At 42.3% G+C, this 72,089-nt stretch overlaps 2 protein-coding genes across 3 annotated transcripts in view; one reads left to right on the top strand and one right to left on the bottom strand.

Annotated features, from left to right (window-relative positions):
- ddx21 (DEAD (Asp-Glu-Ala-Asp) box helicase 21) overlaps positions 1 to 7,646 on the top strand; it is a 14,919-nt gene extending 7,273 nt beyond the window's left edge. Inside the window, exons 12-16 of the mRNA XM_015953778.3 lie at positions 726 to 799; positions 893 to 1,052; positions 5,034 to 5,168; positions 7,102 to 7,146; positions 7,243 to 7,646. Coding sequence (XP_015809264.3) covers positions 726 to 799; positions 893 to 1,052; positions 5,034 to 5,168; positions 7,102 to 7,146; positions 7,243 to 7,533 — 705 coding nt within the window. The 3' untranslated portion in view covers positions 7,534 to 7,646. The remainder of the gene's footprint in view (positions 1 to 725; positions 800 to 892; positions 1,053 to 5,033; positions 5,169 to 7,101; positions 7,147 to 7,242) is intronic.
- Positions 7,647 to 11,558: 3,912 nt separating this feature from the next.
- Positions 11,559 to 49,586, bottom strand: chs1 (chitin synthase 1). Of its 2 annotated transcripts, none has more exons than XM_070554937.1 (35): positions 49,346 to 49,586; positions 49,141 to 49,221; positions 41,437 to 41,572; positions 39,555 to 39,740; positions 39,240 to 39,441; positions 37,909 to 38,069; positions 37,719 to 37,794; positions 37,195 to 37,313; positions 36,190 to 36,367; positions 35,609 to 35,705; positions 35,241 to 35,337; positions 34,934 to 35,055; positions 34,480 to 34,575; positions 33,183 to 33,347; positions 32,913 to 33,060; positions 32,673 to 32,738; positions 32,399 to 32,577; positions 32,231 to 32,289; positions 25,828 to 26,028; positions 25,555 to 25,723; positions 25,252 to 25,367; positions 24,960 to 25,139; positions 22,719 to 22,823; positions 21,684 to 21,801; positions 21,088 to 21,169; positions 20,782 to 21,014; positions 20,569 to 20,678; positions 20,407 to 20,488; positions 20,132 to 20,285; positions 19,852 to 19,956; positions 19,319 to 19,429; positions 16,032 to 16,169; positions 15,470 to 15,549; positions 12,427 to 12,493; positions 11,559 to 12,310 (listed from the first exon to the last, which is right to left on the bottom strand). In XM_070554937.1, the coding sequence occupies exons 2-35, from the start codon at positions 49,185 to 49,187 to the stop codon at positions 12,242 to 12,244; spliced, it is 4,254 nt and encodes a 1,417-aa protein (XP_070411038.1). In that variant the 5' UTR covers positions 49,188 to 49,221; positions 49,346 to 49,586; the 3' UTR covers positions 11,559 to 12,241. The 2 variants fall into 2 exon arrangements, with proteins under 2 accessions (XP_070411038.1, XP_070411039.1); XM_070554938.1 differs by having other exon boundaries at positions 49,141 to 49,214.
- Between the last annotated feature and the right edge of the window lie 22,503 nt (positions 49,587 to 72,089).

The raw sequence follows: 72,089 nt of genomic DNA, 5'->3' as shown, positions 1-72,089 counted from the left end.
ACTTACCACTGACACAACAAATATGCTTAAAACTGAAGACTTACCTCCTACTTCCTTATCACCGTTGTCTCTGCTTGACTGAATTGCTTCTGCTGCATACAACATGAGTTCATAGAGCTGGCGCCATCTGCTGGATAGGTAGCGCAATATCGGCCGTCTTTTTGGCCGATAGTGTTAATGACCCCTATATCGGCCGGCCGATATATCGGTCGGGCCCTATAAGAGATTATTGACTTATTTAATTTATATTGCACACAGTGAGAGTTAAGTTGTCTTTCACAATCAATGTGCTGCTAAAACGTGTCTATGTACACCAGCAAAGCCTTAATAATCTGCTTAAGATTCCGGCCATCAGCAACAAAACTCTTTAAAACTCTGTATCAGCCTTAAAAAAAAAACATATCGGTCGGCCTCTAGTCTAATGACTATTTGTTCATTTGAACTAAAGATTTCCATCAACAGGTGGCCAAAATCCCATGAATGCATTTTAGAAACTCCCAAATGAAAATGTTTGCCTCCAAAAGTCTGCTCACTGAGAGACTGGCCTCTGGCAAAAAACAACCCTCAGTGCCAGACTGAGGTAGAACACCAAATAATCACACCGGTCACACATCTAATCAGGATTAAATAGTTAATGTAAATGAAGCTCTCAAATTGTTTGGTCGACAAAAGCTGGATATCAAAATATATTTTTTGTTTAAACTAAACTATTTATTTAATTGCAGGGCATCACATTCAGAAGAGTTGGTGTTCCAACTGCCAACGACATCATCAAGTCCTCCAGTAAAGATGCTGTCAGGTAGGTAAACTGGGTTTCTGTTTGGAAAAACAAACATTTCCTTTTGTGATCATTTATTCATTTATATATGTATATATTTTTTTACGTTTTTAGGTTTCTGGACTCTGTTCCAGTTACAGCCATCAATTATTTCAGAGAGTCAGCCGAAAGGCTGATTGGGGAGCGTGGAGCAGTCGATGCACTTGCTGCTGCTCTGGCTCATATTTCTGGAGCCACGAGTCTGGAACAGAGATCACTGCTCAACTCTGATGTCGTAAGATTTATCTTCACACACATTCACACACTGCACTGATTTTCGACTCACTAGTCCATAACAGCGTTGATTGTTCACATTAGAAATTGTCATCTTTTCCATGGCTGAAATGAATCATCGAACAGTTCGATTCATTAAATTCCCTGATTCAATTTTTAGTGATCCGAATCTTCGTTAAACGTACGCACCACAGTCTGAACACATTTTACTGGCACACAATGTTGTAATCTAGGTGCTGTGGAGGAAAATAGAGGGACCAGCAAAGATGGAAACCACGTAAAGGCACAAACGGTCCAAAGTTCAGGATCAACTGTTGATAATTCTTCTCAACTGTGAAAGTAAATCTTAGTTTTTATTATTAAAAACGACATATTTATAGTTTTGAGACACAATAGATTTAGTTAGAATAACATTTAGTTATATCTGCTACATATTCTTTTAAACTTAAAGCAACACTTAATCATTTTACAATTTGTCTCTCCATCTGGTCGAAAGCAAAATGACAGCTGCTGTTGTAAACAACCCTGCCACAGCCTGTTGTAGCTTGTGCTAACAACTAAGGCTGCCACGAACGACTACTTTGATTGTCTGTCGACTAATCACCAGTTTTGCTGACTAATTGTGTCATGCATAAAAGTATAGCTCATTCCACCAGGATGTTCTAATATACCCATCATTAGCTTCTAGTTTGAAGCGTGATCAGTCAGACAAAAATCATATAATATAAGCCAGGTCACCATCGGCCCATGATTTGGTAGCTCCCTTTAGCTTCCTCAAACGAGTGTAGGCCGCACCGATCTTCACTCAGATTTTTAGCTCTTTGCTTCACCTCCAAAGAAATTGCTCCTTTCTTTCGAGGCTCCGCTGTGATGCCAACAAAAAAGCAAAAATCATCTTTTTCTTAAGCTTTTAATTAATGGTCAGCAAACTAAAAAAGCTAATTGCTAGCCAAACACGAAGATCTCACAGACTAAACTAATCCATCCCTGCACAATAGATTGCTACACTAACTACAGAGGATATACAGAATTTGAATTTGTTCTTTCTGAGCATAGGGGAAGTCTATTTCAGTGTTTCCCTTACATAGGCGTAGTCGTGGTGGCCCGCCACGGCTGAAAGATCCCGTTTTATTGATTTTTATTTTATTTTTTTGCACTGTTTCCCGAAGAAGCAGCGGGAACTACTCTGTTGTTGCTTGTGATCACAGCCAGCAGGCAGCAAGGAGGAGGAGGCAGGGCAGGGTGGTTACAGCTCGGGATGAGCCGCGGATAAAGCATTTTTGACGAATACGAGCATGAAACGATTAAAAATCGTGAATATCTGTAATCGTTCTGAATAAAAATCCTCATTGGGTAACTGACTGCCTTCACGCTCTGTGATTGGCCAGTCACATGGAGTGCCCACCCCTCCCTACACACACAACTGATCCGCCCCACGCACACACACACAGACAGTAACCAATCTCTGTTCTTGCTTCACTGTTGCTCACGTTTCTTCAGTACTCCCCAGGTTTTCTTCAGCTCGCCTCTTTTTCGGTTGAATATTTAAAGTTACCTTTGTCGTAACGGATATGGTGCATTTGACAAGACGGAGCCGAAAATGGCATGCGTTGGTCACTGCCTCCACTCCGGTCGGGTTTTAAAAATTATCCCCCCCCCCCCCCCCCCATTGGAAAAATGCCAACAACATTAGGAAAAAATAAGTTAACTCAAATTAAAAGAATATAAAAAGCTGTGTCTGGTTCTAGTATTTCATATTTCCTGGTTCCTACTGCATGAGTTCAGATGTATTAATTCATGCACTTAAATATTAATGTTCTGATTTAATTGAAAAACTTGCTCTGTAATAGTTCCTTTACTATTGTGATCAAATATATTGTTAGGTTTTAACTTATGCTTTACCCCTTACTTTAAGAAGCTAAGAGGACAGAGAAAAGATGAGAACAGATGAGAAAGAAACCTGGGTATAAAAATATTTTCCTTATTTAATTAAAACATACATTATTTTTGTTACACAGATTACACTTGATCTTGGGGCTGGAGGTTCTAACAAATACCACTAGACACAGCCCAACAGAAAACTCCTGAGTAAAAAAAAAGGTACTAAAGAAAAATCACAGCTTTTAATTAAAAGCTGGAAAACAGACTATAATCAACATATCTCAGGTAGCTTTTCAAATGAAATATTTACTTAGGCTGGTACGGGTTTCTAAGAGCTTCTATATGCAAAAAGGCTCCCCGAAGTTTTCTGTCCAGGCAAAGATACCAGTATGAAGCGATTGGCACTAAATACTAGGAACCACTCACTCAGGCTTAAGTAGAATACCATGCAGAGGCTTTCCTCTAAACACACGCACGTAATCACAACCGTATTCTACAAAGTCAGGGTGTCCAGAACGGAGCAGAAATGGAGACTACTCATGGGTTAGGAGTAGCTCCTCGGGCGTGTATCCAGCGTTCCTTTTATCCCCTCATGCCCAATGATGTCATCGGAGAGAACGTCCGCAGCGAGGGAATCCCGGCACGAATATCGATTTCAGATTTAAAATAATGTATTGATGTAAACCACACCCACTAATTTCCAAATAATAAGAGGTGCATTCATCTGTGTATCTCCTTTGATCCGCATTAGTGATATTTTCAGCACCAGAACAATGAAGCAAAGAAACAGATTCCTGAGTTTGTTAGTAATTTTATTTATTAGGTGCATCTGACCTGTTCTATTTTTCTCTGAAATGAGATCAAATCAGTGCTTCTATGGGTTGTCTCCTCTCTGCACTAGAAAACTTTACTTTATTATAATGTTCACTGTAATGCATCTTGATGTTCTTAACAAATAAATTAAATCAAAGATATTGGTCATTAATGCCAAATATATAAATTAGTGTTTCAGTCATTTTTATACTGGCTTAAAAATACTTCATTAAGTCTACTAAGCAGGGGTGTAGAACTTTTTTAATAGGGCCAGCCCAGTAATGATCTTGGACCAAAATAAAGGGGGCAGAAAGTCAAATAAAGGGGGGCAGAAGATGTTTTTCCAGACGCCAAGAAAAATTAACCCCTCCTTCCCCCCCCCCAAGTGTCACTGAGAGTTTAAAACAAAAATTCCTCTTGTGCAAATATTGGTGTATTCACCATTAATACTAGTTATTAAAATGCAGCAGTTGCTGGATTGGTGCAGTTCAAAGTGGAGTGCGTCTAATAAAACAATATTAACTTAAAGGTCAGACGTGTCACACACACACACACACACACACACACACACACACACACACACACACCACAGCTGGAAAAATTCCTAGGGGAAACACTGTATTTTATTAATATTTTCCTTTTAAGCTGCTTTAAAATTTCACCTGTGTAAAACTTTGCTTGTTTTCTTTTCTATAACTTATTCTCAAAGAAGCTGTATTCAAAACAAGCACAGGAATTACGAATTTATTTTTTGATGCCTGTTTTTATTGAGTTCAGATTTCCACCAATGCTTGAAGATTTTAGTTAAAAATAAACCAATTTTTTATTAATCCAAAACATTTATTTATTACATGTTCAGCTTATGAAAATTAATCTTTAAAAAAAAAACCTTCTGATATCTTCAAATCTCACTTAAAGTTACCAGTGAACATTAAAGATGGACAAAAATAGTGATTTGTTTTACATCGTGATTTACATCAAGTTCAGCTTTTTTTCTTAAGTTTTGTCTTTTGTCAACACATTCAAACTCCACCAGGTTAGGTTGGTACATTATTGCACATTCATCCTCAAATGACTCTAGAGTCTAGTAGCTTATATCTGATTTTGTAATGTTTAGTTTTTTAAAGACCACCCAGATGGGCTCTAGGCATTACAGCTACATCACTTTATTTACCCAGATTCCCCCACATAGCAGAGCCAACCAAGGATGGTCTGTTTTAAGATTCATTGTTCCTTTAGGATTGTAAATATTTGTTTTTCTTTCCAAATGCTTTGCTTGTTTTTGCAGGGTTTCACCACTATGCAGCTGGTGTGCTCTCAGGAGATGCATAATATCGGTTATGCCTGGAGAACCATGAAAGAACAGCTAGGAGAAGAGATTGAAAACCACATTCACAGAATGACCTTCCTCAAAGACAGAACTGTAAGCATTCATGTATTTTTCTTGAATAATGTGGGTAGAATCTGGATGGTGCATTTCCTTTTTCATTGTATAGATTTATGGCTTGATAAGATGAAATACCGTAAATCCTCTAATACAGGCCCGGGCCTGTATTTGACTCAAGCTCATCAAGCTCCAGGCCTTTATTGGAAGGAGGGCCAGTATTAGAGGCAGGCCTCTATTTCTATTTGAGCAAAATGAACGAATGGTTCGCTAGAGTTTTTGACAATTAAAATTGCGCCCACATTTTCAAAGTTAAACACATTTCTTTTTAACAACGGTAGTTTCTGCTTCAGCCATCTCCCCCCTCCCCCAGCTTCAGCCCTCTCCCCCCTCCCCCTGTGCAGCAGCCGCAAACTCACTGATGCGCCTGCAGCCTCTCGGAGTTCCTGCTGCTCTAAACATTAAAATAATTATTTCATTTTCTGTTCCTCACTTCTGATTACCTTCAATGGTGTCTGTTTGTTGCAACAGCAGGTACAAAAACTAACTTGTTTTTATTTGACTATTTTTCTGTCCTGCCTGTTTATTATCTTCCTGCATCTCCTCTCAATCCTAAAGAAAAACTGCTGCCTGGGTTCATATATATTCACCTTATGAGTTACCTTTGAACTGCAGTTCTAAAAGATCTACCGACCGCAAAAACAGCGGAGCGCTCACTGTTTGGCGGCCGTATCAGTGATCAGTGCGTCGGAGGACAAGGTGATGCCCGCAGCGCCCCGCTCCACAGCATGCAGCCAAACGCATCAGGCGCAAATAAAAGACAGAAAACATTAAAGGAAATGAACCGACATGAACGATCGCGTGTCAGTACCTACGGTCTGGCACAGCGCGTTGCTGATCACAGAGAATGTGATCATACGATAATTCAATAGGGAGCGTGGTTTCACAGACGCGGAAGTGATAGCGTCGGTGAAATGCCGGCTGATCTAGGAAACCCCCGAGCGTTCGAGCGTCAACGAAGTGACACGGAAATGCCGGGCTTTCCAGAAGTAAGTAAGATAACTTACTATGAGCTGATAGTTCGTTGGATTGATCGGTAGGTTGGAAACTCTGATCGTGAATCTGAAGAAACGATGACTGAGTGGTGAGCTGGAAAGGCGACTTCCGTTTATAGCCGCGGTTTGTGACGTAGGTGCGACGTGAAGGGAATCCCCGCGAGGGGCATGCTGGGAGTCCCTACTTCGCGGATTTTCACCTATCGCGGCCAGGTCTGGAACGCATCTACCGCGATAAACGAGGGATTACTGTAGTTCATACACCCCCTACTGCTGCTCCCCAGAGTGTTCTGCAGCATAATCAGCACGTTCTCTTTGAACTTGATAGTGTAATGACCTGGCTGGGGTTGTAAGCCAGGTGCATTCTGGGTATTGTGTTATATGTGTTTCCTATCGTTCTGCTAGTTCCTATGTGCTGATTTGCGTGTTGTGTGAGTGTTATGTAAGCCACAGGGAAGGTGATGTGTGTTCTGTGGAGCAGGTTGAATTAGCATGGTTAACTGACACTGTGACTCTGTGTGGTAGGAGCGTGATAGAGGATCGTGTCTGTAGCGTTACAAAGCGTTGAAGAAATAGCCTAATAAAGGTCTGCGTGAACCCCTACTGCCTCCTGCTGGTTGATTGGTGGACTATAACCTTGCCGCTGGGACGCTCGTACTTGCTTGTTACCACATTCCATCCGGCCACAATAAGAGACCGGCCATTATTTACCTCCGCTGACTCCGACACCGGCCAAAATTGGAGACCCGGCCTTTAATTGAATACTGGCCTGTATTAGAGGATTTACGGTATCTGCTTTTTAAATGTAGTTTTATTGATGTTATTGCTGAAACATCTGGTGTTGTACATGATAGCAAGTAATGAAAGTGGGTTTATGAAAGAAACACTGATAGTTTTGTTTTTCTTGTCTATAATAGGGGGTTTGTTTTGATGTCCCAGTCGATAAAGTCAAGGAGATACAGGTAAGAACAATAATTCATGTTTTTAGAGTATAATGCAAATTTTCACTTTTTTTTCGTGTCTTTCTAAACCTCAAATTTGGCTCGCTCCTTCAATAGGAGACATGGAGCGACGGCCGCCGCTGGCAGCTGACTGTGGCCACCGAGCTCCCAGAGCTGCTGGAAAGGCAGACCAGTAACCGTGGCGACAGGGGCTTTGGCAGCGGTAACCGCGGTGACAGAGGAGGTTTCAGAGGAGGTTTCAGAGGTGGAAGGGACAGGAATTTTGGGGGAAGCAGTGGCCGTGGCAACAGATTCCGGAGTGGTGGAGGCGGATATGGCAACAACAGAGGAGGAGGAGGAGGAGGAGGAGGACACAAACGTTCCTTTAGCCAAGCTTTTGATTACTGAAGTGTCAAACCTGTGGACTAAACTGTCACTTTGTTTTTATTGGCTGTCATTCAGGGCACTGATTTCAGGTCAGATTAAACAACATATTATCTGAATAAAGTCATCAACTTCCATTTTTGTGTGTGTGTAAAAGAAAAACACACACCGAGACTCCCTTTTTTTGCCTAATGTGAAGACATTAGTCAAACCTTTGAAATGACACATTCCTACTTTTTCAGATCATGATGCACAATTAAAGCAACAAATCACTTAAAAAAATCAGTAAAAGGGCTTTAATAAAGTTATTGTTTTGTGTCGACTGGAAAGAGTCTTAGGCTGGGTTTATAGTTTTATCCTGTTGGATTGTATGTTTGGGGAACAGTAGCAGTGATCAGCTTTTAATCTTCTTGAAGACACCTTTTGCAAAACAGAAAAATAATTGTCAAATTTAAAATGGAGTGAAGAGAATTTAACTAGACGTGAGACTCCCATCATGTTGGACCTGCCATTTGTTCAGCGCTAACAGGAAAAGTGATTACATGCATGTAAACTTTGACCCAGTGCTCACTGATTGCTGCGTCATCAGCTGCTACATCTCAACTATCAGATCGTTGCTTTGCAATTGCCTTTGATAACTACTGCTTCATTTGAATGAAATGACCAATTCATAAAAAAATCCATTAGTGTTCGTTTATTTGAAGGTTTAAAATATGATCATCCTTACTGAAGTCTTAGCCCAAATAGAAATATCTGAGAATACAGATGTGGACAAAATTGTTACCCTAAAGTCAACGAAAGAAAGTCCCACAATGGGCCCAGAAATCATTTGAATCTGACAAAAGTAATACAATTTTTATGAAATGTAACCAATGAAAGTCAGACAACTTTACAACCATGCATTATTTAAAAAAAAACTCCAAGATAAAAATGATCGTACCTCTAGAAAAGACTGAAAATAATGTAACCAAAGGGACATGTTAATTCAAAGTGTGTCCACGAAAGGAAGCAGTTGTCTCAGGAGATTAGGAAGAAAATTAACCTAACCCAAGCTGCTAGATGTTCCTGTGATTACAGTTGCACATATTCAGAAGTTTGTGATCCATGGGACTAGCCAACCTCCTTGGATGTGGCCGCAGGAGGAAAATTGATGACAAATCGAACAGACGGATAATCTGAATGATAAAAGAGCCCAGAAAAGTGTCTTAATAGATCCAAGGTGTTCTTCAACAAGGACAATGACCCAAAATACACAGCTAAAAACACACAAGAATGGCTAAGAGGAAAACATTGGAATATTCTTAAGTGGCCTTCTATGAGCCCTGACCTCAGTCCAATTGAGCATCTTTGGAAAAAGCTGAAACAAGCCGTCTAAAAGGCGCCCTTCAAACATGAGACAACTGGAGCAGTTTTGTGGAAATGAGCTATGAGACCAGGATTTGATTATAAGAGCTTTCACTGGTTACTCTCAGCAACTTACACAGCCATGTTAACCGGGTAGCTCGAACGCGTGGTACATACAAACACCTCCCACGTCACAACTACGGTGTCTGTTAAAGTCCATCTGCAGCATAACTCTCATTGGATCAACTGATCTACATTCTCTCCTTTTAGTTATTACCATCATTGAAAATCAAAATATGCTATGTATAACAAAATTAAATACTAATGACCCACAATCGATGCCACGACCCACACTACAAAGTAGGAGATGTGAAATGATGTTGAACATTAATTGGCGATTAACTAATAAAGTCTTGTAACATTTTTTTTCAAACCCTTATAACATTCTTATAACTTTTTTTTTAAATCAAACCCAAATGTCCAGGAACATAAACGTGAATCTGGTTGTCTGACATCACAACTGAATACTGGATAGATAAGAACCATCAATGTAGCATTAATACACCACCTTCCCTTTTTTTTTTTTAAACATTGTACTTGGGGTTAGGCTTACAAATGCGGCCTGAGCGTGTCACATAGGCAGCATTACTGTGTGATATCCCGGTGGAAGAGCAAACTGCAGGAACTTGTAGCACGCTGGAATGTGGAGTGGGCGTTCCAACTGGTGGAGGTGTCTGCTGGGGTCCTAGAGCAGGGGAAGGAATGTTCGGTGAGGCAGGATCAGCAGGATGGGGGCATAGACGTGCAGGGCTGACCTGTCGGGGTGGTGGTGGCTCTGCAACGGGTAGGATGTGGCGACAATTTCTCCTATAGGTTCCTCCATTAGATTTGATGATGTAGGAGCGTGGTTCGCAGCACACCTCCTTCACCGTGCCAAGGCGATAGTGTCCCTTAGTAGCCTGCAACCTGGCGACTTGACCCTCCGTGAGTGGTGGCAATGGGCGGCTTGTTGAGTGCTTCTGGATGAGCCTTTTCTTTTCGAGTTGCACTCTGATCAGCTCAGCGTCCTTTGGGGCCTGTTCCAGCAGTGTGGTGTTGACAGGAAAAGTCGAATGGGTTTGCCTGGACATTAGACGTTCTGCAGGTGATCCCAGCGTTTTATCACGTGGAACATTTCTGATGTTTAGAAGATTGAGGAAAACGTCTGTCCCATCTCTATGAGATCTTTCCATCAACAGCTTGGCGCTGCGAACGGCTCTTTCGGCTAGTCCATTAGACTGTGGGTATTCTGGACTGCTGGTTACATGGACAAAGTCCCATTGCTGAGCAAATTCTCTAAAACGCTGACTGGTGTATTGTCTCGCATTGTCAGAAATCAGGGTGTGAGGTGCCCCGTGGACTGAAAAATGTCTTTTCAGTTTGGTGATCACAGCTGCCGAAGATGTGTCCTGGAGACGGTCGATTTCGAACCAGCCTGAGTAGGAGTCGACTAGCACCATGTACTCTTGTCCATGCCACTCGAACATGTCTGTGGCGTAGACCAAGGCAGGGTAGGAACTGGATGTAGTTTTAAAGATTCCTTCTGTTGGTGCGGTCGGGTGCTGTTGCATGCTGAGCAGGAGAGCAGTTCTGTTGTTATGTCTTTGTTCATTGCCGGCCAAAATACAGTGCCTCTTGCTCTGCGTTTTGTGGCTTCTAAGCCTGGGTGACCCCTGTGCATGATGCTTATGTATTCCTGTTTCAGGGAGTCAGGAATGACAGTTCTTTGACCTTTAACAACAACACCGTTCTCCACAATCAACTCTTCTCTGTATGGAAAGAATGGACGCACAGAAAGCGGAACCTGACGGTCTTTGTTGGGCCAGCCATTCTGAATCACCGTGGTTAGAGTTTGCAGGACTTGGTCCCTTGCTGTGTGGGCTCGTAGCTCCTCCAACCTGCTGTAGAGATGTAGCTGAGAGACATCACTTCGAAGTCATTGTTTTCACCTTGTGTTCGGGAAACACTGCTGCTTACTGGCGATAGATCCGTGAAGTCTTCTGACACCATGTGGAAATGAGCTATGAGACCAGGATTTGATTATAAGAGCTTTTACTGGTTACTCTCAGCAACTTACACAGCCATGTTAACCGGGTAGCTCGAACGCGTGGTACATACGAACACCTCCCACGTCACAACTACGGTGTCTGTTAAAGTCCATCTGCAGCATAACTCAATCATTGGATCAACTGATCTACAAGTTTGCTCTTGAGTGGGCCAAAATACCTGCTGAGAGGCACAGAAGTCTCATTGACAGTTACAGGAATTGTTTGATTGCAGTGATTGCCTCAAAATGTTGTGCAACAAAATATTAAGTTGGGGTACCATCATCTTTGTCCAGGCTTGTTCCATGAGTTTGTCATTACTTCAGTCAGATTCGAGTTATTTCTGTGACTGTTGTGGGTTTTTCTTTCATTGGCCAAAGGGTAAGGGTTAGGGTTATCTGTCTTATGTCTAGTTAACTTTGAGATTGCAGAGTCACTGGTTTAATTGGTCCTAAAGATCATACAAACCTGCATCACAGACAGAAGCATTAATACAACAAGCTGTTGGAAATGTAAGAAACACTTTCTTCTTTGTGACAAAAATAACATATTGAAAGAACTCATGGCTGTCTCCAACTATTTTACCATTAATTAGATACAGAAAAATCATGTGATTTAGTACCTTGCAGAAAATAGTTTATTTAAAGTTTATACAGGTCATTTTACAAATACAAATAGATTATTCACAGTTTTAATTAATTCTACAGTTTTTCCAGCCAGTTAAGTCGTTTATGGACTTTTCCCCTCTTTTCAATTACCAACATTCATAATTACTCAATTTAAATGCGATGTTCTAAAGGTAACTCCAATTACTCTAGAACATCATAAACCATAAAGTATAAGTCTGTGTGCAAATATGTAATGGAAAGATTATCAATAAAACATTACTGTCAAATGGAGAGCATGGCTTGTGCGACATCATCTTTAATCAAGATGCATTTATCCATGCAGACAAAATAAATACACATTTAGGTAAAACAGTCATTAAAACCACTCTCCAGTGGCTTTTTAAAAACCTACATCCACTTTCTCATTTATTATTGCCAAACAAAACGTATTAAACTCTTGATAAAGGAAAACGATTTCTCTAATGCTGGTTAGCTTCCCAATGTTGATGCGGAATGGTGAAAAGTTAACTAGCTGTGTCGACCAAGTAAGGACACGGCATCGGATACAACAAATCTTAGCAACCTATGTGTGGTTTGATAAAAACATGCAAGCATGAATTTGTCGTGAAGACTTAAAGAAATAAACCCTCACAGAAAAAGCAGCCGTAGGTTGGTAAGGAACTTAATAGCAGTTGTTTAGAAGTCTTCGCTGGTTACTGTAATGGCATTTCGGTTTGCAAAGGTGAGATCCTCACTTTCATCCTCCTGTTTGGCAAAAATACACAAATTTCAGATCTCAAGAGTCATAATTACAAATGAATTCACATTTACAAACTTCTGTTTGTAGAACAGTACAAAGGTGGCGCCCCATGATTACTTACAATCTCTCTCACTTTGTAGTCTTTTTCTGAGCCACGATAAGAGACCACATGGATCAGAGTGTAGACCCTGCACATAGAAAGGCTCAAAACATTTAGAAAATGCACAAAAAACTAGAATAAAGTAGATAATTTTAAGAAGGGATGCACAATATATCAGCATCAATCTTGGTAAGAAATTTAAAAAAAATATCTGTATCGGTCCAATAAGTAAAACTGGGCCGATATTAACAACAGATATTTTTTTCATATAGTTTCAGTTTGTGTTTCAGAGGGTGAGGGGGTGATGATGTGTAATTGAATAACCACATGACAGTGATGGTAGCCATCTCAGAAGCAAAAATATGTGTAGTGTGTGTAAATCATAATTAGTGAAGGAGTAAGTAACTGCAGGTTTCAAAACGACCTTGAATCCATTATAGCAGCAAAGCAGTCACTGGTAGAGACGAGATTTCCAAATATCAGGAAATAAGACTGCACACTTTCTTCACCAGCTGACTTCTACATCCTCTAACAGGTGCATCTGAGCCCCCCCATAAGTGTGTGACTTATGGTAGACGGACTGACAGAGTCCGACCTGGAGGCTTCCCAGTTCCTCCCAAAACCTCTGGCGGAGGAAGCTCCAGACCTACCAGGCAATGTGGCTTGGTGGACCTCCAGGTTCAGGTCCCCTTGAATAGCCCACTAGTCCATCTCCTCAAAGAGGTGCGCATCCCGCTGCACTGCCCTCTCCCAAGGTAAAGGTGTGGCCTCAGTGGTGGTGGCTGGACCTTTTCAATGTCCTGTACACGGACTGGGACAGGGCTATCTGGATAAGCCTATCTCCTTCTGTTTGGCCAGTCCTTCAAGGCCAAGTTGGAGTCACAGAAGCAGAAGTCCATCATCCCCAGCCGTGAGGCGAGGCCCAAGGCACCTCTCAACACTCTCAAAATCATGGCTACCCCATCTCCATCAAGGAGAATGGAGTCACTGGAAGTGACGGCAGGCGCTTCGTCAGGCTGGGCCTAGCCATTGCCCCCTCACCAGGTGGCTTGGAGATGAGGTCCTCCTGCTGGTGTACAGAGATGCTCTGCCACCTATCAGGAGGAACCTCAGTCTTCCTGATCTCAGGACCAGGTTAATTTGGGCCTTGGACTCTTTCAGAATTTCAAGCCCCAGTTTTCAGCTATTTAAGCGGCCATGTTCATTTTCTGTTCCAATTTAAAGTGCCAAAGAATTCACTTTTATTTTTCTAGCACATTTCTCAGGTGAAAAACACAAAGTGCCTCACAACAATGTGATACAATTACAAAACTAGAAATAGAAAAAAACAGATAAAATTTTCTGAAGAAGTTTTAAAAGGGGCCTGCCTGCTGGCACAAGATATAGACCACTTTACTCATATTTTTATTTCATATGCAACTGTCTCTAGTAGTAAGTCACACTCAGGAGAATAAAAGCTCTGGTGCGCATTTTCCTGCTCTTTTTTCCTGAAATTTGCACATCTCTCGTCTGATTGGCTAACAGCAAATGAACTTTTCTTTGCAACTTTGTATTATTTTTATTAATCTAAGTAAAGGTGCAGAATGTAAGAATATCGTGAGAATTCTACAGTGAGAGAATCCCAAAAGAGTCTAATGTTTCAGTAATTTTGGAAGGAAGGTTATACTGAAACATATTTCATGTTGCGGCACTACAATTGTAATTTAACGATGGCCGGCAAAAAGCTCCAGAGTTGTTTAAAGTGGCTGCAGTAACCACGTTTTACCACAGGATGTCATTTTCCTTCATTTCTACATAATGCATCTTTAAATAATGTAAACAATTTAAATCAGCTGTTATGATCAGTTACTCAGTGCTTGAGGACCCTTGCTACTTTTATTTTTCCTGGAATCTTTTGTAGATTATTACTATTTACTCCTACTTGAGTAGAAACATTACAATAATGCTCTTAGAGTTTTGGTCCACCCTCAGACCTGTTTCACTCCCACAGGTGCAGTCCTCTAGGTTTGAACCGCTCTTAGTCTGAGCCCTAAGCTGAGACCATGTTGCCATTGGAGACAGGGGCTGATGTCCCTGACAACACAGCTTCCAAGATCATGGAGCTCCTCAAACCCTTCCACCACGATAAGGTGGCAATTCTGCGAAAGGTGGTGAATTCTGTGCGGCTGTCTGGATGAGGGTGGGCAGGGTCTCGAAAAACTCTTCTGACGTAGCAGGATGACCGCTTGAACCTGCTATCAGTTAGTGAGCTCATCATCCGTTCAATTCAGTTTATTTATATAGTGCCGCATCACAACAAGAGTCGTCTCAAGGCTCTTCACAAAGTAAAAATTGCAATACAGTTCAGATCATTAAGCAAATCGGTAAAATGTTTCCTACATAAGGAACCCAGCAGGTTGCATCGAGTCACTGACTAGTTATATAAATAAATTGAACTGAATTGAATTGAGAGAGAGAGAAAGGGATGTTTTCATATTGAATTTCATAAATATGTATATACATCAAGAAAAAAGAGATGTGTTTGCAAAAGGCTTAGTCCATTGTTGAAAAATGCTATTCATTCAATCTGCGCCTAATAAGTTGTCAACCCAAACAGCCCCAATGATACAGTCATTTTGCAATGGGGAGGGCCTCAACCATATATATATGGCTGGAGAGAGAGAGAGAGAGAGAGAGAGAGAGAGAGAGAGAGAGAGAGAGAGAGGGATATATATATATATATATATATATAGATAGATAGATGATAGATAGATAGATAGATGATAGATAGATAGATAGATAGATAGATAGATAGATAGAGACAGTATCTGCAATTATCTTTTATTGGTCACACAACAGCGGTATTATTGGATATCAGTACTGGTCGATCTCTAATTTTGAGTATTCCTTTCTCATGTTGGAGATGGGGGAGTATTTAAACCTAGATAAGTTACATTTCTCTGCCTTTGAGTGAAATTTACAGTCTCTGCAACTTAATCAATCCTTGAGGTTTGAAACACATGTCGGCTGATTTGTGTGAGTCCAGAATGGACTTGTAGGGGTGTGAGTAAAGTATCTGTTTTACCTGTGATACAGCATGGCCAGAAACTGAACAAGTAGAAGAACAGCAAAGGACAACAGGAACATCAAACTGAGAGGCTCCACCTGTCACAACAACGAGAGAAGAGCAACATGGCGTTTCCTTATTTTAGCTGGTCTGGCTCATCTAAATTCAGTCCATTGTGTATTTCACAATGTCGTTGTGAGCCTGTGTGTGTGTGTGTATTTGTTAGCGGCTCCGCCTTCTTGGTCTGCTAGGCAACAGCATCTGTTGCATTTTTCAAACAGGAAGTGGGAGTTGAGTAAGAACCTGGTAGGGGTGACTTGCTCTTTAAATGTTTTGGATACATACTTAAAAAAAATAAAATAAATAAAGGAGCAATGCAATATATCACCACAGGCTAAACTCTCCCAGAGTTACCACAAGGACCAATTTGGTGTGTCACCCCAAAAACTTCTTTGACTCTGTCTGGCCACCCCTATCAAAATTTTCTGGAGGCGCCCCTGTGTGGGATACGAACAAACTCTACAGGTGAAATCCCAATCCTGCTTCTGCACCATCTGCATCCAGTGCAGTGTTTCTCTACCTTCAGGTATTCTCCAGTATGATTCCCATCAGGAGAAAATTTGGGGATCTTGATGCTGATGATATCATTTCCAATGGCCTGCAGGAAGAAGGTGGCTACCACCCACAGCACGTTGATGATGAAGTACAGGAAGACAGCCTGGAAAATAGGACAGTTTCAAGATTCATATGTTTTAGCATTAGGCACGAGGCTGTAACATTAGGACCCTATGATAGCCACTCAGATGACAATTAGACCTAAAGGGTTTTTATGTTAACAGTAGTTTGTGACACTTTAAATGTATGGGATTCCCACACTGGTCTGAATGGGAATGGAAATATTTTAAGTAAAAACCAAACTAAAAACCAGTTTAGTGTTACCATGTCATGGATGACTGGATTTTAAACAATTATTAACAACATTTAGGTCCATTTTGTGACTAAAATATTGACTTAATGTAAAAAAATGACATATTTCCTTTTTAAATGTTGGCAAACATCTTTTAAATAAACAATGCAGTATGAGTCAGATGTACTAAATTAGTTTTATATTGTGATAAATACCACAGACATGCATCCACGAGGATCTGCTGCTTTAAGAAAATCAGTCTTGCAGCAGAGCTTTTCTCTAAAAGTAGTTTTTATCTCTCAATGGTGTCAGTTTGGATTTGTATGAATGTTTCCTTAACACGTTTTAGTCCACATAAACATTTTTTTCTGACAACAGTAATTAAAAAAATCTATTTTACTAAACCTAACCCTCCCACCCCCCATTAAAACTACATAAAAAGGATCACAACAACAAAGCCCAAACTGTTTATTCCATCTTAAATATCCTCCAGCCATACCCATGAGGTGCAAATGACTAACCCATCGAGATCTCTAGTAAATAGACAGAGGAGCAAAACAAGCACCCCTCTTGTGGAAGGCTGCAGTATAACTATTAAGCCCCGCCTCCACCATTAATTGAGAAAAGCACTTTACTTGCCACTGAGAGTTCATATATACATTTTCCTGTCATTTATCAGCACAGTGATTGTGTTTAGAGGTCTTGGCAGGACATTCAAGCCTCACATTCCTAGTGTGCAGTTTCTGCCTCCAAAAACACAACATTTTGAAAAAAGGAAGTATGCTGAGACGTCTAGTCTAATTATTATATAAGGTCATGGAATTATCTGTGCAACACACCAATGGGCCATTCCCATCTGTACCGGGTCGGCCCGGGCCGGGTAGCGTAGAGCCCCATTCCCACCTGTACCGGGTCGGCCCGGGCCGGGTAGCGTAGGTTGTTTACATATCTGGGTGGCCTGGAATTTTCCCGGGCCAACCAAGGCTCATTCTCGGCCCTCTTCCCGAGGGGTACTGCTTCAGGCCGACCAGGGCCAACACACCCACTGCTGACAAGAAATTCACACCTTCCATTAGAGCAAGCCTCTGATTGGTGGGTAGAGTCAGCCCATTCACACCTTCCATTAGAGCAAGCCTCTGATTGGTGGGTAGAATCAGCCCACATGGGCTTAAGACAAGGATGTGTGGAAACAACCGGGCCAGACTGGGGCCGACTGGGGCTACCCGGCCCGGGCCGACCCGGTACAGATGGGAATGGGGCTTAGGTTGTTTACATATCTGGGTGGCCTGGTATTTTTCCGGGCCAACCAAGGCTCATTCTCAGCCCTCTTCTCGAGGGGGTCTGCTTCAGGCCGACCAGGGCCAACACGCCCACCGCTGACAGCAAAATCACACCTTCCATTAGTGCAAGCCTCTGATTGGTGGGTAGAATCAGTCCACATGGGCTTAAGACAAGGATGTGTGGAATCAACCGGGCCAGGCTGGGGCCGACTGGGGCTACCCGGCCCGGGCCGACCCGGTACAGATGGGAATGGCCCACAAGATGTTGCTACATGATTGAAGATCATGCTATCATGACACAGATGACTTGATGGAGTCATACCCTATTCACGAGGCCATCATGGCCAGCCCTGCTTTAAGATGACTGAGTCACAGCAATGTACCACCAGATGGACATTCTTCCATCATACTACCAGTGTTGCCAACTCCCCCTGATAGAAAGTGGCTGACGTTGTCCCAGAAAGTCACCAAGATGTTGCCAGATGACGTCAAATGCTAATTTGCATATTCATGATGTCATCACGCCAGATTGGCTTTCATTTTCCCCATAGCATGTAAAAGATAGATTTTAAAAACATGTTGGTCTTTTTAGGACTAAAAGGGAGGAAAATAAAAAACTATTTAATGTGTTCATGTTATTAATTAATATGATTAAATGGCCCAAATTGCTTTCATATGTAAAATAAATTCCAACAGTATAAATACAGTTACATTAAGACAGATATGGTGTGGTGATCCAAACAGTTCTGTTGTAGGATATACCTCAGACCTGCTTTCCTCATTCTCACAGACATTTTCCTAAAAAGCTGGGTTTTTTTTACACCTCATAGTTTCTCTCCATCGTGATAATAACGGCGCACCGAGCAAAAGGGAGCGGGTGTCTCATGGTATAACCATCCCCGTGTCACTGAAGGAAATTCAGATGAGCCACAGAGCTGCATGTGTAAACGGGATGGTAGTTGAAACTCCCGTTGACTTTATTTGCCAAATGCAGGAAAAACCAAAGTGTCTGACGGCTGCAGAACCAGAGATGGCAGGTTGATGCCTGCGCCGTCTCTAGTAGAAGCGTGAGCCTGCAGCAGCAGTAGACGTAAGTCGGCGGTCTCCAGCTCTACAGCTGTACCTTTTGTCTTCGCCCAGCCGAAAACGGTTTATGATTGGTCAGTTCTCGTGCACATGTGCAGATTATCGCTCTCTTTCCTTACTCCTGGAAGAACGGTTCAGAGTGCAAATGGTTTCTTTGTTGCTAATCTGTAGGGAATATCTAAGAAATATCTAAGAAAGTTCTACAGAAAGTAGCAAAGCGTCCTGAGAAATGTCGCTAGATTTATCGCTAGGCGCTTTTTGGAAAAAAAGTCGTTGAGGGGGGTCAAAAAGTCGTTAGGAACAGCGACAAAGTCGCTGAGTTGGCAACACTGCATAATACCTTGGTCCTTGGTATCAAACAGGTAGCCCATTGCATCGTTAAAACATGCCTGAAGATCTCAACAAAACCACGTTCAGACTGATTTTTGCGCGTTGTAACAGAATCGTCATCATGTGAGATCCTGTTTTCTTGCTCTAATCGATTAATCAGAATTTCAACATTTAAACAATAATCACGTGGAAAAACAAATGTACTAAAATAAATGATTTAAGCCCTACACGTTTGCTGTAACAGAAGATGCAGATTGTGTTCACCTTGTTGCGCAGTGACTTCAGTTCTTTGCTGACTCTTTCCTTGTGTTCCGGTGAGTCTTTGATTGGGGTCAAGTATCGCTCAATCAGCTTTTCCCAGAAGTCCTTCTCACCCTAAACACACACATATTCACACACACACACACACACACACACACACACACACACACACACACACACACACACACACACACACACACACACACACACACACACACACACACACACACACACACACACACACACACACACACACACACACACACACACACACACACACACACACACACATTTTGAAGGATTAGTTTAAAAATGATAAATGCAAATGTTTGGTTTTCTTAGTGTTTGCCCGGCAGAAATCCCTCCACTCCACAACTGGAAGACAGTGACCATCATTACTGTCTTGTGTTTCCAAAAGATAACACGCAAAAAACACAAAACCACATACACATAATTTCATTCCATGTATTAAATCAAACCAACATGTGTTCTGTAGAAGTAAACCAGCATAACATTTGGACAAAATGAGTATTTACCTCATCCAGTCTTTCAATTTGTGGTGCAGTGAGGGTTTTCTCAATGGCACTTTTTACTCTCTTCTCTAATTGCATCATTCGATCGTTTTTAAGGATTTGCCGAGCCTAAAGTACAAAAAAGTTATTTACACCTTGTATTTTTTACTTTCTGATAATCCAAAAACCTACGTCGTTCATTCAGCAGTATTTCAAAAGATAGAAACCACAAATCAGCTGAATAAACTGATCTGAAATAATTCATGAAAGAAAGATTTTTTTAAACTAAATTCAATCTAATCACCTGCTTTGTCAGTGCATGTTGTAGCTCCTCAATTTTAGGCTGATCCAAAACATCCTCAGGTCCTACTGAAGCCAGCTCTGTCGTCAAAGTGTCTGTCAACATCAGGACCAACTCCTCACACACATCATCATAATCTTTGTTGCGGAGTGTGTATCTGGGCCAGGTGCAAAAAACAAACAAACAACCAAATGGTTTAGAGACATGTGTTGCAACCGCCATCAAAATATCTGCAGATGCCATTTCAAAGTCTTACAAGTCAAAACGTAGACATTTACCGAATTTGTGCTTGTAGATTTCTCTTCATGTTTGCACAAGTCAGCTTCTTCAAAAACTCATGTCTCACAGGCTCCACCCAGTCTGTAAAAGGTACACTATTGTAGTATACCACATGTACTTCAGCATTCAGGATATAAAAAATGAATCCAAGCTTTTCTCACCGTTGACAGGGATTTCTTCTACTTCCTCTAAATCATCAATCATGAAGTTAAGCTCCTCTTCATCTTCATCAGATGAGTCTGGAATGCTCTTTTTCTCAATACTGTTGCTACTGTTCACAATCACAAGTACGCTTATCAGCTTTTGGTTAAATTATTGGTGATTAAACTTTCTGTGCAGGTAGTTTTTATCTAACAAAATGAACATAATCATACCGATCACTGGTTCCAGCATCACTTCCTTTTGACCCCTTGTCTTTGTGTTTGTCAGCTGGACAATGTTTAAGTTCCACGGCTTTTTCTGGGGAGGCTTCCGCTTTGGTTTGAGGCTCAGGTTTTGCGCTAGATTGAGGGGTTTTCTCAGTGTTTGTGGAAATTAGAGGAAGTGCTTGCTGACCAACCACACCGGTGATCTGTTGGAGCATAAGATTTTCTGTTTCCTGAGTTATCTGCAAAACAGAAGAATACATTATAACCATCTACTCAGTGAAAGGGTTGGTTGTAGGTTTCTGTTTACGTCACTTGTATTTTCATGTCCCAGCAGCAAAGTTTACAGTCTCTTTTACACAGAAGATTGTGGTGCTTTTTCTGTTCTGCTTCTCCCCTAATAGAGAGAAGAAAGGGCAGTCAGAAGAGAGAAACAACAGAATAAATGAAAATATGTTAAGTGTTAAGAAGATTGGTGATTGACTGATTAGGTTGATGCTTGTTTGTAAGCTCAGATACTCTTGCTGTCATAATTAACAGAAGATTGATAATTTGGTGGACTATTTTCAATCAAAAGTCCAAAAATATTACTGTGCCTTGATTTATTTTTCAATCAAACACCAAGCAGCACAATCAATCTTTTACTGGATGTGAAGATCAAACAATCTACATTTTAGTCATTGGTAAAAACTGAAATGAGTCCCACAATCATACAATTCATGCCCCTGAAATTTATTCACACTGTTCAAAAAGTAGCAACTGTGACCCCAGAATCAAGCCTGGAAATATCCACTGGCTTTTCAAACTGATTGATTGAAATTTCAGATTTTTATTTTTAATGTCATAATCAAATAATTAAAAGTTGATTCAATACGGAAAAGTATGTGTTTGCCTAAGCTCCTTTCCATTACTTGTTCGATTCTCTTGTGCCCCAAGACACATTGTTCATGTTAACCAGTGAGTAGATGGTGAGAAGGAGGTATCCACTGGGGATACAGATGAAATACATCAGACCATATATAATCAAACCTGGAGGAGACAGTAGTGCAAAATCATGTAAGAAAAACTTTAATCAAAGTATTTGACACAACCAAAAAGTAACATACTTTAAATTGACATATTATAATGTAATAAAACATAACACCAAGTTTTTTTAAGTAAATTAAGATCAATGAAATGTGAAATATTTAAGTAACATACTGTAACATTACAAAGTAACACAATATTGTAAAGTTATATAAAGTAACACAACATAAGATAACAAAAAGTAATTTGAAGAAGTAATGTAAGAAAATGTAAAGTAATGTGTGATTGTGAGGTAAAATATCCAAAGATATTTTAATGTAATAACAAATCCTGTTGTTACACGACATGAACTGCATGACATTACTTAATATAAAGTAACATAACATAACATAATGTTTTATTTTTGTAAAAAAAAAAGAATCAAAAGTAATGTCAATTAGGAATACGTTATTTTAAATAACTTATCGTCACATAAAATAATGTATCATGAAGTAATGTAACAACGTGATATGAAGTAAAGTAATGTAATGTAAAGAAATGAAATATGATGTAAAGTAGTGTTATGTCAATTACGGCACTGTAGTAACTAATTGCTAAGTAATGTGAAGGAACAAAATATAACCAAAGTGCCGTAAATTATTACATCATGTAACATGTTGTAATGTAACAAAATGTATAAAAAAAACATCAATAGCAATTTTAAAAGCCAGTAAAATTTTTAATAAAAGGCCTTCTATCTCTTCTATTCTAATCTATTTGGAAAGAAATTCTAATAAAAAATTGAAGACAAAGACGAAAGACAAAAAAAAAAATCCAGAATGTTTGACACCGTTTGACACTAGTGTGTAAAAGCTGTTTAAACATTTTCACTTGTGGGTGGAAAACCCTCAATCCATGCCAATGTTATGATAGAAACATACTCATTTCCTCTGGGTGTAGTACAGCTGTCACCAAGTACATGATTGCCATGGAAACCAGAAAAACTCCAGTTGGGGTCAAGAATGTCCCTTGCACCACCATGTCACCTAAAATGAGAAAAAATATTGTGAAAATGTTTAAACCATTAATAAAAACATAATTTAGTTTAAGTATTATACTGAGTTGGATGGCTATGGAGATAGTCTCTAGCTCTCCTGTAGCTACACTCTGCTCCCGACTGCACTTTCTGTGCTCGATATCTTCTTACTCAGCCAATCCCATGGTTCAAACAATTAAGATCTGGAATCAGTGTGGACGGTCTTTTGGTTTAATTGGATTATCGTTTGCTGCCCACAGCAGGCATTGAACAGTTGGCCTTAAGGTCTCTCTATATTTACATGTTGATGGTACATTTTCCTTCTGTGAACAACTAGTGGTCAAATTTCATATTCAAAACTCAATTCTTTGAGTACCTACAACTGAGACACGTTGTTAAATCTAACTGAATGTTTTCCCCTGTGCTCATCTCAGACTCTTCTTGATGAGAACTTGGACTGTTGGACAACTTCTAAGAAAGCTTTGAGCAGACTTTATACTAGTGATATGAAAATTTTGGGCCAATATCAATATCCGATATTAAGATCGCTGTTATGGCCTGTTGGATGAAAACAATATTGAAATGATTTTGACTGTGTAACATCTGGTGCTAAAGTTAAACGAAGGTTTCATCCTCATTATATTTGTATTTGTACTCTGTAGCTCTAACAGGGAGAATTGACCTTGCCCTCGGTACCAGAACTTGGTGCTGGTGCCCCCCTTATCAGTAGTACTCTGGGTTATGGGCCAGACAGCTCTGTTGGTTTAGAAATTGCACCTGGTGTGCCTTCCTGCCTGAGAGGCTGTGAGAACCTCGAATGTTTGTGTGTAATTGTGTGCGCGTTTATCATTTTGTGTGTCTACCTTAATAAATGCTTTCGGAGGGTTTTGTCTGATGAGAGTGAACTGACTACCGACTCGTGTGTATCATTTCATCTCTCCACTTTGCAAAGTCTCAATTTATTGTCGGTTGATTATAGGTATTGGTAATTGATCAGCTGTTTATTATAACCCCTGCGTGTTGGACTTTCCCTAAGGTAATCCTGGATGGGAGATAAAATTACCTAACATGGCCAATAACCAATATTTGCCGATACCAATATACTGACATTAATGCTTCTAAAATCAGCAGATTTTGTATAGAATAAAAATTATTCAAGCTGAATTTCCATCATTATGTACACACAACACACACATTTACGCTTCTGAGATGATTTCATTCACCGTTCACATGACTAAAACAATTACACATCATCCCCCTCACCCTCTGAAACAGGCAAACAAATGGAGACGAGATGGAAAAAATATTGATTGTTAATATCGGCCCGGTTTTATTTATTGAACCGATGCTGATATGTTAAAAAATGACTAACATCAGCAGATACCGATATTGATGCCAATATATTGTCCATCCCTACTTTATATCCTGCTCAGGTCACACCTTCAGTCCAGTATGTTTTAGAAAGGAAATGGGAGTTGGACCTGGGTGTTGAATTTTCGGATTTTGTCTGGGACAAGGTTCCAAGGAAAATTCATAAATCGATATTCCGTTCAAAGTGGTGCACCGTTTGCATCGGTTCAAAGACAGATTGTCCAGGAATAGGCCGGACTTGGACATGCGAGCATTGAAAACCATCACCTGCCACTCTGGACTTGCCCAAAACTACTTGGATTTAGGTGGTCTATTGTTAATCCTCTTTCCAAGATATGTGGAACTGCTGTGAGCCCAGGTCCCTTTGCTACTCTGTTGTGAGTATTTAGAGTGGGTGCTTCTTTGGATGCCAGTGGAGCATGACTGGCTTTTGTTCCTTGTTGGCCAGAAGACTCTATCCAAATGGAAGGATTCTCATCCACCAACGTTTGGCCATTAGGTTAAGGACACCATGTGCTAGGTCCAGTGGAAAAATTGGATAAAATGTGATGCTATTTATGCCATTTTTTGATAATGTAAGTGCTGGCAGTTTATTCTGCGAGTGTGTATTTATGTTGTTTTTTATGTCAGCCTGAATCCTAGTATAATTTTTTAAATTTTATTTTCATCCAGTATACTGGGGTGGATGAATTTGGGTGGTGATATGTGTCTGTTAAAAAACATGCAGTGAAAACTGCAATAAAAAATGTTGCTAAAAAATTTAAGCAGTACCCACCAATGATGGAAAAAAAGGATGCAGTCATGAGGAATGCATAAAAAATGCTCATGATGGCAGCGATTGTTATTTGTGTGTTGGCCTTGGTCACAAAACAAATGATGATGTAGAACACTGGCGGGACACAGGCGATGATGATGGAGAGTGTAGCAGCGATTTGGAAGACAAACTGAAAAGCACCTGGTAAGAAGAGAAAATATCACAGCGAATGTGACTTATCCAGATGCTCCACTTAACAGTTCACGATGAAAACTCAATTACCATAACCAAGAAGTCGTAATAATAAACCAACCTGCTATCATGAGAGTCACAGAGGCTGGTCCCAGGATAGAAGAGCCAACAGTGAACATCTGATAGAAGATATAAAGCCTTGAGATGGACATGTTTCTCTTCACCGTCTCTTTGCCACTTTAATAAATCATAAGCACAGAAACAACATTAGAATGAATATCAGACTGTATAATCAGTAGATGTGACTAAAAATCTTAAATAATAGACAGAAAATGATAAACACAATAAGTCAAGTTTGAACATTTTATGATGACTATTCGGCCAGTGTCATAACTCAGTGTAATTATTGCTTTAGTCTATAGACCTGTGCAACAAGTCCAGCGTGTTAGCCAGAGTGGAAGGGCCCCATCGTCTCCTCTGGTTGTAAAACTCTTTGAATTCTTGTGGTGAGTTGGTGTAGGCATCTGATGCAGCGTTGTATTCCACACGCCATCCTTGTTGCAGCAGCAAAGTGCACAGCCAGCGATCCTCCCCTACAAAAGTCAGAGAGATTCATCTTTAACACAGAGTTACCAGTGAAGCTGGGTTATGATATGAAATTTAAGCTGAAATTTAGTCACTGTGTGCAACTAACTACCTTGGTCATATTGCACATATTCGGATCCTCTTGTTGCAGTTGTTGTGTATCTCTTCAAAATATTGTCGTCCATTAAGGCAGAGCCCCGGAACAGACTGAAACATCCCGGACTGCACAGAACGGAGCCAAACACGTGCTCTGCTGTCTTCTGAAGCCAGTGGCCGACGGCATATTCAAACTTCTGATACCACACCATGGGACCTGGGAGGGGGAAGAGGGCATGAGTTGGTTATTAATTTGTTTTTTATGAAAAGATTACATGATGATTTACATCAGAACAACCACAGGATTTTTTATTACCTAAATACCAATATATTGAAAAAATCCAATAGTATTTCCTTCTCTTGGTTATAGCTCTGCATTTTACATGCTATGTTTTCTTTTACTGCTTGTCATCTAAACTGTTTAAAATGAACCACAATAAAAACTCTACTGAACAAATGCTAAATAAGAAACAGAAACTAAAATAAACCCAGATCTGTAGGAAATAAAGCCTAAACTCACGTTTTCTATTAGCTCATGTTCCTGAGTATTTGAGAAGGCTTTTAGGACAGAAGGAAGCAGCGTCTGAATGAACAGCCTGCGACAGCTGAGGTACCACCACGTTTGTGATGGCACTGCCTGTTCTGGTGCATTGTGGGAATTAGTGGGAATTGTACTGTAAACCCACCCTTTTACATCATATCATTTCACCAGTTTAATGCCTTTTTTTTCACAAATTTTACTGATATTTGTTTCTTTAAAATCCCTAAGAGTATTTTTTTTTTTTTACTTCAGCACACCTGATTTTAATTAGTGGGTGATTAATGGGCTTCAGTGTGCTGGAGCAGGGAAGTAACGGAAGTTACGGTGTGACTATGGTTCTGTGAGTTCCTGGATGACTGCCAGTGGCAGTAAACAGAGTGGATGTATCTCCTCGTGCTCTGCGCAGGTCGAGTACTAATGTAAACAAAGTCACGAATGTGACACGTAGCGCACCTGGTCACGAGTCTATAAATTACGCGCCGATAGCTACGTTCGGGTCTCCGGGGATCTTCTCGCCCGAGAAGTTCCGAGTGACCCCTGTGACTGGCAGTCATCCAGGAACTCACATAACCATAGTTACACCGTAACTTCCATTCTGTTTCGTTCCCTCCTGACTGCCAATGGCAGTAAACAGAGTGGATGACTTATGCCAGCAGTGTCACAAGGAACGTAAAACTTACCCCTACTCAGGAGGTAGCCGCCAGAGGCAGCTCCGCCAAAGCCAGCATGGAACCGTGGCCAATTTTGAGGCGGTAGAAGCGTGCAAACGTGCACGGAGTTGCCCAGGACACCGTTGCACAGACGTCCGCCAGTGGCACGCCTCTCATCGCCGCCCAGGATGTAGTAACACTCCTGGTGGAATGGCACACGATCCCAGGGGGAGCCACTGCACCCACTGCCGCATAAGCCATCACAATGGCATCCACGACCCAATGCGACAGCCTCTGCTTCGAAAGGGCGCAACCCCTGTTGACTCCTCCGTGACAGACAAACAGCTAGTTCGACTACCGGATGGTGTTCGTGGCCACAATAAAGAGCTGCAGTGCCCGGACCGGGCACAGCAAATTCGCCCGCCGTTTTCCCTCCGGATGAAATGGGGGAGGGAAATACGCCCCCAGCTCGATTGCGGCATTTACGTAGCCAGAGGGCAGAACTTTGGGAAGAATGGCAAAGTTGGGCCACAGCGTCACCCCCGACCCATCTGCCTTCCACCGCAGGCAGGCGTAGCTGATGTCCAGTGCGTGCAGCTCACTGACCCGTTTATCCGTTGTCACTGCCAAGAGAAAGGCGGTTTTCACAGACACCATTTCCAAAGGGGCGGTAGTCATCGGCTCAAATGGTGGCCCACACAGGGCCTGCAGGACGAGGGGAAGGTCCCAAGCAGGTGCTGGCCTGCACAAGGGAGGTCTCAACCTTCTCACGCCCCGCAGAACCTGGGTCACCAAATAGTGAGCCTCAATGCTCCTGCCATCCACTAAGAGGTGGTTGGCTGAAATAGTCGCCAGGTATACCTCAAGGGTTGAGGCAGCCCGGCCCTTATCAAACAGGTGCCGGAGGTACCACAGAACCTCATGCAGGGAACAAGAACCAGGGTCCACTTCCCTGCCGGAACACCAGGTAGAGAACCGCTGCCTACAGCGAGCGTACGTGGCCCTTGTAGACGGAGCCCTGGCACTATCCAGCACCTGCTGTTTGGAGGGCTCTAAGCCGACTGGGGGCTGCCTGCATCCCTCAATGGCCACACCGTGAGCTGAAGATGATCTGGGGACAGATGCCAAATCCTCCCCTCCGTCTGAGACAGGGGGTCCTGTCTCGCCGGCAACCGCCACGGCTCTCCATTCAACAGACTGAGAAGCAATGGAGACCAGACCCTCATGGGCCAGTCTGGCGCCACCAGAAGGACCTCGTGTGATGAGTCCCTCGCCCGATGGAGGGTAGGTAAGATCAATGGGAAAGGCGCGAAAGTGTACAGCCGAACCAACGGCCAGGCATTGGTGAGGGCGTCCATCCCCAGCGGGGCGTCGGCCTCTGCCAGGAAGAACCACAAGGGGCAATGCGTGCTGCTCCTCGAGGCGAACAGATCCACCTGGGCCTCTCCGAACTGATGCCACACCCTCTGCACCACCTGAGGGTGCAACCTCCATTCCCCCGGGGGAAGACCCCGCCGAGACAGGCAATCCACCACCGAGTTCCTTCACCCCGGAAGGTGCAGCGCCCTGATGGAGGCCAAGCGAGGGTAAGCCCAGGTCAACAGCGTCTGAGCCTCCCTCAATGATCGCAATGACCTGGTGCCCCCTGATGGTTTATGTGGAACACCGCCGAGGTGCTGTCTGTCCGGACGAGCACATGCTTGCCCCGCAGAAAGGGCAAGAAGTGCCTCATCGAGTCCCAACAACGCAAAAGAGCCACACAGCTGCTCGTGTCCTCCAGCTCGACCCGTCGGTGTCGCCGGGGATCCAGGCGGAAGCTGTTGAACCACCTCTGCAAGGGTCGAAGGTGGAGCAGCCCGAGAGGCACCAGTGCAGAAGCCGAGACCAGCATCCCCAACAGTCGTAGCCACACCTGGACCGGGGGTGCTGCCCCAAGGCGAAAGGCCCGGAGCAAAGACAGAATCCGGACTCTCCTCTGCTCGGTCAGCCTCGCCCGCATGGCCACAGAATCTATGGCAATGCCAATAAAATCCACCTGAGTCGGAGCCAGAGAACTCTTCTGCAGGTTCACCGTCAGCCCCAGCGCCTCAACGTGGGCAAGGGCACTGGGCATGACTAGACCCACTTTGCGACACAACGGCGCACAGACGAGCCAGTCGTCAAGATATGGCAGGACCTCCAACCCCGCCTGACACAGGGGGCTCAGGGCTGCCTTCATGCACTGTGTGAAAACTCGGGGGGCGAGAGACAAGCCGAACGGCAGAACCAGAAACTGGTACACCCTCCCGAGGAAAGAAAACCGCAGGTACATCCTGTGCCCCGGATGGATCGGGACATGGAAGTATGCGTCCTTGAGATCTATTGTCGTGAACCACTCCCCTGGACAAACCACCTGAAGGACATCGCGAGTCCGAAGCATGGGGAAGGGCAGCACCTTCAGGAACCGATTGAGACCCCTGAGGTCCACTACCGGCCGCAGGGACCCATCTTTCTTTGGTACCAAGAAATACTCTGAATAAAAGCCGTCTGCCTGCAAATGCGGCGGAACGACCTCTATGGCCCGTTTGTCCAGGAGACTATCTATTTCCTGCATCAGGATGCTGACCTGTGCAGGATCTGTGACCGAAGTCACCCTGACCCCCGAAGGGGGTGGGGGCCGACGGCGGAACTGCAACCTGTAGCCCTGGGACATGGTTCGAACCACCCAAGCGTCTCCGCATTGGGCCTCCCAGAGGGCCAGGTGCTGTGGTGAAAATCTGCCTGCCGCCGGCCCACGGCCCTCAGGCCATGTCCCGACGCCTGTTCAGGGCCCTGGGGTGGGGGTGGGGTGGGGGGTGGGGTGGGGGTGGGGGGTGGCGGCCCCTGTCCTGCCCCGAGGATCCCCGGGGCAGTGCCTGACCTTCCCCCGAGCGTCTCCAAGTCCCTGCAGCGGCCGCGGTCTGCTGGGTGACCTGCAAGGGGGCGGCCGGACGAAACCGGCGCCAAGGGTCCCGTGCCTCTCGTGGCCTGGACTGTGGCACGGGGAGGATCCCTGCCCCGCTATGCCCACTCCAGGCCTCTGCGGCCTGTCTGGACTGCCGCCGACATTCCAACGCCCTCTCAGCCTCGGGCCCGAACAACTGGCCCGGCACCACGGGCAGTCCGTGCAGGCTCTGTCGGCAGTCATCCGACACCGGGGCCTGCGCCAACCAGACCTGACGGCGAGCCACTACCAGTGTGCCCAACAGCCGACCAAGGCCCTCCTCCTCGAGGGACTGAAACTCGGAATTTGAGGCCCTCATAGATATCAGTTCGTCCAAGCCCCCCTCGTCCGGGGCTCTGGTCAGCAGCGCTTTGAGCTGTTCCACCTTCGCCCGCAAAGTATCCACTTCCTGGCGAGAGGGGTGCGCCATACGCCGCTTCTTGCACCTCGGGCTGCCGCGTTCCTCAGCCGGTCCATCCCTCCGTCTCCCGGAACACGGATGAGGGATACCAGAGGGTGGCAGGTCTGACTCAAACAGGAGGCACTCTACTTGACGTAGCCTGTCCTCCCGCACCGCCAGCGGCAAAATGCTGCAGTTCATGCATGGGTCAGTCAGCGCTTCTCTGAGGTGACCGACACCCAGACACTTTGGACACAAGTCGTGGCCGTCCTCCACCTGGAGGGGAGCCCTGCATGACGTACACGCCAACATCCCTACCGATGTGGGAGACGCCAGCGACTACACAGGAACTGAGCGAGGACTTCAATGAACACTGAAGAACGCGATTCAGTCCTGGAGTTGTTAAAAAACACAATGTGTGTGTTGGCTGGGTAATCTGAGCGTGACACCTCTACGGTCAGAACGTCCAGCCCCACTTACCTGTAGTGCTCGCCGGCCGCACCCCCTCCCCTTTCCACAGGGGAAAACAGCGACCGCCAGCGAGCCCTATCCGAGCCGGCAGCAGCGGTCCGAACGGCGCCGGTCGCACCGCCCGCTCTTGGTAACAATCGACAGATAACCGCGTCAATCCACCGCCCCAGAGGGCTCCCCTGAGCGCTCCGACCACCTGGTCTCGGGCAGGATGACGCCAAGTAGTAAGTGTACTCACCTTTAGACCGACAAGATCCGAATCACGGACTTACGGAGCGATTGACCCGCGAAGCACGCCAGGTCAACAGCGAGAAGATCAAAGAGACCCGAACGTAGCTATCGGCGCGTAATTTATAGACTCGCGACCAGGTGCTTTACGTGTCACGTGCGTGACTTTGTTTACATTAGTACTCGACCTGCGCAGAGCGCGAGGAGATACATCCACTCTGTTTACTGCCACTGGCAGTCAGGAGGGAACGAAACAGAACAAAAATTTTATGATTAGGGGCTCAAGGACCAGAATTAGATGCCATCCCAAAGGATGCTAATCAAACCCATCACATGTGGGGTGAAGCTCAGCAAACTACTTCAGTTTTACTCCTTTTAGCTCTACCCAGTGTGGGTAATTGGTAAAAGCAGTTGTCACAAGTAAACATTTGATAGAAAAACTGAAGAAGAGGAGAGAATATAGCTACAGTGATACATACAGTTAAATGCAGCATAAAGGAGAGGAAACCAGTGTTCTGCGGAGTTAATCTGAAGTGAAAGTCAGTTTGGGGCAGAATTAAGCGCCCTGCACACACTGCAAATAAAGCTCCAAGAAAAGAGGATCAAGCCAAGCAGATCACCTATGGTAAGAGGATGGTTGCTTAGAATTTAATGTGCAATTTATTGGTTCTGTGGTGTTGGACCTTTAAACGGAGGCCTTTTTGGTTCCAGAGTGCACAGCCTGTGTGGGACGGCTCAAGTTACTGTGGTGGTGATGGACTGGTATTTGATTAGGATTTATTAGATTTGTTTATGTTGAATTTGTTTGAAGCTTAGGGTTAGGATTTGAGTTTTGGATTGAAATAAAAGCTTTTAGATTCAGCTCTGTAGGCTGTCTGGTTCTGTTAGATAATCTATCAGCATGGAGCATAATGCTTCAATAGGATGTTAGGTGGATTGTCTTTAGTTAAATTAGTTAAATATGTAAGTTGGATGCTGAAATGAGACCTGGGTTTGGCTCATGACATTTCATTTCAAATGCTCTGTAGCTTATGATGGCTGAAGATGATGTCACAGGCTAGGCTAGGTACAATTATGAATGTGGCTTGTTAGCCTTGAGATCGACTTTTGTTCTGTAAACATATCAGAGCACATGTATGCATGAATGATTGAAAGGGGAAAACTTACCCATACCAGTTGGGTGGATCCTACCGCATGCTGCACCTACATTGTAATACATCCTCAGCCTGTTACAAAAACACACAACATTCAGTTATAAACAATTAAAGAAAAATATTTAGGACATTTTATTTCCAATTCATGACAGAATAAACTGGTTGGTTGCATTTTGCTGACCTGTCTACTAGCAGAATCACAGCTTTAGGATGGAAGTCAGTGTCTCCATCCAAAGCCAGAATATACGTGTTGTCATCATGAATTAACTTTCTCTTGTTGTCATTGTCACACGGAGAATTCACATATACATTCCCTGCACCATCCACAGAGACCAAACTGCCTCTGCTGGTTTTCTGGCGCTGGGATGAAATGAACAGACAGGTTCCAGAATTTTAATTAGGAACGTTTAGTGTTAAAGTATGAACTCAACAGATGTAAGAACAAAAGACCTTACTGGCATTTTATGAGGATTCTTGATGATGTAGCCTTTCCAGCCAAGCAGATAATACATGTACATGATCTGAAGTGGGTCAAAAATAAGCAGGGTGAACATTCGTGACATCACAAAAATGATAGTGGGCTCAAGCAGGAGTGTGTAGTTTTGATTCCTCAGTGAAACATGAAGGATATGATCTATTTGTTTATTCATAACAAATAAAATTGGACAAATGCACACAGAAGATTGTTTACATACCTGGGACCATCTTTTCTTGTTTCTGATGCGTCCTTTATCCTTCAGATGCACATAGAGCATGTTACCCTCTGGCAGAACAAACATTAACCTGCCACCATAGGGAGTGTCAATGATTGACACGTCATCTGGCTCTTTGCTTGTGAACACCCTGAGTGGGACGATGGGTAAAGAATGGGTTGGAATTTTATTTTGAACATGCAAATCTTATACAGAGTATACCTGTGCATTTGTTCATTCATGTATGTGTAATATAGATGTGGGAAACCTTACCTGTAAACCTCTATCACCACATGAATCAAGTCATTCACATATGAATTGACAAGTCTGTTTTTGGGGTCCTCTTCAGCTGTGAAGGCATCGTCTACTAAAATGTGGCACTCGAATTCAAAACAGTCCTTGTGTTCCTCTTTTGGGTCACCTCGATAGCGGTCCAACCTGAAACAATAGCCGTAAAATGATTTTGAATGGTCAAAGTGTTTCTTTCGTGCAAAACCAAAGAGTGTAATGGGGAAACAAACGGGTTGATATCAGACACCACACACTTGGATTATATCTCTAGGTTGGCCTGAGAAAACAGCACTGGCTTGCTGCTGAAGGTCCTCAGTCATCCAGGTCATGGTAATCCAAAAGGGTTAAAATAAAGGCAACTGAACTTCTTTGGTTTCTTGAAGATGTTTTGCTTCTCATCCGAGAAGCGTTGTCAATTCTCACTGGAATAAGGAAGGGTCAAGCTTATAAGCTGTAGCTATCTATTGTTTAACAAGCAGAAACTGCTTATGCATCCCCCTCCTCCCTACCCCCTGAGGAGTCGTTGCAGTGGTTTGCCCTTTTTTTTTGTGTGGGAATGGTGGTTTCAATCAGCTGCAGGAAGGTGTGGCTTGGACTTTCAAAATCTGGTGTCCAAAACGTGTACTTTGCCTTTGTTATGGTTGGCTGTTGTACCAGGAAGTAGCATGAGTAGACAAGAATTCCTTTTCCAAGCTTTATTGAACCTGCATCACATGTAGTAGTCAGGCATTCTTGTTAACTCTCTCTCTCATGCACTTCTGCTCTCCCTCCCTACTTCCCTTGTCCTGTACTGTCCCCAAGTGGTGGATACAAGATTCATCTTCAAAAGTGTGTCCATTGTCCTTCAGGTGTAGGTGGACCGCAGAGTCTTCACCTGAAAAGGTGGTTCTCCTGTATTGTGCCATGCACACAACACAACAACAACACAAGCGCATGGCACAACACAGGAAAGCCACCTCTTCAGGTCAAGACTCTGCGGTCCACCTACACCTGAAGGACAAGGGACACACTTTTGAAGATGACAAAGTACACATTCTGGACAGAGAAGACAGATGGTTTGAGAGAGGATTAAAGGAAGCTATCGAAGTCAAATGGGAAAGACTGTCTTTAAACAGTCACCCATGTCTTCGAGTCCAGTTGTCTTTATTCGAACCCCTTTTGAATTACTGTTTCACTGCCTCTACAACCTAGACCCAGATGAGCAGCAAAATGACGGGTCAAGACTCACTTTTTGAAAAGTTTTTAAAAATTGTTTCATTTCGCAAAAGCTTTCGGTTACCTGAACATGGAGGTGAGAATCTTCAGCATCTCATCATAGGTCTCATGCCACATGGTGGCACAAAGATAGATCACACAGTTCTGTAGGTCATCTTGGCTGTGGAGGAGAACGAAGAGATGGGACTGTTTTTGACATTTCATGCTGTTAACATTGTCACGTTAAGGAAACCTTTTGAGGTTCATAACACAATTAAAAATAATTTAAATGTATTCAGCTGTGTTTCTTTTGCAGTTTCCTTTTAACACATTCACATTATTTTCTAACTATTCTAAGGGCATCTAAAAATGTCAAATCTGTATAAGGGTCAGTGTCACAGTACCCTTAAACGATGATCATAAAACAAGTAGAAGAGATGTTTCCTTGTCCCATATATGAAGAAAGTTCTACTGTTCTTTTTTCTTCTTTTTTTTTCATTTTTAGAGATGCTACTTGTTGTTTTCTCAGACTCCCTTACCTCTCGTTGGTTTGAGCTTTTGGTAGCTTCATCTTAGTGTTGAGTAGTAAAGACAGGTCGATGAAAGCCGATTCGTAGAGACGACGCACAAACAGCTGAGATGTCCTCTCTATACGCTGGACCTAACGCACGTTAAATCGCAGAAGTAAACATGTGGTAAGTTCACCATAAATCAGATACTAGTGCAGCTCTAAGCTAATGTGTGTGTATTATTGGAGTCTGATTCATCTTTGTATAATAGAGCTGAATCAAGTGTTATGAAAAAGCTTTTTATTAATTTAGTAATGAAATGTGTTTATTTACATACCTTGGTTTTCCATACATAATGGGTACTTGTGACAAATCCAGACCACATGCACACTCCCTCCAGTCCCAGCATAAGGAAGGGCCATTGCAAGTAGAAACTGTCAATCAAACAGTACATTAACATTTATATAAACGCCTACAAATCTCTTTCAATTTCACAGCTCAAAATGTGCAGATCATGTTCTGTTTTTGAATGGAAACATGCGTCTGAATAGGAAATCTACCAAATGAACTAGACATCGTCAGAGATAGTCTAAACATGTCCGTTCTTTCCACTCTGAACAGCTCTACACCACCTCTACATTGACAGACACATCTTTGAAAGGGTTTACTGTCCCCATTATATTCAACTTCAGCAGAGTGTCGCACCTGTTAAGTGATGTTCTGCAGATGCTCTTGGTCACCTCTAGTAGAGCAATGGGAGTTGTGTTTTTGCTACTCAGATAGACCAAGCTGTCACAGAATTCTGCCAACATATGAATTAAAACAAATTAAATAATGTTATTAAAGTAAATTCACCAATCATACAGACATTGTGTCTTCTATTAAACCAAAGCTGTTGTTTAATAGAACACCTGCGTGACACCCTGTCCTTTTGGAGTCATGACTGGTGTTTGTAAGCTAATTTAGAAGATAACAGGCTGGACTTCTGTGTAATTTACGATCCCACTGATGTTCCTTCGAGACAAACACTGAGACATTTCTGGTGTAAGAGAGGAGATCGTCACTGGTTTGGACCAAAGTACAACTGGGTGCGACCGCAGCAACTAGATAAAATCCAGAGCTCTTCATAAATGGAGAGATCTCAAAACTGATGGTAAGATAGCAGAGGCTTTATTTTAAAGTAATTTGTTTTGTCACAGCAGTCTTTCAAATGCTTATTTTCAAAGGAAGTGAAGTATGATCAGTTCTGTCAACAGTAAGTGTATTATAACAAAAGTAAACCTCACCAGGATAATTTCCTGACTGTCCTTCATCCAGCTTTGCTGCCTGTGTTAAGAAAAGCAGGAGTCCCAACCCAAGCACTGTGGGTCCTGTGAGGCACAGAGGCAGAGCAAAGGCCATCCTGAGGGCATGGATCTTACAGGCGACGACACCAAACCAGTGGCAAGCTGCTGAACAGAAGGCCTGGTGCAAAATACAGAAGAAATAAACATTAGGCCTGCGGAAAGCTAATACTGAAGGTGTGAGGTGAAAAGTTACAGTGCAATCATTACACCAAACTGGCTTGAAATTCTCCTTCGAGGGATCATCTGGTAAAGTAATTGAAGCCATCCTTGCAAACTTTTCTTATTTTTAAATAGTTTTCTTGAGGCAGTATGTGCTAAAATGACCTTTACAGGGTTAATGAAAGGCCACCCAGCCCCGCTGTGGCCAGAATATTCCACTTGCAACTTCAGACTGGTGGGCCGCTTTGTTCGGATTGACATACCTGGCACTGCAGTCTGCTTCTAGCACGTTTCCTGCATCTTTTAGATCATGATCAGAACTGATGTATTTTTATTTAGTGATGAATCACTCCTGTAGACAGTAAGGAAGGCTGGGGAGACGTTTCAGCTGTTAGATTAAGCTGTTAAAAAGACGAACGCACAGGATTTGCTATCGGTTCTACAAATGGACACTAGGGGGTGCTAAAAAGAAGCCAAAATTGCTTAGTTCCCCCCAGTTCCCCCTTAAGGAAACCGCTTTAGCTCATATGTATCCATTTATGACAGTTTATTGGAGTTTCTGTTACGGTTATGCTAAGAAAATAGCTTCAGAAGTCTTTTTTCAATTTTATTTTCATTACTGGAAACCATCTGACACCCCCTGTTGTTCTTGATTGAGAGTCCAAGGTAAATGTTAGGAAAAGAAGAGCCATTAGTTGGAGTTTACTTACATGCATGCATGCTTGCACACACACTGTACTTTATAGTGTATTACAATCCAAATCTGTCTGTTTCTCTCTTTCTTACTTGTAAGAAAAAAAGCACAAGTCCAATCTGTAGGAGTTCCCAATCACTGTTCTGCAGATTAAAGTCCGTCCAGGTGATGGTGTCTTCAATGAGCACATAGTAGATGAGGTAAACTCCCCCTAAAAATAGAGGAAAAAAATATATCTAACAATTAGAAGATGCATCATAATTTAAAATCTCATTTATTTAATGTAAACAAAACACATTCATAAGGAAAACCAAGAAATATCAATTTTCTAGTGGAGCAATTAGATATTTTTGTGTTGTACAAGATCACAAAGGCTCGATTTCCAGCTATTTAGGTTTTCAACTGATTAAGTATCCATAACATGCACACTCTGTTGTCATTACAGGAAAATGTTGTTTTCCTGTTTGAAATGATGGTTTTATGATTTTTTTTACGGCCTCAGTGTTGATTCACAATGATTTAAAGTGTTGATAATACACTTCCTGAACATGTCCAATCTTGTCACTGTGTTGTTGTGACAGGTGCACACATACAGATGATGATGGCTGATAATTACCTATCACCAGTATTCTCAAGATGCTGCTGATGACAAAGACAAAATCCCTAAAGCCATCCAGTTCTGACAGCGTTTCCTGTGAGGAAAGACACAAAAAGGGTTTCGCTCATAGTGCCAAGTCTTCATTTTGTATTTTAATGTACCAGCAGACATGCATCAGTTGTTGCTCAGCCAAAAAAATACATCATACCTGCATGTTGTTTGTTGCCTGCATTATGTTTTCCCACCAGCAGAGGGAGATGAGGAGTGAAGAGAAAATTCCAATTCCAATATAGATGAAACATTCAGCGCTTTGGTTATCCACATAAGATGTCCAGCGGACATAGTAGTCAATTACCAGGAGGCTGTATCCTGTTAATCAGTCAATTATGAAGCTGCTTGAACACATTTTGAATTAGGATAATTTTAATGTTTCTATTTTGGTAAACAAGCATGTCATTGTCCACATATTAAGAAGGAAAATCCAAATATCAGCAACAGAGGGACCTCTAATGAGCCATTAGATTATGTTAGGAAAGCCGAAATGAGATTTCTGCCTCAGAAAACACACATAATTACTACAGTCTCTTCAAAATTATACAATATTGTGCTTTTGTGTTTATTGAAAGGGATGTATATGCTAAATACAGTTCCGGAGTACACTTTACTAATTCAGCTGCACCCTTTTTAATTCATTTTATTTATAAACATCTCAAGGCATTTTGCAAAGTAAACATTTCAATTGAGTTCAGTTCATTATGCCAATTAAGTTTCCTTTTATAAAGGAACCCAGCAGATTGCATCTAGTCACTGACTAGTAGTCAGTGTCTTTACAGCAATCCCGATACAAAGCAAGCATGCAGCAACAGTGGAGAGGAAAACTCCCTTTTAATCTTGTAGCAATAATTGTTTCCTGAGCTAAAACTCAAAGGGATTTGGTTTCAAGTTCAACAGAACTGCTTAAGAAGCCTTAAAGAGTAAATTCTATACCACATTTTTCAATACAATTGCAATGATTTTTGGTATGAATTAATACCTTGTGAGTCTATCTCTGTGGAGGAAAAAAAGCTCTGGCGCTCCTGTTTTAGGAACTAGAAGGGAGCCAGGTCAGAAGCGAGCAGAAGATGGCAGTATTTAGAGTATTGTTTCCTGATATTTGGACATTTTTGCTAATTTGCTCATTTTCAGTCTGACCTATCACATATCACACACACACACACACACACACACACACACACACACACACACACACACACACACACACACACACACACACACACACACACACACACACACACACACACACACACACACACACACACACACACACACACACACACACACACACACACACACACACACACACATACACATACACATATATATATAAAGTTTCTTGTTGAACTTGGACTTTTAAAATAGAATAGATCCCTGAAATCTACTTCTTGCCTTTATTTAATGTGATACACATGCTGATTCTAAATTAAAGAGGCTTGATATAAAGAGCTTTTTTCAAATTGTGAAGAAATTCAAGATGGTTACCAGCAGTGGTGAGAATCAGGGAGCAGATCGGGAACACAATCTTCCACTTTTCTCTTTGAAGTCTGAAAACTATCTGCAGTATCGCAGAAACGATACAGACTCCTCCGCTGATGAAGAGATTAGTCAGTATGTCAAACTGAGGCATGACGACGAGCACCAGGACTGAAGTGCCAAGAGACACCAAACACTCGATGAGGCAAATCTGCAAATGACAGTAATATTTACACACGAGTATTTCTGATCATTATAGATGATGAATAATAGTCACATTTGTCTCTTGTTAAAATCTTATTGTGGAGGTTTGGGGAAACGTACAGATGCCATGGTCTTCATGTTGGGTTGAACAAAACTCTTGAAGGCACACCGCCACAGCGATTTTATAAACACAAGGAAATTTGGGCTGACCAGGCAGAACACCAACATCAGCATGTAGAACTGCTTTTCCTTTGGGGTGCGCATTGAAGTTGGACTAGACAACGTTGACAACACCAAGAGAGACCCCTGAAAGAAGAAACAACTCTATGACTTTAATAAACAGCCAGGGCACAAAACCTAACAAATACTTGTTGATTTCTCTGGTCCACTCATAGTTTTAAACTCTTGTAATTTCTCCTTGAATTCATTTTCTTTCAATATGAGGAAATGAAAGATGTCTTGACAGGTAATCGCTTTTTCCCAGAGCAACATGCCAACCACACCTATGGGCACACCTCTGTTTTATAATACTAATTCACCTGCAGACTAACAAGGAAGTCCATTAGGTTTATCTGTCTTGCTTTTCTTTGAAAAACCAATGAGCTGACATTTATGTAACCTGAGTGATTTATCAGCATTGATCTCAACCAGTCTTATTCAAGAAAAACAGAGCCCACCTTGTCTGAGACAAGATTATACCAACAACCTAAGACCAAGACCAATCTCAAATACTACAACACTAGGACCTACCTTTTTTTCTATTAACTGCTTCATCTTTTTTGCAAAAGCTTTATAGCCAGCTTCACTGCAAGCCAACTTCAGGGATCATTTCAAGACCCTGGTTGGGATTTCTAGGGCCTTAATGCTTGTGATGGGCAGAAGACGGAAGCTGCCGGGCTCTGAGGGTGTGGTGATTGGACACCAGCTGGTCCTCGTTATGCATAACGAGGCCAGGGAGGATAAAAAGGTGACAGGTCTGCTGAGAGGTGTGCGTGGTCGACTTGTCATTGTGGCATCGGACCTTGGGGGGTGGGGTCGTTCGCAGCCGGTTAGGGCTGCCGGCGACGAAGACAGCTAGACAGGCATGCAGCGTTCCAGCGTCAGGAGGGAAGGCTTGTCGCCTTCTTTAGGCAGCGAGGGCTGGGCATAGTGGATGCCGAGACCACGCCGATATCTGCTGCTATGGACTCAGGCAGTTGGACTTACGTTGTGAATTTACCCGCCGCCCTCGCAAGCTACACCCCGGGGCGTTGGACGGCGTTGGAAGCTCAGACCCCGGGGAGGGGGGTCACCACATCTGAGACAGCTAAGTACCGCTGCTTGTGTGACTCATACTGGACTGTGATTTTAGGAGAGAGAGCTTGGGCCCTAGTGTTTTTATTGTCTTATGGTTTGTGCAATAAAGTGTGTCTTTTATAAGTCATTGCCTACTGGTGGTGTGTTCAGGTTCTGACAGGAGGGCAAGAGATTCTGCCCGTGCTGCCCACGGCTACTTTCATTACATGCTTTTATAGGACCAACATCTGTGTTTAGACACTTCCACTCACATCATAAATGATGTCAGTGTGCCTTTTCATAAACTCTTACAGGATTTCACCCAAACAGTCATCAGAGATCAAAATAGTCATGGCGCCATTCCACCAATCAGTGCGGGGCTATAACGTACCGACTACTGGTGTCTGCTGAGCCAGAAAACAGCTCGGTCTCCTGAGGTGGGTCAAGGTAGGGACACAAGGCAGAAGCCGTTTCTTGTTGAGAAGAGTAAATATTGCACTAATGTGCGCTTCATGTCAGAGTCTCTAAAAATCTTGTAAAAACATTAGCAAAAGTTGCTAACAGAATGTTTTTTTTTATTAGGCAAGTTTAATTTCATTTAGTGTTCATCTTCCCAAGTAAACACTTTAAGGAGGTACTTGTTGTTCATTTTGACATTGATTAATAAATAAATAAATAAATAATCAAACATGAAAATTACAGAAAGCCTTTAACAAGTGGATCTTACCTTAGCAATAACAGCACTGACCAGGACTGCTATCCCCACAATAACAGCCACGAGGTACTGAGCCAGAACAAAACATCTTTTTTTCTGCTCCTTTTCTGCTCCTACAGGGTTCAGTTGGAACGGATCCCACGTATCCCTGGAATATAAGCAAGGGTCAGCATTTCATTTAAAAAAGAAGAGTACACACACACACACACACACACACACACACACACACACACACACACACACACACACACACACACACACACACACACACACACACACACACACACACACACACACACACACACACACACACACAATCATTTTGAAGTCATTTGTATCAGTGTACAGTTGTTGGCAAGAGGTCCTAAATCTCAGCAGTCTTTGTAAACTTGTCACATAGAAGCCGACCTTATCACACATGAATAATTATAAATCAAATGTGGCAGGAAGTTTAAAAGAACTTCATTATTGCTTCATTTCTTATTATGCGGATTGTATATTTTGTTAGAAGTCTAGCAGTAAACATCTTGGCAGAAATGGTCATGAAACAGTCTTAATCATAATTTCTGTTTTTTATACATCCCAGATGTAAAATCGGACGCTACGTAGGTCACTCATCCCCTCTGCAGTGAGTGTATAACTCCTCAGATACATCATCAGGAACCGCCAAGGCATGCTCCGATGTCATGTGTTACCGAGGCGTCTGTTCTCGGTTTGATAGCCGTTTAGCTAGCTGAGCAAGGATACATGGGAGGTGCATTGTAGCCTGGCCTTGGTCAAAAATTTCCCAGAGTACAGCGCGGTATTCTCAAAAGGATGGTGGATCAGGAGCCGGCAGCTACTTTGGGGCAAATTTCCAATTTAAATGTAAGTCAACTAACTGTAGCTATCGAGCTGACATCTGAAATGTTTTTTTTTAGATCCAAAGAAGTTATCTATGGTTGGCTAGTTGCTTAGTAGTTGCAGCTTCAGTGGCTAGTAACTCGCTTACATATTTAATTTAACCAATATAGACACAATTTAAAAAGTAAAAGGCTCGTTATCCATTTATAATGAAACTTAAACGTATAAACATAATGTTACCTTGTGTCTCACGTGAGGTGATGTGACCACCGCGGCACCGAACATGAATTTCCCCACTGTGGGTAAAGTCTAATCTACAGTATTTTCTTTTGGGAGGACGGTCAAAGTGAAGAGAGCTGAATGGTTTTTACATGAAGGATGCAGTAAATGACTCGGAGTCAAACAGTAGTATAAAAACAACCTACTAAAGCTGTGGATTATCTCTGGTTATCCGTATCAGTGTAATTTGACTACTGAGGTTTAACTATGAGCCTTTTAGTCATCTAAACAGGTACATGATTAATGTCAGCACAGACCAGTCACCAGGGTGTTGGCTCTCCGCTGATAACACTGTGACCTTTGACTGTGTCATGGCAACGACCAAAACCACAGAAAAGTCTGGATTCAGGACAGCCCCGGCCACGCTGGCAGATGGGCTAAATGATCCACACATACACAGTCAACAGCATCTCTTCAATCCTATCTGGATTGAAGAAATCGCCTTAAAGTGTGTGTTTATTCACACCGTGTTAAACGCAAAGGCTCGGTTGATGAACTGAGTCTAAGGTTTTGAATCTCTTAACATTGTTGTTAAAACATGGTCACACTCTTTGTAAACATTTGTTTTTACTTTATAGCTCATTAGGGTTTCACTGTAAAACATTTCAGACCAGTTCAAGCATTATGATATATTTGACCAAGACTCGGCTGTTAAACAGCTTTGTTTGTAAAGTTGTACAGACTAAAGTCTATATTCAAAAGGGTCGTTGTCTCTATTACAGAACATTCAGACACATTGATTGTTCTTAACATATGGCAGTGAAACACACTCATAATACCTGCCTAATGGCTAATTTGGCACACCTTAAATACAAAGAAAAGTGAGTGTCTGTCCTGCGAGTCATCATATTCTGTCATCTGACAAATCAGAACAGATTTGGGCCTTTTGGAAAGTCGAGGTCTTAAAGGGGCCGAAGTAAAAAAAAAACATAAAATTCTATAGCATAAAGTCAGGCAAAAGTACTCATTTTTAAATTATTTAGGGATTTGGGTAACACTTTACAACAAGGGCCCCTTTTACATTTTTTAGACAAATTTGTCTTTTATGTGACCTGATTGTATGCTTTTATGCTCCTTGTTTACATTTTGTATGGTGCTTTTGTGTCTGTATGTTGTTTTGTTTAAAATCTTTATTTAGCATTTTCCTTTATCACGATACAAACCATAAACAGTACAACAAGGGACACAGAGAACACAAGGGGGTACTGTAGGATCAAATATATGAAAAAAAAATAAAAATAAAAAAGGGTACTTCATAAAGGTGATTATGCCACCATTTTCCTTTAAGCTATCAATTTTGTCCAATATTTATAGTATAGGTGACCTTTGAGGTGTAAGAAAAATGTAAGCTTTTCCATCAAATGAATATCCTCTACAATGTCCAGCCAGTCTTTTATCCTAGGTGGGTCATCTTTGAGCCAGAACCATGTGACAACCTTCTTATATGGCAGAAGCAGGATTTTAAACAGGTAAGAGTCCGGGTCCTCAGTCACTTAATTCAGTAACAGTCCCAACAACACAGTCTTAGGGTCCATAGGGATGTCTATGCCCAGTATCTTTCCACAGATCTGTAAGATGGTGTCCCTGGTCTGCTGTAGCTTTGGGCCCGACCCAAACAGATGAGAGTGATCTGCTTTTTGATGTCCACACTTTCTCCAACATAGCTGCAGAGTTCCTTGTTTGCTGGTAATCTGGGGTGTGATTAAAAAATCTGACTAAGCTCTTCCAGCCAAAAACCCTCCATCTTTTTGAGTTGGTGGATGTCTGTTGGGTCATGCACATCGAAACCCATTCCCCCTCTGTGATCTCCACACCCAACTCCTTTTCCCATCTTATTTTAATATACAGTGTATTGTTTCTTCTCTGTCCCTGCAGTCCTCTATACAGTTTAGAAACAGTTTTACTGGGTAGGCACTTATAGGCCTCTCTGAAAATCTTTATGATGGCATTATCTCCAGCGGGGATATCCTTCTTTATTTCCGTGTTATAAAAATGTCTGACCTGAAAGTATTTAAATAAGTCTCTGTGCTCAAGTTTGTATTCTTTTCTCAATTTTTCGAATGTTTTGAAGATGTTTCCTTCTACACACTGACATAATGCCAATAGACCTCTGTCCCTCTAACTTGAAAAAAGTGGATCAATTTTTCCTGGTCGGGAGCTAAGGTTCATGGAGGGCCAAATCAAAAGCTTTGAAACATTCATCAAGTTGTATCTAACCATAATCTTCCATGTTATCGAAGCGTCCTCAACTATACGGCATCCATCTTTCTCTGGAGTAAATTTGCCCCCCAGGCGTGTGTGGGGTTGGCTACGCCCCTGCATTAGTTCTATGTGCCTCCATCGAGCCTCTACTTCTGAGGAACACCAGCAAACCATATATCTTATTTGAGCAGCGTAATAGTATCCCCTCAGGTCCGGGAGCGCTAAGCCACCATGATCTTTGCCTAACTGAAGGGTCTTGAATTTTATTTGTGGTCTAGCCCCAGACCACACAAATCTTGAGATTAGCTTATCCCAAGCAGAACATTGGGAGTCTGCAATTCTAATAGGCAGGGACATAAAAAGAAACAGAAATCTAGGGAGGATATTCATCTTCACTATGTCTAATCTGTCAGTAAAATCCAGCAACAGCCTTGCCCAGCGTCTCAAATCTTCCTGTATGGAGTCAATCATTTTATCAAAATTAAGTCTCTGCAGGTTGGCCAGTTCGCGAGATATGACCACCCCCAGATATTTTGGCTTCTTAGAATCCCAATTCAGTTAATATTAGTTTGTTATGGCTTTATTAGGAGAACAATTGAAAGTCAAGGCTTGTGTCTTGGCGATGTTCAGGTGATAACCAGATAACGTGCCAAACTTTGTCAAGGTCTTCTTTAACTTTGGGAGGGTCACATCAGGATTCTGGAGATAAATGATGATGTCATCTGCAAAGAGGCCAATTTTGTGCTCAGTGTTTGCAATGGTGACACCTTCCAGTGCTGTGTTCTTCCTGATTGCCTGTGCTAGGGGTTCTATAAATAACGCAAAGAGAGACGGGCTAAGGCAGCATCCCTGGCGTGTTCCCCCATGCAATTGAAAGTTGTTAGTCAGGTGGCCATTTAATTTAACTCTGGCAGTTGGTCTGTCATATAGGGCTTGTATGCATCTGATAAACATATCATTGAAGCCTAGGCATTCTAAAACTGTAAACAGAAAGCTCCAGCTGATGCATTCAAATGCTTTCTCTGCGTCAAGGCTGACCAAAACCATACTCAGCTTTTGCCTATTTACCTGGTCGATGATGTGGAGTGTTCGTCTTACTCTATCGTGGGAAGCGGCCGTTAATAAAACCGGTTTGGTCCTCATGGATTAATTCTGTCAGGTAATACTCCTGTCTCTTGGAGATTATGGAGGTAAATAATTTATAGTCCACATTTAGTATAGTAATCGGCCGGTACGATTCGCAATATTCTGGGTTTCTTCCTTCTTTAGGGAAGGCTGAAATTATTATCTCCCTCCATGAGGGAGGTATCTGCGTTATTCAGTGTCCAATTAAAGGATTCTAATAAGATCTCAGCTAGCTCATCCTTAAAGATCTTAAACCACTCATTTGGGAACCCGTCACTGCCCGGTCTTTTATTAGATTTAAGATTTCCGTTTGCTTTATCTAATTCCTTTCATGTAATAGGTGCTGTCAACGCTTTGTTTTGAATTAATCTTAGTGAGGGCATATCTAAGGCAGACAGGTAGGTTTTGATCTTATCGTCATTGACTTGTTTCAGGGGTATATATAACGATTTATAGAATTCTTCAAAAAACCTTGTGAATTTTACCTTCTTCATGAATTGGCTTGTTGGTTAGGGGGTCCCTAATTTTATTTACAGAGTGCCTCTGTTGCTGCTTTCTAAGACACCTGGCTAATTTCCTAGTGGCCTTTGGACCTGTTTCGTAGAATATTTGCTTTGACAATCTTAATTTTTTCTCTAGTTCCTCCTGTATTACTTCATTTATTCTGTCCTTGGTTTCTCTTATTTGATCTGTTAATTTAGGATCATTGACATTCTACTGTCGTTCCAGTTCCAGGTTTTTAAGTTGCTTTTCCAATTGTTCATATTGTTGTCTCTTTATTTTTTTCAAATATGCAGTTCTCGAAATCAGTTTCCCTCTCTTAACCGCTTTAACTGTATCCCAGACCATTGTTGGTTTTACCTGTCCATCATTGTTTTCCTTTACGCATTCTGAAATTTCCTTTTTTATCTCCTTTGTTATAGCTTCATTGTTAAGAATTCCAACATTTAAGTGCCATACCAGAGCTCTGGGTTCAGTGGACAGACTAACAGTTAAATAGATAGTGTTATGGTCTGACAGATCAGCCGTTCCAATTGTGCATTCTCTCACTTTGCTTCTATCAATGACATTCATTACAAAAAGATCAATCCTCGAATGCACTTTATGAGTTATGAATAATGAGTGAAATCTCTTTCCTTAAGATGGGAGTCCCGCCATTCGTCAAACATATCTGATTCTTTTATTAGTATATTTAGATCTTTGGACCTGTTGGATTTCTGCCTTTTATTGCTTGTCTTATCCAGGCTGAGATTGAGGATAGTGTTCCAGTCACCTCCACACACTAAAACTCCTTCACTTTCCACCACTATGATGTCAAAAAGTGTTTTCAAAAAATGCTTGTCGCTCTCAGGAGGCACATAGGTATTGACCAGAGTAATCACGACGTTTTAAATTCTCCCTCTAACAATAATGAACCTGCCTTCCTTGTCAACCTTTTCAGATATTAATTCAAAGCTTAATAAATTCGAAATCAGTATGGCCACACCCCCTTTTTCTGGTGTTCTTGCAGGAGCTAGAAAAAGTGTTTAGATATCCAAATGCGTTGAGCTTTTCATGTTCTTGTTTAGACATTTGGGTCTCCTATAGAAAAGCTGAGTTCCCTCCTTTTTAAATGTAGTTAGGACCCTTTTCTTCTTTACTGGGCTGCTCAGACCGTTAACATTTAAAGAGGCAATTTTAAGGTTACATGACATACCTGTTGATCAAGAACTTGATTTTTACAGTGTCCCCCAAAAATACACAATGAACAGAAAGAAAGATAAAAAAACTTCACTGAACTGGCTTCCACCCAAAGGTGGAGTGTTTGCCCCGCTGGCGAGCCGAGGGTTGAGCCTCTCAGCATGAGAGGGCCCCCTGAGGACGGGGCGCATGCGTTAAATGCGTGCCCATCCAACGAGTCCAATGTGTGGTGAAAAGCCACCACTTCCCTCACAACAGGTTATCAGGAAAAAGAGAAACAGGTCCAATAGGTCTGTATTGTGCTTCCACAACTGTTCTGTTCCAATGTAGATTAATGTAGCTTCATTCAGATCTTAATAAGACTATCAGTGCAAAGGGATGTTTCCACAACATGCTTGGTGGCGAGTTCACAAACATTGACTTGAGAGGCTCTCGAACACACCTGATGGCCCATCAGCTGTGAAGACACAGGTCATAAAGCCCACTATCCCTTTATTTCTGCTGGAAAACAGATTGATTTGTTCTTTCCGAGTTCTAAACAGCATCCTTACAGTCCGGCTCCTTCAGCTCAGATTATTTCAATTTTCCTCGATTTTAATTTTCATCCCTCTGATCATTTCTACATTACTCATCACAGAATGAGCTTTCCACAGTCCTGAGTTTTGAAAACTGCCGTTTGTTAACCAAGAAACCCGACTCATTTTATGCCTCAGAGATGCCAGTATAGAGAATGTGATTAAAACTGTAGTATGTATTTAAGATTTTAAACAGCCCCAGTAACAGCAGGCGTTAACAGTGGGGATGATATCAGCCACAGCAATAAAAGAGAAGCACAGCAGTGCACAGGGGAAATTAAGTGTTCCCTCAAACTGTAAATTATATTTAATTGAAACCTGGTAATACAAGCGAGCAGTTTTTAATTTTATCCAACTCTAATATCAATCCCACTAACAATTAACCTCCTAACAATGATGAAGAGGTTAATAAAGCTTGATTGTGTGCCTATGGACAGGAAATGGGAAACTATTCTAGTTTAAAGTTGTCTGTTAAATATGCGTACATCCTTTAGAAAACATGTTTGAAGGTTTGAAGCTCAGAACTTTTGCTACGAGGAGGAATTACAGTTTCATCTTCAGTAAAGTGCAAAGAAAGCAGAAATTGCAGCTTTCAAAAGTCAATTATGAGCTGATTTTTACATACTGAAATTAGAAGAACAAAATAATTGATCTACATTCATTCTCTGATTTCCAAGTAAAACTTCGCATTGTGTAATACTTTCTTGTATAATGGTGAACCTCATTGGATATTTCCTTGGAGCAGGCAGGAAATAAGCCAAAGAGAGGGAAATTAATCTCTAATAAGCTAAATGAACGTGTAGCCAGCTCATTGTGTGTACTAGTCTTATTCATTAAGGCTAATTAAGATCAAAGTGTGCTCACTGGGCTGCCATTAACCTAAATACCATTTACCAATTTGCATTCATCTCTTGTCACATTTTGTCCTCAGCCTCTTTTTTTGTGAAAGAAAGTATCTTCTTGGACAAAACGGCAAATAAGAGAAGATGAGTGTAACGAGGCAGATGGTTACCTGTGTCTTCCCTCTCTTTTCTTCCCCCTGTATTTCAGCTCCTCCATTGTGCTTGTCTACTTTCCACACAGGACCTGAAATCTGTAGTCATATTTATTATCAGTCACATTAAGTATTTTAAATTAAAGCATGATATCAGAACAAAGAGTTTGATTTATTTTAATTCTATATAAACCGAGCATTCTCTTACTAATAACGCCCTTACCTTGATAATTCTCCTTTATTTACTTTTCTTGTCTTTCTTCAAAGACGTGCCAACCTCATGTAGAAGCCAGGTTCTCTTTTATGTGTAGATATCATGAATTTCTTTTAAAAAGAAGCTTCAACTTGTTCAGAAAAGCACAAGAAAGAACATTGTAATCCGCCCGTGTGTCTCTTGCAGCCTGTGAAGCGGTTTGTCCTTTGTTGGATTGTTCTGCTGCTTTATTACAAGCTTATGTAAAAGATACACCCATCTACTGACAGTGAGTTTCTGCCCATACAGGTGTGTTCACATAAGGGTTATCACAGTTTATGAAAGATACGCTGACCAGGAAGTGTGTGTGTGGGTATGTATGTGTGTGTGTGTGTGTGTGACTGTGAGATGTATCAAAGTCTGTCAGTGACAAATAACAACAAGTTATCTATGCAGGTTTTATGAGAGCAGTAAGATGGTACAAGGGTCATTACAGGGGAAAAAGATGGAGCCTCTTGGCCGCTCCCTTCTCAGTGCTGCTGAACTTCTTCCTCTTCTCCAGCACCAGTTAAACCAAAGTTCAACAGTAATAAAAGCAAATCTTTATTTTTTTTTTATTTTACGGCTGATGAAAAGGTATTTTACAGAGCAGAGCCATCGTTTGATTTCCAGGGTTGGTGGGGCGCTTACAAAGATAGGAATTCACATTTGTTAAAAGTTTGTGTTCAGTGTTGTTGGTCAGTCGGTGTTTGAATGTCACCACCAGGTGTCACTACAGAGCTGTAGATGTGGCTTCCACCCAGACCTGAATGCTTTCCCACATTTCTGTTGTGTGAAAGAGAACAAAGAGAATACTCCCTGGTAATAACAGTTCATTTCATCTAAATAAGTGAGTTTAGGGTTTATGCTTGTGTGTTAATGATGTGCATGGAATCAAAAAAACATCACTGTCACTTTGTGGGCCTTGAATGTGTAAGATGCTTTGCCAGTGTATAATAATCTGGCCATATGGTCATAGTTGGTGGTGGTTTCTCCCTCCTCCTTCAGGTGTGGAGTCTGACAGAGATCCCACATTGCAGCGAGGATAGAGAGCTGATTTATAGGTTTGATCTGCGGACAAATACCGCCATTTGTCTTTTGTAAACAGGACTATAACATAACAAGTGTTTGTTAACCCATGAAAAGAAGGTGTGCATGGATTTAAAAAGGAAACGCACAGTATCAGAAATGAGTTTGGTGTTTGTCATCCCCCGATAACTGTGATCTCAGCTCGTCAGTCCTGCTCTATGATCTGTGAAATGTGGTTCACATCACAGCGGTGATGCTACAGAGGGCATTGTTGCTGCTATGCACAGCTGAGGTCGCTTAGATCTACAGAAAAGGTCAGTAGTGGGGCACCCAACCTTGTCTCTGATTTGGTCTCACGGAAATCTTCAGTGTCAAAGTATAATTAGTGACCATATGGGCTACATGGTGAGAATAGCTTCCTGCAGCAAGCACGCACAAGGAGAGGGTATGTCGACACAGTTTATCTGCTGTGAGACGAGAAGGAAGGAGTTGAATCTTTTAATCTGCAATTCCTGCATTTGATTGGAACATTTTTATTCTTCAAAACGGAACCCTTTAATTGGTTTTAAAGATGAGCTTGGTCACAGTGTTTAGCACGGCGGTGCAGTAATTAGTCCTGTCTCATCACAGCGAGAGGTTCAAAACTTGCCTGCAGCCTCTCTGCGTGTTCGCATGTACTCCGTGTGTGTGTGTGTGTGTGCGCGCGCGCGCGCTGGTTTCTCATCGTGGTTCAGAGTTGTGCATGTTAGATTAATTTCTGTTTCTAAATTGTTCATGCATTAAGTGTGACTTATAAGGGTTAAACCTTACATCGTGCTCCTGATCACAGAGAGTATGGCTCTCCAGCCCACCCCCAAAGTTGTGATTTTATATATATTCTGCTACAATACTAATTAAAATACTGGTGTGTTGCATTGCTGCAAGGAAGCATTTACACCCTTACAGATTTCTAAATGAGTCAATATATATATTTTTTTCATTTTTTATTTAATTCAAAGAAAAAAAAAGTAAAACAAAAAAAGATCAGAATAAAATAAATAAACGTAAAATTCTATCCGATATCCATGAATGAAAAGGAGCAGACAGAAGAATACATCTTATGAAGCTCTGCCCCTTTTTACAAAATGAAAACATCATCAGCGTTACAAAGAATTTTTAATAAAACATAACAGTTGTACTTAGAATGTGAATAAATCACAGGACCATATAATGAATAAATGTTAATCATCCTGTCCCTTTAATAATCAAGCATGAGCATTTTGTTTAGGTCCAAGTTCAGGGGGGTCAGATTGATTCGCTGGAGTTTTTGATAGTAAAAATTTGCAACTACATTTCAAAGTTGACACATTTCTTTCAATAATCACAGTTTTGGCATCTTTACTGCTCCCCTGCTTCAGCCCTCTCCCCCGTCCCCCTGTGCAGTGACCGCAAACTCACTGGTGTGTCTGCAACCTCTCAGAGTTCCTGCTGATCTAAACATTGAACGAATAATTAAAATTTTCTGTTCCTCACATCTGATTATTTTCAATGGTGTCTGTTTGTTTCAACCACCAGGTACAAAAAAGAACTTGATTTTGTTTGACTATTTTTCTGCCCTTTCTGTTTATCTTCCTGCATTTCCTCTCAATCCTAAAGGAAAAACTGCTACCTGGTTTCATATTTTTCACCTTATGAGTTACCTTTAAACTGCTGTTCAAAAAGATCTACTGACTGCAAAAATAGTGGAGTGCGTGCTGCGCGCCGGCTACACTGGTGCAGTAAGGTCACCGGAAGACAAAACAAGTGATTCAAATTCAATTCAAAAATACTTTATTAATCCCAGAGGGAAATTGATTGCGCTCTACTCTGCAGCAGCGAAACGCATCAGACACAAATAAAAGACAGAAATCTTAAAAGGACACAAATGATCACGCGTTAAGTTTGTTTTTGAGGAGGCGACACATCGAGAATGTAACTGTGGCCGTGCTAAGGACGCATCTGTCTGGAGTGCATCAACGATCAGAGCTCTGCGCCTCTCCGGTCAAAAGAACACCCGGAGAGTCCACATAGATAATGTAATATAAGTAGAACCAGGATCGTTTTCGGGCTCCCCCTGGGTGTGTAAGCTTAGGGCTTCCAGGAAAGCGTAATCCGTTGGGGTGAGCCGGCCGGGATCCCTTTAGCTCACTCGTAATTCGAACCCTGCGTATGGCACAAGTTGGTCGCGTGAGTTGCCGGATCCTAGCAGTCAGTTGCCGGAATGGTCCTTTCAAATTAAGAGTTCCCGGATCTCTTTCCAGCAAGATCCTGCTCAAATCAAGCCCTGCCTTAAGGTGATCCAGGCTGTCCAAGAGTGCTCTTAGGCTTGAAATGTACCAGAATATAATGATTGGGGGGGGGGGGGGGGGGGGGGGGGGAGTTTTTAAAAAGGTTAAGACTTGTATAGAATGACAATGTCCATCTTTTTGTATTCCTCTTCACCATTGTATTGACTGTTCTTGATTTTCTGAATGCCATTGTAGATGTGTTCTTCTTGATGAGCAGAGGTTCTGGCCTTGAATGACCTCTGAACTAACCCAAACCTAGGGAGGTCTGCAGTGCTTAGATGCTGTTCTGGGTTCATACTGTGTTGCTTTTTGACTTTTCTGTACACCTCAGACTTCCAGTACAAATCACAGACCTGTCATCTACAGAAATACTCAGATTACTCTGCAGTTGTCGGGTGTATCAGAGATGGACAGGAAGCTGAGTACAGAGAGCTGGTGGAGCACTTTGTGGCAAGGTGTGGAAACAATCATCTGACCTTGAACGTGAACAAAACAAAGGAGATAATTTTAGACTTCAGAAGAAACAGGGTGGAGTCAAACACTGTTCCAGGTTTTCTGTACAGCTGCACCACTGTGAGAAGTTTAATGAGAAATTAAAATCAATAGTAGAATATAATAGAATAACAAAGAAACATTTGCAGGTGTACAAGCAAACACACAACTTACACAATGCAAAGAAATGGGTGCAGGCAGAAGCATAAGCTTATAAGCCCAACCCCCCAAACCCTTTGAACTTAAACAAAATTTTAGAATAGCATACCGATTCCATAATTTTTACACCATGTTTGAAATGTTTGGGAATATATTCAAATCCCCATTCTTGCTTTATAAAAAAATGACCTTTAATATTTTATGCATTTTTCATTGACTTGATTCATAATATTTAATCACATTTGATTTAAACAAACCCTTAAACTTTATCATTGTTGAACAATCTTTTTGCTCCTGGTCTAATTTATTCCACACTTCAACCTCAACACAAGAAATACAAAGTTGTTTCATTTTAGTTCTTACTTTAGGCTTTCTAAACATTTTATACCCTCTGAGATCATAAACACTCTCTCTGATCTGGAACAGATCCTGAATTTGTTTTGGCATCAAATTATACATCACTTTATACATCAATTGTGCAGTTCTTAATGTAACTAAATCTCTTAACTTTAATGCTTTTAAACGAGTAAAAAGTAAATGTGTATTCTCTCTACAAGCTGCTTTATTTACAAGTCGGATTGCTCTCTTCTGAATTATAAACAAAGGCTTTAAGTGGGTTTTGTAGGTATTTCCCCACACTTCAACACAATACATGAAATAAGGCAGAATTAAGGAACAATACAAAAGATATAAAGCTTTTTCATCTAAAAATTCTTTAACTTTATAGAGAACTGCTAATGATTTAGATAACTTTGCTTTAATTGAGTCAATATGCGGTTTCCAACTTAACTTTTTTCTATGGTTACTCCAAGAAATTTTATTTCATTCGCTCTTTCAATTTCTGCATTATTTATTTTGAGATTTGTATCCACTCTATTAGTACTCTATTAGTATCCACTCTATTAGTAAATATGATAAATTTTGTTTTATTTAAATTTAAAGTTAATTTATTTAAGTTAAACCAACACTTCAATGCATTTAATTATTTCTCAACCTTGTCCATTAATGTTAATAAATCTTTCCCAAAACTTAGAACATTAGTATCATCTGCAAATGTTATGAAATGCAATGTTTTAGAAACTAAACATATGTCATTAATATAAAGAATAAACAACAAGGGATCTAACACTGACCCCTGTGGGATACCGGTGGTCACTGTCAGTAGCTGTGAATCAGTGTTGTTAATGTGGACATATTGGAGTCTGTTCTCTAAATAACTCTTAATCCAGTCATAGGCCACACCCCTGATGCCATATCTACACAATTTTTTTTATTAATAAGTCATGATTAACAGTATCAAAAGCTGTTTCTAGTATTTTGGAGAACTGAGATAAAATAGAAATTGGTCTATAATTAGAAAAGACATGTTTGTCTCCAGTCTTATAGATAGGAATGACTTTTGCAACCTTCATCCTTTCAGGAAATCTTCCTGATTGGAGGGACTGGTTACAAATATATGTAAGTGGTTTGGCTATAATCTCAATGATTTCTTTAACAACAGACATATCAAATCCATGCAAATCTGCTGACTTTTTACTTTTAAATGTTTTAACAACTGTTATAACTTCATTTTCATTTGTGCCTTGAATAAATATGGTTTTATTTAAATTTTCATTTTACTCACAGCATCAGCATCTAATTTAGTATTTGATATATCCTTTGCCAAATTTGGCCCAATTTCGGTAAAATACTTATTGAATTCATTTGCTATTTCTTTAGACTGATAAATTTCTTGATTGCCTTTTGTTAGAAAAATATTTGGAAGACTATTGGTGCCACTACCCTTTGTTATTACATCATTTAATATGCACCAAGTATTTTTAATGTTAGATTTATTTCCTTCCAATAATTTGCTATAATAATTTCTTTTACTAGATCTCATAATACTTATTAATTTATTCTTGTATATCTTGTAATTCTGTTCTGCTTCCTCCGTTCTTTTCTTTAAAAAGTCTTTATACAGCTTATTTTTTTCCTGCAAGCCTTCTGAATCCCCTTAGTTATCCATGGCTTTTTAGCATATTTATTCTTATCCACCTTATAAAGCAATGGGCAGTTTTTTTCATAAAGAGAAGTTACAATATTTAAAAATCTTCCATAAGCCATATTTACATCTTCCACATAAACCTCCTCCCAATTTTGTTCCATTAAGTCAGTTTTAAATGAATTTACTGCTTCTTGATTTTTTAGCCTTGTAACAACCACAGATTCACTTTGAGTAGTTACAGTTGTCCTTTGTACAACTGTGAAAACCGGTAAATGATCAGACATATCGGTAATTATAAGACCACTTAACACATCATATTCAAGAATATTTGTAAAAATATTGTTGATCAGTGTCGCACTAGTTCTTGTAATTCGAGTTGGCCGAGTTATTAGTGGATACAGTCCCAGACTAAACATAGAATTAATAAACTCTGTATTTGCATTTTGTATTTGAGGATTCAACAGGTCAATGTTAAAATCCCCACAGACAAAACACATTTTTCTATTGATTATATCATCATGCATATCAACAATTTTTTCTTTAAACATTTCAACACAAGATCCTGGTTTCCTATACATTCAACTGACTAACACATTCTTAGACTTTTCCATTTGTATTTCCACAGATACACACTCCATAATGTTATCCATAACTAATGTCATATCCCCCACCAATCTACTTTGAAAGTTTGTATCAATTTACAAAGCCACACCCCCACCTTTTTTGCAATCTCTACTTGTGGAAAACATATTATATCCTTCCATTTGAAACATAGATATCCTCCCTTCCTGGAGCCATGTCTCAGAGATTGCTATTACAGTAAATTGATTATTTGATTGCTTCAAACATTGCATAATCTTCACAAAATTTGAATTTAGACTTCTACAATAGAAATATATAACAGATAATTTACCTTTTATAGTGACATTATGTTCAAACTGGTCTTCAGTATAGTATTCACATTGATTTTGTACTCTAGTGTAAAAATTGTTATCTGGATCAATGTCATCCTGCATATCCTGTGGTTTATATTCTGTGTAGTCAAACCTTTGCAATTGTAAATTTTCATAACTTGAATTACCAGTTTCTGTTCTTACTGTATTGAGAGTTGAATAATCCAGATTCTTCGTATATCTTCTTGTTGTATCATCCCTGCGTGAAGTTGGTTGTCTTCATCTTGTTCATCCTTGGTGATCCACGTATGTCATTTGTATTGATCAAGTTCTTTAATATCTTTGATGACCATCACTTTTGCCTGCTCCGGGGGACCATTTAGCTTTATCAGTACTTTGCAATTTCTTGTCCAAGTGTCATGGATCTTCTTTTCTTTTCTCAGGATCCTTGCTTGCCTTGCGATTTCTGAGTTTCTTTTCGTAAGATGCTCATTTACATACACACTTGTACCCTTAAATTTTTTTGCATTCCTCAGCACCTCCATTTTACATTTTCTACTGGCAAGCCTGATCACAATGGTTGACATTTTACTATGTTTTTGAGCCAGTGAGTGACAAGCCACAATGTCTTTACTGGATATTGCAATATCTTTGCTGTTGAAAAATTTGATCACCTGATCCTCAAGTGAAGGAGAACCTGGAGAATGAGTAGCAGTGATTTCAATGTCTTTTCCTCTGTCACAGGCTGCGGCCTGTGCATAGGCATGGTGTATCTCCAGTCCTGATATCAAGAGATCATCCAACCTTGAATGTTGCTCCAACTCGTCAACCCTCCGTTCAAGCAGTTCAATTTTTTTGTCCTTTTCTTGTCTTGCCTTAAGTTGCTTGACTTCTTTCAATACCTCCTGTGGGCCGCTCTGCTGTTTTGCCACTTTAGTTATCTCATGTGACATGAAATTCAAGGACATTTTTTATCTCCTCCATATCTTGGACCAGATTCTCCATAGACATCGTTGTTCCAAACGGTTTCCTTGGATGGTTATGGCATTGTCAGATTCCCAGCTGGTTGGAAAATGTGCCAAAAAATATGTCCAACACTTCATGTATCGAATAAATGTTCAATACTTCATCTAGCTCAAAAATGGTTTAAGCCAAAGGTTTCTAATTACTTAAGCCACCAAAAAGCAAGCTTAGAAAAGGTGGATGTTATCTTATTTAGCTGATATTCATATATTAGTAGAGCTCAGCAATCTCACCACACCTACTCAGCAGTCATCTTTGATCATGATTCCAATCTTGGGAGAAGAAGTGGAGGTGGTTGAGTAATACAAATACCTTGGAGTTCACCTGGACAACAGACTGGACTGGAGAAAGAACAGCCAAGCCGTTTACAAGAAGGGACACAGCAGACTGCACTTCTTGAGGGCGCTTAGGTCCTTCAATGTCTGTAGCAAGATGTTGCAGATCTTCTACAAGTCTGTTGTTGAGAGTGTAATCTCTTCAGCCATCGTCTGTTGGGGGTAGCAGCATCAGAAGCAGGGACCTGAAAAGGCTCAACAGCCTAATAAAAAAGGCTGGTTCTGTTCTGGGGACGACTGTGGAACCACTGGAGGAGATAATGCAAAGAAGGATTCTCCAGAGAATCAAGAAAATGATGGACAACCCTGAGCATTATCTTCACAAGACTGTCCGACAACGGAAGAGTGTCTTCAGTCAGAGGCTTCTTCAGTTTCGCTGCAACACTGACCGCTACTGCAGATCCTTCCTGCCAACAGCCTTTGTAATATACAACAACTCTTTGATGACTTGATTATTATTATTATTCGGAGCTACTACAGCAATCAATTTCCCTCTGGGATTAATAAAGTATTTTTTGAATTGAATTGAACAGAATTAGATCACTGATGTATGATGGAGCTTGATTATTAAGATCTTTCTATGTGAAAAGGAGGATCTTAAAATCTATTCTGAATTTAACAGGCAGACAATGTAGGGAAGCTAAGACAGGAGAAATGTGATCTCTCTTTTAAATTTTCATTAGAACTCTAGCTTCCTTATTGGCCAGAGCCTTCCTAACTTCCAAATCCAATGGCACCGCAGTGTCCATCATAGAATGCGACAGCCCAAACCTGCTGTGATAGTTGTCAAAGAAGCCACAGTGCTCTAAAAAGTATATCAAGCACGAGGTGCCCATACGCTCCATCACCTTACAAACAACAAAAGTCAGAGTAATAGGCCTATAAGAATCTGGCAACCCAGGGGCTTTCCCAGGCTTCAAAAAGGGGACAATCACTGAGTGCCTCCACTCCGTGGGCAACCGACCAGTCTTCCACACTGAGTTGATCAGGGACAGGACTTCCTCAAGGAAGAAATTGCCCAATATTGGAGCATCGGATACCTCGGACCATCCCTCCCCAAGCTAGTATCCTTCCTAGGCCGCACTGCCTGACTCAGCTCATCCATAAAAAAATAAAGGTTCAAATTTCGAGGACCACATCCTCTGACAAGTTGTCAAAAAATTTCTTCACTAAGCCCTCCTGAAGTGTGCAGTCCTCGACTGAGACATAAGCCGAGCTGTGGAGCCTTTGGAAATGCGCTACCAAGAGGCCCACCTTCTCCCAATCCCTCACCGCGGTGCTGTCCCCCTCATTAAGCACAGGGATCCTAAGCTGCACATGATCACTTGACATCCTGTGGACCAAGCCCCACAGTGAAGTCACCTAGGATCTATTTTGGACTCTAATTAAATACTCTCAGGTAAGGATGATGCTGCTGCTGGTTCAGGGCTTGGCTCTCTCCGTGGTGCTGATCTCAGCTGAGGCTTGACTGGGAGTGAAATTGGGAAGAGGAGAAGGAGCTGTTCTTGGTGTTGAAAGGCAGGATTTGCAGGGACAAAGGGTGAAGCAGCAGCAGCATGAATGATAAATGATAAATGACCCGCACTTTTATAGTGCCTCTCAGAGTAAGGACTCCAAAGTGCTTTACACGACAGTGTAAAATTCACCCATTCACACACACATTTACACACTGATAGTGATGAGCTACGACATAGTCACAGCTGCCCTGTGGCTCACTGACAGAGGCAAGGCTGCCTAGCACAGGCACCAACAGTCCCTCTGACCACTACCAGCAAGCAAGTGGGTTAAGTGTCTTGCCCAAGGACACAACAGCAGAATTCTCTGTCCGGGATCAAACCTGCAACCTTCCGATTACTGGACAATCTGCTCAACCTGTTGAGCTACTGTCCTATCACAACCAAAGAGCTGAGGACTAATTGCAGGGACCGTAACAAAAGTCATGTGCAGATTTTCTGTTAACATGTTAAAAATTAAATAAATAAATTAATTAAAAATACATAATTAAATAAAGAAACTATGTAACATTTTGGATACATGCTCTCATCTTTATCCAACAACTCCAAAAAGTCATGTGTGGTCTTACAATTCTCCCATGATTTTCGTGACCAGCTGTGTAGAACCCTTTTGCTGCCGTTTCACATCTGAAATGCTCCCAGCAGAAAGGGATCTCATTAGTAAAATGTGTCTGGTGCGATACATGTTGCTTATGCCTCCAGTGGAAAGTCTGGGTTAGAGTTTTGTTTCAGTAATTGACTGTCTTAATTAAGCTTTTCAAAAGTCTGTATTGCGATATCACACAAAAGACAACTGCATAGACCCTGTCGGTCACCTGTTGAAGCTGGAGGAGCAGCGGCTCTACTCCACGCCCCTCCTAGATATTCAAGCTTTTCAGCTTATAGCAGCTGGTGTGTGGTTGTGGTCAACAACAGCTTGTTTTCTTAAAGTGACAGAGCCCTAAAAATACTAATTCTGGAAGGTACTGAAAATGTCAGGAATAAAACAACTGAGGTTGCTTAAATGAATGGAATTTTTTGCAAAGAACTTGGTAAAACATACTTTGTATTGGCATAGAACCATTATAACTTCAGAAAAATACACATATCCCTTTATCAAATGGAGGCAATTGTTTTTTCACAAAAAGTGTGTAAATGATCAATCTAATTTCTTTCAATACATACGCCATCATAGGAAAATTGCACTTTGTATTTACTCAGATAATTGCTGATCCAAAAGTTTTTGTGGGGCAAAAAAATAAAAAATAAAATAAAAAAGATATTTATATTTAAATGGGGGCACCGGTGACAATGGTAACGACTGGGATTATGTTGTAATCCGACTAACTAATTTTGCAGCATCTAATCATAGTAAAGATGTTGGGCTCGTGTAGGAAAGGACACCACTACACATCCAAGAAGGGAAGTAGCCACAGCAAATCTGTTAGCCCACAGCACATTTGGATGTTTTCACATAAAACTGTAGGATGCCATGTTTGATCTGTGCAGTAAACAGGATCATGCAAAAATATGGTATTTCCTCTACGAAGATTTGATAAAAGAAAATAAAAAGTCTTGTTATACGTTCCTCCTTCACATAGTCATAAAAAAACCCAACATTAATGTTCACTAATGTACAGTGTTTAACTTCCCACTGTTTCACAGTGAGTTCAAAAGCCCGAGAAGATTGTGCTGCCACTGCGAAGGATTATCGAGCTTGTGGAATACTTCTGATCACTATGTTAAAGAAAAATACATTCAGACAGAAAGAGTTTGCCTGGGGCTGTGATTTGCTCAGTTTTTGCTGAAAGAATTTAATTAGATAGGGATCAAATACAAAAAAGCTCTAGTTCATTCAACACATTAACACAGACTATTTCTATCTCAGCGATCACCTCGTCACTGTCAGTGGGCCCCAGGGCAGCTGTAGCTACATTGTAGCTCATCCCCACCAGGGTGTTAACATGTGTGTGAATGGGTAAAAGACTGATTGTGTTGTAAAGATCCTTGGGAGGTTGTAGAACCCTAAGAAGGCACTATACAAATACAGACCATTTACCTCAAAGAAGCCTAAAACACCAAATTCATATTCTACACATTAAAAAGCTGTTATAAAATTTATAGAATCAAGCTTATATGTGATTTCATGAAAAAAGCAGCCATTAAAAAAACTTTTTAGTTGACAATGATGTATTTTTATGATTTCAATTAAAAGCTGTGAGGTCTGATATCCTTAATTTACCTAAAGATCCTACAGGGCACCTTTAAAAACACTCGTTGCTAAAACTAATGAGAGAGAGAGTGCTGTCAGAGGAAACATCCCTTCATCAAAGAGTTTGAAAACTGCCTTCTGCAAATGTGACCGCATGCTGTCTGATGCAGAACGAGGAACAGGAAAGTCTGCTTTCAGAAATGAAAAGCCTTTGATCCAAGGTCACTTAAAAGGATGACTTTTGTACCTGAGATTTTTCAAATGCTCTAATGTGGGAGAAAAACCATTAGAGGATGACGAGATGTGATGGACTCAGAGATCATAAATCAGCAGTAAATCAAACGCTGAGCTAGAAACAGACCCTGTTACTTTTAATCCAACATTTTTATTACTTCATCAGAAAAGCTTACCTCCAAAGGTAAATGGTGACTTTGGAGAAACCAAAATATGCATACACATTTTACTGTTTTGAGATCATTTCTGTAAGAAAACAATTTTTTGTATGGGTTAGTGCAGTGGAATACCATTTTTAATTATTTATCTCAAACAGATCAGGGCTGCCGATGGTCTCTCTCACCTTTTGGGGCCTTCGTTTTGAAAAAGGAAGTCAGAATTTCTGATGTCCCAGTAGGACATTTAAACTGAAAGGCAGCCTGCAGGTCAAAAGAACCACCATTCCCTACAGTAAATTAACCAGCAGACAAGGTCTGGCGATGAAGTGGGCTGTCTGGTAATTGCAGGGTTGGTGATTCAATCCCTTCCTCCTGACTGTATGTCAAAGTGTCCTTGAGCAGGACACTGTACCTCAGTCAGCAGGTTAGCGATCATTTTGTTAGGAAGACATGCACTCACAAGCTGGTGACCTAAATCTGCACCGCCTTAGATTTAATGTGTAGCCCATTGTTATTGACAGGAGAGTTGCCTGGGACATTACTCAGACTTAACTTGCAAATTAATAATCCAGAGTGCAAAGATTATCACTTAAAGTCACCTTCAGTAACACAGAGGGCTTCTTTCTCTGTAAGCACAGACCACAAATGCACAAACCTTGTTTATCTTAAGCTTTTAACTCTTTGTGCTAAATCTTGTTCCTGCTGATTTGATTTCATGGCTGTCTTATGAAAATAGTATAGGCTTTTGGAAGGGGAGGAGGTGGCCAAAAATTGGCAAGATTATCCTGTCATGTGAATCAGACCTTACATGCTCTTCCAGAGTCTGCTTACCAGAGACATAGGCTAAAGACCCCCTTTCTCCCCTGCACACAATCTATGATACTTTTAAGCATCAATCACGTAACTACAACCACACTTAAAGGAGCAATATGTAAAGATTTTACAGTGAAATAATGGCAAACAGTCTAATGTCTCTATTGTGTTGGAAAGAAGGTTAGATTTTAACATATTTTCTTCTGAGCCGGCTGGATGGTGGTCAGTTTTTCTTCTTTTCAAGATTATTAACGAGGGGCTATGTGCCGATATTTGTAAATCAATGCTGGCTGGCAAAAAGCTCCAGAGTTATTTCCTGCACACCTGAGAAGTTACAACATCTTTTTATTTTACTCTGTCGGGTACAGCGGGCTAGAGGCTAACGCTCTTTTTAAAGCAACATTTTTCAATCACCAACAACTCAATACTACAGTGATGTATGTGTGCAATGATTATTGAAATAATCGTGGTGCTTTACTTCCTTTAATGAGTCGTGCAGAACTAGAACAGCAAGATGGCAAACAACCACACTTCCTCTAACGCCGCAGGCAAACTACTGTTATAAGTGTGGTAAGTGCTCTCTACCATAAAACACCTAAGAGTGTTGATACCTGCTATAACAATGTATTTATCTACCCATCAACTTACTGTGTATGACTCGTCTTTGCTTGTCACCTAGAATCTTGTGGCGCTGACCCGTAACTGGCAACAGCCATGGAGTAACCAAATTTGACCACATGATGTCAGTCTGACTTCATTCTATACCGCATCTTTAAAAGAAAAACAAATTAATAATTTGAAGACACAGCAGCAAGAACCACATGAATCTATCACTAGAAGTAATTACTTAGGGATAAAATCAAAATCTACTTGGTAGGGCAGGACTTAAAACCTTTACCTCAGCCAGCCACTAGAGGTCTCTTAGTCCCATGTTTCCTAACCCTTGTCCTCAGCACACACTGTCTTGCATGTTTATCATATCCACTTCATGTCTGGTGTCTAGGGCCTTAACCCTTTATAGGGCCAACATCTATATTTAGACACTTCCACTCACATCATAAATGATGTCCGTGTGTCTTTTCACAAACTCTTAGAATTACAATATTTCACCCAAACAATCATCAGAGATCAAGCTAGTCATGGTTTGTGCCATGGCCACATTCTGCCAACCAGCACAGGGCTATAATGCGCCAAACATTGGTGTGTCCACAGAGCCAGAAAACTCCTTGGTCTCCTCTCGTGTTTACGGTCAGATCAGAACACAAGCCCTGAGGAAGTAAAAGAAATTATGAATATTTTTAGGTAAAATCTGTTGTTTTTAAGACATATTCTTAATATTATGGGCACTGATTTCATTGTGTTGAACTAATTGTTAGAACTCAAAATTGGTTTGGTAAGCTCAGTGACCCTTGACTTCCATACGTGGGTGAATCCAATTATGAGAGAGTATGTAAAGGGGGCAATTGTAAGTTTCCCTCATCTTTGAATATTCTCTGAAGAGCAGCAACATGGAGGTCCATCCATCCGTCCATCCATCCATTTTCATCCGCTTATCTGGAGTTGGGTCGCGGGGGCAGTAGCCAAAGGCAAGAGGCCCAGACTTCCCTCTCCCCAGCCACTTGGGCCAGCTCCTCCGGGGGAATCCCAAGGCGTTCCCTGGCCAGGTGAGGGACAAAGTCCCCCCACGTGTCCTGGATCTACCTTTAGGTCTCCTCCAAGTTGGATGTGCCTGGAAAACCTCACCAGGGAGGCATCCAGGAGGCATCCTGACCAGATGCCCGAGCCACCTCAACTGGCTCCTCTCGATGTGGAGGAGCAGCAGGTCTACTCTGAGCCCCTCCCGAATCACCGAGCTTCTCACCCTATCTCTAAGGGAGAGCCCAGCCACTCTTTGGAGAAAACTCATTTTGGCCGCTTGTATCCGCAATCTCGTTCTTTCGGTCACTACCCAAAGCTCATGACCATAGGTGAGCGTAGGAACGTAGATCGACCGGTAACTCGAGAGCTTCGCCTTCTGACTCAGCTTTCTCTTCAACACGACACACCAGTACAACGCCCGCATCACTGCAGATGCAGCACCAATCCACCTATTGATCTCACGCTCCAGTTTTCCCTCACTTGTTAACAAGACCCCGAGATACTTAAACTCCCTCACTTGGGGCAGGACCTCATCCCTGACCCGGAGAAGCCATTCTACCCTTTTCCGAATCAAGACCATGGTATCAGATTTAGAGGAGCTGATTCTCATACCAGCTTCTTCACACTTGGCTGCGAACCGCTACAGCGAAAGCTGAAGATCACGTTCTGATGAAGCCAACAGGACCACATCCTCTGCAAAAAGCAGAGACCTGATCCACAGGTCACCAAAAAAGATGCCCTCCACACCTTGGCTGCGCCTGTGTTGTTCATTACCTGACCCATCTGAACTCAGCCTATTGTTTCCTCTGGTGTTCACGAGTGTGTGTGTGTGCGTGTGTGTGTGTGTGCATGGATGAGTGTACGGGTGATTGTATTTCCACTTTGGAAGTTGGGTGCGGGAGGGGAACTGTAATTTTTAATTGTTTTATACTTGGGGAGGGGGGCTGGGATGGGAATGTGGGATCTATGGGGCCATTTTAATCTGTAAAGCACTTTGAGTTGCATTTTTTGTATGAAAAGTTCTATATAAATAAAGTTGATTTGATTTGATTTGATACAAATCCTGTCCATAAATGTTATGAACAGAATCAGTGACAAAGGGCAGCCTTGGCGGAGTCCAACTCTCATTGGTAACGAGCCCGACTTACTGCCGGCACTGCGGACCAAGCTCTGACACCGGTCATACAGGGACCTAACAGCCCGTATCAGAGGGCCTGGTACCCCATACTCCTGGAGTACCCCCCACAGGGCCCTCCGAGGGACATGGTCAAACGCCTTCTTCAAATCAAGAAAACGCATGTAGACTGGTTGGGCAGATTCCCACGCACCCTCCAGGATCTCCCTAAGGGTATGGAGCTGGTCCAGTGTTCCATGGCCAGGACGAAAACACATTGCTCCTCCTGAATCTGAGGTTCAACAATCCGATGGACCCTCCTCTCCAGAACCCCTAAATAGACCTTACAGGAAGGCTCAGGAGTGTGATCCCCCTGTAGTTGGAACACACCCTGCAGTCCCCCTTTTTAAATAAGGGGACCACCACCCCGGTCTGCCAGTCCAGTGGGACTGCCCCTGATGTCTACGCAATATTGCAGAGCCACGTCAGCCAACACAGCCCCACAACATCCAGAGCCTTAAGGAACTCCGGGCAAATCTCACCCACCCCTGGAGCCTTGCCACAGAGGAGCTTTTTAACCACCTCAGTGACTTCAGCACCAGAGATTTGAGAGGCCAACCCAAAGTCCCCAGACTAGGCTTCCTCACTGGAAGACGTGTTGGTGGGATTGAGGAGGTCTTCGAAGTATTCTGCCCACCGATCCACAACGTCCTGAGTAGAGGTCAGCAACACACCGTACCCACTATAGATAGTGTTGGTAGCGCACTGCCCCCCCCCCCCCCCCCGACGCGAATCTCCTTGAAGCCGTACGGAAGTCTTGCTCCATGGTCTCACCGAACTCCTCCCGTGCCCAGGTTTTTGCCTTGGCGACCACCCGAGTCGCGTTCCGCTTGGACTGCCGGTACCCGTCAGCTGCCTATGGAGTCCCACAGGCCAAAAAGACCTGATATGACTCTTTCTTCAGCTTGACAGCATCCCTAACCGCTGGTGTCCATCAGCGGGTTCGGGGGTTGCCACCACGACAGGCACAGATGATCCTGCGACCACAGCTCCGGTTGGCCGCCTCAACAATTGAGGCATGGAACAGGGTCCATTCAGACACAATGTCCCCCACCTCCCCCGGAACATTTTGGAAGTTCTGTCGGAGGTGGGAATTGAAGCTCCTTCTTGGAGGTCATGGCGGTGGCCATGGGTCACTGTCTGGCAGCTGCCCCTGGGTGAGTCTGGGTGGGGGCCTGGGGGCTTGGGGTGGCCGGCCCCGTGTGGGGATCTGGGCTGGGCCTTGGGAGTCGGGTCCTGACATGTATGGTGCCAGAAAGAAGGCAGGAACATGCAGCAGTGCCTGGCCCGGGTTCAGGGGCCTTGGGTAGACCTTGGCTCCTCTGCTGTCCCATCACAGGGGAGGGGGAGGTCCGGGGGGGGGGGGTGGGTGGGGGGGCAAACCTTACCTGGATGTCCTATGTCTTATATATTCTGGAAGTTGTGCAAATGCAGGGATGGGCATAGATACTCTGCTGGATACTCTGCTGGGGTGGGGCTGGGTTGGTGCCCTCGGACTCCGTGAGGCTCTGTAATGCTGCTGCTTTGGGTCCTGACAGGATGGGCTGGGGTCTCCATGCCCTGGTGGCAATTTGACAACAGAGGTGCCTATTGGGGCCAGTGGGGGAGCTGGCTCCCTGGAGGGCTAAGCCCAACCAGCCATTCCTCCCCATCCCCGCATATTTCTCTCCTCCTGCTCCCTCACATCATCACACAAACACACACATAGGACCTTTTGGGGGGACAAGTCAGGGAGTGCAGGTATGGACCCCATTTCCTGCATTCCTGTGGCAACCTGCCTCCCAATTTTATTTGCACCTTATACACTTCCACCGACGACATAGCACGCAAACACACACTTAAGGCCTTGGGAGTGAGCACATTCAACGGCACATGGCAGGGGGATTTCTCAGCCTCCTCCCGAGTGCCGGTGCCCACCTCCAATTTTAAACTGCACTTAGACACCGAGGGCTGTGGGTGCAAGTGGGATGGTGCGGTGGCATCCGCTGGCATAGGCCAGACAATGCCTGCACTGCCCGCTCACCACAGCCATGGAACACACCTCATCAACACACAACACTATAATGGAGCAGGCGGAGGGAGACTAGGGGTCTTAGCACACCTCTATTGTTGCTTGGCTCCCTGGGGCTGGAGGCTAGGAGGGAGATCTGGCCATCTGGTTGGGGTCTGGGGTGGTGGGTTGCTGTGCTCAGCATTGGGCCGGGGAGCCTGCTCTTCAGCACCCCAGCAGAAAGGGTCAAACTCTGGTAACCGGCGATGGTTGTACCCAGTGTGCAGCAGTACCGGGACCAGAGTTAGTAGGGTGTGTATGGGGAGCATGAGTTGGTCTCCGGCATGCATTTTTGTAAGTCTTTGGTTGTATGCGCATGTGTGAGCATGAAGGAGGGAGTGTGAGACTGTGTTTGTGTATGACTGTATATGTCAGGTGGGGCCTTTGACTCCTCCCCTCTCCTGGGACTTCTTTTGATGATATAGATCTTCGTCTCCCCTTCCCCTGCCACTCCTGATGTGGGGTGTGGTGCCTTGGTCTGCCTAAGTGTTCGTGGCTCCAGTGTCAGGGGGTTTAAGATTTTTGGCGTCTGCTTGATCAATCCCGGTGGCTGCCTGGTGGGGTCTGCGTCCCTGGGCTCTGCTGGGTCTCTAGCGGGGGTGGTTGCCCCTGGGTCCCGGGTCGCTGGGTCACGGGCTCGGCTGGCTAGGGGGTGGGAGGCTGCGGGCGGGCCTGTGGGCTTGCCGCTGATGTCTCTCGGGACTCTGCTGGCTGCTGGTTGTGGCCCCCCGGGGCAATCCTCTGTGCCTCTCGAGGGGGGCAGGGGCCTTTCTGGTTTGCATTCTCCTTGGGGTTCCTGTGTTCTGGGGCAGCGCCTGGATCTCTGGGACTTGGAGCTCCCCCCATCTCCTACACATCTTTGGGGCAGATCTTTGGTCTCTCACACTCTCTATTGGGTGCTCCTATAGAGAAACCTTACATAAACAAGTGCGTGTACACACACAGGTGCTCACATGGTGCTCTCAAAAGTATGGGCTTGGGCACGTTCAACACTTGTCTCAAGGCTGTCGTTGCCACTAAATGCACTATGATTTATTATTGTGTGATTGTTCAGTTAAACAGTGTTGATTTTATATTTCATCATCAGGTTGACGCAGTGATAGCTTGCTCCTGATGTATTGTGTGTCCCATTTCTTCTGCTCTTTCTGCAGGTCTAGAAGCAGACTCTTGTTCATTAGTGTTTATTTTTGTGGAACCCCCCCACCCCCTTCCCCCCTCTTGTCTTTTCCTTTCTTTTTACCTCTGTCTCCATGTCTGGTCGGAATTACAAAGCATTCAAAAACAATAACAAAGTTTTAAGTATCAGGCGTGACATTAAAATCAGACGCTTTGATGCTCCACCTGAGAGTAAATCTACAAGGCTTGTTACCAGCATTCAGACATCAATTCTGTTTGCTTCACAGCCAGACAGGACACGGTTAAAAAAAATAATAAATTGAAGCTTCTTCTGATAGGAGACTCTGCAAGACGTTCCCAGCAGATCCTCGCGGTACGTTTGTGCCTGCCTGGTCTGACTGGCATTCTCCCCCACCATCTGAGCCAACTCACCACCAGGTAGTGGTAAGTTGACAGCTCCGCCCCTCTCTTCACCCAAGTGTCCAAGACATGCGGCCGCAGGTCAGATGAAACAACAGCAAAATCGATCATCGAGCTGCGGCCTAAGGTATCCTGGTGCCAAGAGCACATATAGACACCTTTATGTCTGAACATAGTGTTCATTATGGACAATTCTTGACTGACACAGAAGTCCAATAACAAAACACCACTCAAATTCAGATCGGGGGGGGCGTTCCTCCCAACCACACCTCTCCAGGTCTCACCGACGTTGCCCACGTGAGCATTAAAGTCCCCCAGCAGAACAAGGGAGTCACCGGAAGGAGCGCTTTCCAGCACCCTCTCCAAGGTCTCCAAAAAGGGTGGGTAGTCTGAACTGTCGTTCGGTGCATAAGCACAGACCACAGTCAGAACCCGTCCCCTCACACGTAGGCGGAGGGAGGCTACCCTCTCATTCACTGGGGTAAACCCCAACGTACATACACCAAGATGGGGGGCAACTAGTATGCACTTCCCTGCTCGGCGCCTCTCAGTGGGAGCAACTTCAGAGTGGTAGAGAGTCCAACCCCTCTCAAGGAAACTGGTTCCAGAGCCAGAACCATGCGTTGAGGTGAGTGCGACTATATCTAGTCGGAACCTCTCAACCTCACACACCAACTCAGGCTCCTTCCCCACCAGAGAGGTGACATTCCATGTGCTAAGAGCTAGCTTCTGTAGCTGAGGATCAGACCGCCAAGGTCCCCCCCTCGACTACCACCCGTCACACACTGCACCTGACCCCTTTGGCCCCTCCCTCGAGTGGTGAGCCCACGGGAAGGGGGGCCCACGTTTCCTCTTCGGGCTGTGCCCGGCCGGGCTCCATGGGTGAAAGCCCAGCCACCAGGCGCTCGCCAGCGTGCCCCACCTCCAGGCCTGGCTCCAGAGGGGGGCCCCGGTGACCCACGTCCGGGCGAGGGAACACGGTTTCCATTTATATAATTTATCATAAGAGGTCTTCGGGCTGCTCTTTGTTTGATCCCTCACTTAGGACTTGTTTGCCATGGGTGGCCCTACCAGAGGCAGAAAGCCTCAGACAACTTAGCTCCTTGGATCATTGAGACACTCAAACCCCTCCACCACGGTAAGGTGGCAGCCCAGGGAGAGGCAACATGGAGGTATCAAAAAATATATATTTTTTTTATTTAGCATTTTTGTTTCATGCACCTGCCTAATTTAGTTTAAATAATTGTTGCACTCTTTCTGTAAATCCTATAAACTTTGTTTCACTTCTCAAATATCACTGTGTGTGTCTCCTGTGTGATATATTTAACTGAACAATTGCATCACAACAAACAACCATTTAAACAGGAAAACCATGAAGATTAATAAGGATGCCAAAACTTTCACATCTCACTGTAAAAAGCTTTGTTTTTATTGTCCCAGTTAACACTTGGAATCGAGTTCGGAAGTTGGTTGTTTTTGAGTAGGACAGATTGGTCTTTTGTCATTCTGACCAAGATTTGCTACAACAATCAGAACAAGTGAAGTGACCTGTACATTTAATAAAAATTGTCCTCTAAATGTCAGATGCTTGTGCACACACTGACAGTGAACTCCGCTGATCAAGTTGTGAACAAACTCCGAGCACGGCCCAGACTGTCTCCATCTACCCACACTGCCATTTGTAATTCTATCAAGTCCCAGAGTGACATATTTCACTTTCTATTCATCCTTGGACAGAATAACATAAAAATAATGTTTGTGTCCTGCCATGACAGATGCTGAAGGTGTCTCAGGGGACATGCAGGTATGTCCAAAAAGCTTTTAAGAAAAACAACACCAAAGATCCCGTCAGCTTCTTTGTTCTGCTTTGTTCTTTTGTTTACTTAACTCTGTTCCTTCCTTTTACGTCTTTGCGTTCAGAATGAGGTCTTCTGTTCTTATTCAACTCCAAAATTAGGTACTGTACTTGTTTTCAAGCTTTTTGATGAATAGCAAATTGTGACATATTCAAATAGGTTGATCATAATACATTTAAAAAAGATTCCTTTCTGGTGTACAGAAACACTTTTTTGCAATAAATAAAGGGGAAGAGAAGTGAATTATATAAAACAGTATTTTCTGGATCAACTTAATGACAAGATATGCACAAGGTTAGTAAGAAGCTGTTTCACCCTAACTTCAAACAAAACAGAAAACATTTGAGTTTATCCAGAAAGACAGTTTTGCATTTTCAACTAAGTCGGATTGAGTTTTAATGATCAGTCAAACCTGTACTCCTGCAGCACTCGAGCTCCATGAATGTTATCCCAGGAAAGTGAAAACAAAGAGCTTTTTTCACCCCGTCTATTAACAGAAATGTGTTTCATCCATTTCCTCATAAATTCAATAATACTTCAATGCAGAGATGTCACAGAGATCCTTTAAGCCTGTTTTTCAGAGTTCAGTTTCAGAGCAGACGATATCAGTCGCTGTTATATGCAAGTAAACAATCACAGAAAGGAACCAATATAAAATAAATAAAAAACAATAGCACGTCTTGGATCTACCGTCGTTCTCACCGCCATTTTCTGTGGTTGTGGGGTTAAATTGATCGAATTACTGTTAGAGAATTGTTAAATACAAATGTAAAATTCATAATTATCAATGCTCTACAAATTCATGGTAGATTTCTTTAGATACCTTTTCAGTCACAAAAGCAGATTTACATGTGTTTTATTAATATAAGCTCAATATTGTATTAAGGGTTTCTACATATTTCATAAGGAACTTGATTACAAGGTAGCTGAATTGAAGTAATTTAAACACCTTTTCCTTCATTTTCCATCTCCTTCTATAGATTGTTACACATGCCTGTGCCATACCTTCAGCAGTAACACTGCTAAAGCTCTTTGTGTAATGAGAAAGTTTCATCTTGTAATGTTAATGATGCACAGTGCATTTCTGTTCCCTGTGCACATAAACAAGTGAGGGTTAGGGCAGAGTGTTAGCATATGGAGGCTATGTCAATAATATGAAAGTGAAAAGGACGACAGACCTCAAACAGAGAGGAAAATCTTCTAAAATGTACAAAATGTAAAGAAAAACAATTGTTTAATCATTTTAAACAAATAAATAAATACTCCAGGGTATAATCAGAAATGTAAAGGGACAGTGTGTATTTTCCCTGGCGATAGGGGACAGTACATACCTAAATCATTGCAAGC

Source organism: Nothobranchius furzeri, chromosome 9, assembly GCF_043380555.1.
Source record: "Nothobranchius furzeri strain GRZ-AD chromosome 9, NfurGRZ-RIMD1, whole genome shotgun sequence".
Taxonomy (NCBI): Eukaryota; Metazoa; Chordata; class Actinopteri; order Cyprinodontiformes; family Nothobranchiidae; genus Nothobranchius; species Nothobranchius furzeri.
Note: the sequence above shows the minus strand (reverse complement) of the source record. Positions and strands in the feature narration are given on the sequence as shown.

Bases quoted from the DNA above. Each gene is read 5' to 3' on its own strand.
- chs1 (XM_070554937.1), bottom strand. From the start codon at position 49,187: ATGGAGGAGCTGAAATACAGGGGGAAGAAAAGAGAGGGAAGACACAG. The intron at 37,314-37,718 runs GTAATTATCAGC...CTCTATTTTTAG, and splicing joins CTTGAGAATACTGGTGATAG to GGGGAGTTTACCTCATCTAC. The intron at 35,338-35,608 runs GTGCGACACTCT...TTTGATTGACAG, and splicing joins TGCAGAACATCACTTAACAG to TTTCTACTTGCAATGGCCCT.